This window comes from Sprattus sprattus, assembly GCF_963457725.1.
Source record: "Sprattus sprattus genome assembly, chromosome: 19".
NCBI classification, from domain to species: Eukaryota; Metazoa; Chordata; class Actinopteri; order Clupeiformes; family Clupeidae; genus Sprattus; species Sprattus sprattus.
The window spans coordinates 20,941,028-21,013,116 of NC_137917.1; the positions used below are offsets into that span (position 1 = coordinate 20,941,028).

General features: G+C 42.4%; 3 protein-coding genes across 3 annotated transcripts; 1 reads left to right on the forward strand and 2 right to left on the reverse strand.

Annotated features, from left to right (window-relative positions):
• The first annotated feature begins 22,661 nt into the window (after positions 1-22,661).
• Positions 22,662-25,696, forward strand: lysmd1 (LysM, putative peptidoglycan-binding, domain containing 1). The gene is made up of 3 exons (XM_080858192.1): positions 22,662-23,622; positions 23,897-24,210; positions 24,360-25,696. The coding sequence occupies exons 1-3, from the start codon at positions 23,449-23,451 to the stop codon at positions 24,541-24,543; spliced, it is 672 nt and encodes a 223-aa protein (XP_080714318.1). The 5' UTR covers positions 22,662-23,448; the 3' UTR covers positions 24,544-25,696.
• A 1,678-nt stretch (positions 25,697-27,374) lies between these two features.
• Positions 27,375-28,572, reverse strand: tnfaip8l2b (tumor necrosis factor, alpha-induced protein 8-like 2b; the record flags this gene model as incomplete). The annotated part of the gene is made up of 2 exons (XM_080858318.1): positions 27,375-27,617; positions 28,237-28,572. The coding sequence occupies 2 exons, from the start codon at positions 28,570-28,572 to the stop codon at positions 27,375-27,377; spliced, it is 579 nt and encodes a 192-aa protein (XP_080714444.1).
• An 8,053-nt stretch (positions 28,573-36,625) lies between these two features.
• On the reverse strand, positions 36,626-43,788 carry LOC308381105 (soluble guanylate cyclase 88E-like; the record flags this gene model as incomplete). Its single annotated transcript, XM_080858615.1, has 16 exons — positions 36,626-36,992; positions 37,116-37,234; positions 37,442-37,531; positions 37,697-37,806; positions 37,936-38,092; positions 38,257-38,403; positions 38,930-39,076; positions 39,349-39,478; positions 40,130-40,250; positions 40,788-40,913; positions 41,236-41,377; positions 41,533-41,790; positions 42,098-42,189; positions 42,423-42,597; positions 42,705-42,837; positions 43,661-43,788. The coding sequence occupies 16 exons, from the start codon at positions 43,786-43,788 to the stop codon at positions 36,626-36,628; spliced, it is 2,442 nt and encodes an 813-aa protein (XP_080714741.1).
• Positions 43,789-72,089: the final 28,301 nt, after the last annotated feature.

The following is a 72,089-nucleotide window of genomic DNA, read 5'->3' on the forward strand; positions in this document are numbered from 1 at the left end:
AAAACAGTTATAAATACAATTAGTTAAAAATCATTGCACCCTCATTGGCTGTCTGTAATGTCATTGAAATTAGTGTATGCCAAGCTCCTGACTGTATGCCGATCAGTGCTTATATGAAATTATATTTCTGTATATTACCTTCTTAATGCTTCAGCTTCAAGAACTGTAACTGCCTAACATGAGAAGTTCAGACACTTTGAAGCTATGGAAGGGATTTTGTGAGTGTTTGAACACTTACTTCACAATTTGCGCTTTGTGCAGATGTGGCAGTAAGTGGTCCAGGGATTCATCTGTGAGTTGGCAGTGACTGAGGTCCAGCTTAGACAGTTCTTCACACTGCTTCAGGACCAGCCCCAGTGCTGTGCAGAGCTGACTGTCCAGCTTAATGTGACTGAGGTCTAACTCCTTCCCAATAGCTTTTAGGATGGCTGAGGCCCAGTTCCTTGATTCTATTTCACAATCGCTCAATGTGACAGACAGGAACTGCCTGAGGAGATTTTTATCAAATCTAGCACAAAAAAGAAAATTATGTTTTTGTAACAATTTGTGGAACATACTGTAAATTGAATAATGTGTTTAAGCTGAACATTTTAGGAGAACTACCTGAACACTACTTTGTGCAGAACTGTTAATAGTTCCTCCACTCCAGACTCCTCCACTTGGCAGTCCCGTATGGTAAGTTCTATGTCACTGACGGAGCAACAGATAGCACGAGAGATAGCCTTGCAGTCTGCAATGCTAAGATAGATTTCGTCCTGGCTGGAGAAATCCAGTTTGTATTGCAATGCTCTCAAGAGAGATACTGTTTTCGCCTTCTGGTTCATGGAATCCACACTGGTATGGATGAGATTGATCAACAGCTTCTGGTCAACCCTGATAGAAAGACACATCCATTAAATCACCCAAAATGATGTTACAAAAGACAACAGACAAAATGTGTAACTTTTCCCTCATTTATGCACACAGCTTACGAAAAAGCATACCTTAGTTCCAACACTCTGTCTAGAAACTTCAGGAGATTCCCAAGCTCTTCCAGTGGAATGATAGCATTGGTGAGGTCAAGTCTGATGCCATCACTGTAGTGGAGTGCAAAGCGCAAGGCGTTAAAGTCGCTGGGGTCCAGTTGTCTCTCCCTTAGATTGATCTGGTTATAAGATGACTTCACCAGCTGAGTCACCAAGTGGCCTGCACGTTGTTTGTAGATCTCTCTCAGGGTATCGCTCACAAACTGGCTGTTTACTCTGCAGAAACCAAAATAGTTATGAAATGCTTAAATTAAATACTAACCGGCAGGTTCCTTTTCTCCATTGCTAGTGACAAGTGCTCAATTTTGTACCACTGACCCTCTGAAGTGTATTTCATTTTGAGACTGCAGAACTTCCATGATGTTGAGCACATCCCATTTGATTTTCCCAACGTCTACAGCAATGGGTATTTTGGACTGCAGAAGAAAGTACTGAAGCACATCCCAGGACAGACTGCATTGTGACAGATCCCCATCAATCTTCTCCATTAACAGCTGGGTGAGACCAACATCCTGGGCTGAGTAGACTACTTCAACTGCTTCCTCTAGAGTTTCTCGAGACATTCTGAAAAAATAATATGCACACAAAAGCAGACAAATAAATCAACAAGCATGTACACAAACAGTGAAAACAAAGAAAGATGTATAATAGACATAAGTCTTCAGTGACAACAAACACTTCAGTGCCAACAGCGGAAAACATTTGACTAACCGTATGGAAAATGAGCTGTTGAGACACAGTAGACAAATGAGCGAGGGGCCATCAATTTGCCATTTTGTCAGATCCAGTACCTTAATGGTCCATACTCTCAGAAGCAATGCTAAACGTGATGTCACTACTGGAGCAGGATTTTCTAGCATAAGCTGAAGTTCTTCAATGATAACTGATTTGCCACATCTCCTGGCCATTTTGCCCATTTTCAGTGTCATGACTTCATTCATCCTAGAATACAAAATGTATGAGGAACACATGTGAATTACATGCATTACTTAAATGGGGTAATGGAAGCCAAGATACTGGACAACAGGTGATCAGGTGGCTACCTTAAGTTAGATGTCTAAGGTGCTGTAGGCATATTGATAAAGTAATGACATGACAGTGACAACTTACTCAATCCTTTTAACAACATATACTGTTGCAGCAGGTAATTCATTTAAAACACTTGATCATCGTGCATTAAGCCAAGCTAGACATAAGAAAACGGGTGATCATTGTTCATAAACTGCACCTATCATCGCTGTTTAGCGGTGCACATACAAGCGTTTTAAACAAATGCTTCAGGATTAGGTGCAGGTTAAACACCTTTTGTGACTCAAGCCAACAGTTCTATATTATAACGAAGGAATATTCTTAATCTATGCAACACCTAGTGCAAATATATTTTAAAAAGTCACCTTAGTTTTTTAAGATGGGTCACATTGGAGAGAAGCAGCTCAGCTCCTTGCCAGGCAATGGCTTCTGGGATGAGAGTGAGTGAGAAGTTCTCATCTGGGTCTTGCCTCAAAACTTCTCCCACTGCCCTACAGATTCTGCTGGGCAACACGCCCGCTAATGTAAAGGCAAATCCCGTTGGTCTCAGGAGCAAAGAGACAAGCTTTGGATCCCATTGACTATCCACAGATAAGAACTCACAGAGGGACTGGAGAAACTGCTCATCACAACTGGGAAGCAAAAAAATATACACTGAAAATCTTACAACAAACCTACTTTAGCTTTTTAAGGTGCCAGTGTTACGCTTACCTGAGTTTTGGCACATTGGGAAGAAAGAGAAGGACATCCCTGAGCTTGTTTTCATCCACTGGCCAGCCTCTCAGCTCCACTGGTCTCTTCAGTGTTTGCAGTTTCACTACCTGGAGGAGTGCAGATGTGTTTTTGTCAGAGAGGTCCACCTTCCAGATTGAAGGGGTTGTCTGGAAAATCTTGTCAACAAACGAGAGTTTGTTGTTTTCCATCTGCGTCTGTTGGCTGTAAATCTGTGTGATGAGATCCAACAGGAAACTTGTCTGCTTATAGCCATAGTCTTTGGCAAAGGGGAAGGTTGAGTAGCTGCACACTGACATCAGTCTTCTATGCCCCTCGTCTCCCAATGATGATGCCAGAGTGAAAAGGCCAAGAAAGACTTCGATGGTTTTCTTGGGATTGTTGTCAAAAAATGTGGTACTGACCCTAAAATAACAGTGATTAAGACAGTTAAGACATGTAACAGCTTCACTTTAAGTTCAGATCATACAGAAACATGACTGATTTAGGTTTTTATAATCATTAATTCTCAAATATAGCGGAAAGATGCCAATTGGCACAAACAGGTGCCAGTTCTCTGTTCCACCTTTAATAAATTAGAAGTTAATTTGCCTGTTTTGTATGCCGTTTATGGTAAAATCCCTACAAAAATTTTAATCCACACATGAACACCAACAGTGTCACTGTGGCAACTTGAATCCAGTGGAACAGTGTAAAACCATAATGAAATGTCATGGATAACGGTTAGCTATTATTGACACATTAGTTGACCATGATGGTTATGCATTTACCTGAGCTTCGAGACATAAGGGATGCACTCCAAAAGACGTGACAGTTCCTCTTCCTTTCCTGACCAGTCTTTCAATTCCACTGGCTTCTTCACTGTTTGCAGTTTAAGTATGCGAAGGAGCAATGAGGTCTTTGCATCAGAAAGGTCCAATGTCCAAACAGTAGGGACCGACTCGTAAACCGATTTTAAAAATGGCAGGACGCTGCTTTCTGCAGATACTGCACGGGAGTATAGGTCCAGTAGGAACGTTCTTTGCCTGTCTTCATTTTCCTCAGCAAAGGGAAATGTTGGGTAGCTGCACACTGACGACAGCGTCTTCAGGGACTCATCACCCTCTGAGGATGCAAGGCTGATGAGCTCTAGGACTCGATCATGGGCAGCACTGTAGTCAGAGAGGCTCTCACTGAAACTGTAAGTTGGAATAAGAAACTTAAATGAAAATTCTGCTGTCAATCAAATAACACTGACTTTAGTCTGGCATGGTGATTTACTGAGCAAGAACCTTGCATTAGTCTAAAATCAGCTACTGATGGTGTGGTGTTGACATAGAGCCCAAAATGTTATCTTGGTAGACATAAACTGGATTATGATTATGTGGGATTTCAGAAGTGATGAAACACTGCTAAGGGGATGTACAGTGTGTGCGTAGACTGATGAGAAAAAATTAATGATGAGATGCATCATGTGTAGACTGATTAGAAAAAGTGAATTTTAAAATTAGTCTGAAAAATATAACAAAAGTTCGAAAACTTGAAAGGGTCTGAACTTGAGGAAATATAGACAACAGTTAACACCAACTTCAATTTTTTTTTAAACAGTCAGTTGAGTAAATCACAAATTAATAAGTTTATGTTAAACTAGGGCTGGGTGATGTGACCTAATTTCTCAGATTTTCTTTGGTAATAAATCCATTATCATTTCTCTTACATTGACAAGTTGCCAAATACTAATAATCATTAGTATTAATATAATATTAATAATCAAAACTAATTTGAAATAGAAATTGCTATTTTGTAAATGTTCTTCACAATTTGACAAAAATAACAACTACAACCAATAACAATGTTACATATCTTGCTGATTTAGTTTGACAAGTAGGAGTGTGGCAACATACCTCAGTTGTGATACGTATGGCAGACACTGCAAAAAACTCCTGAGTTCATCCACTGCTTCTTTATTCTTCTTCATGTCTTTAAGCTCTACTTGTCTCTTTTGTTCTTGGAGTTTGAGAATCTCAAGGAGGACAGACATCTTCCCATTTGAAAGGTCCACCACCCAAACAGGAGGGACTGACTGGTATAAGGGTAGCAATGCTGGCAGAAGGCCTTCATCTGTTTGGTTTGAAAAGAGGGTCAACAGAAACACCATCTGCATGTCCTTATCTTCCCCAGCAAAAGGGAAATTTGAGTAGCTACATGCTGTCAACAGTGCTTTTAGAGTATCTTTTCCCATGGAGAGTGCTTGTGTGAACAGCTTCACAAGGATTTGTATTGCTGCCAAAGTGTCATCATCTTGGATAGCTATGCAGTCATTGAACCTGTAATGACAAGAATTTCAACAAAAATGTCACAAAAAAAGGAAAGAAATTGCCACAACAAACTGAGCTTTATCTTAAGCACTTTCTTAACCTATTTGAACAAGCTTTTGAACTAACTACAAAACACATGTAAATCAGTGAAGATGAATGAAATGTAGCTATAATGAAATATCAGAACTCAAGCTAGGAGCTATAGGCAGGCATCATAGATAAGTATTTAAAAATCAAATAGTTTATGCAACTATCATCTTGTACTTAAATGTATATTTTCCCTCGTTTTTTTTTCCAGCACCTGGTAGTAAGTAACACATTACTTCTGCCACAAGGTGGAAGTATTTGCCCATCGCCATTAAACACAAAAAGAAGGAGAACGTGTTACTACCAGGCACAGTTACAATGTTGTGTGTGGTGCTGCGAGATTAGATGTTACTGTTCAAACAGGAAAAACATGGAAAGCCAAACACTTCTAAAGCTTTCAAAAGTTCTGTGTGGAACTGTGTTTTGCTAGTTTGATCCCTAAGACTCCTCACTAAATGTCAAAGTGTCCTTGCGCAAGACACTGAACCCCCAACCGCTCCCGATGTGCAGGTTTGCACCTTATCTGTGTGTGAATGGGGAGATGTCAGCGACATTAATCTATAAAGTGCTTTGAGTGCAAAAATTAGGTGCTGTGTCAGGTAATGTGTGAATGGGTTTCTCTCTCTCTCTTTGTATGTGTGCATGTGGGTGAGGGTAGTAGTCAAACAATAGTCAAATAGTTCCCAAATAGTACTTGATACTATAAGTAATTACAATTATCAAGACAGACTGGACATAGAGGCTATATCAGTGCATGCTTTAAAGGTACAGTCTGTAAGATTTAGTGGAATCTAGCGTTGAGGCTGCAGATTGCAACCAACTGAATCCCTCTAACTTTCCAAGCGTGTAGGAGAAGCTATGGTGGCCTAGCCTGTATGCCAGACCAAACTTAGCCCCGCCCACAACATTTGAGGTCTGGAAGTTCGGTCAGGCACTGCTCCGTTGGGGAGAGATTATCAGAAGGCAGGATTCTGCCGGACGAAATTGTCAGGGCGGGCTTGATACGATGATGGACAGATGATCAACCGTAACGTAATCAACTACGTCACCAACGCTTGGTACCAACAAACATGGCTGCCACTGGAGAGCTAAAATGTGGGGATTCAAGTCTGTTTTAGAAGACATTGACAGCACATTCATTTTGAAAGAATAACAGGGAAACGCGATCAAGTCATTTGTCTATCGATAAGATGTTTTTGCCGTCCTTTCTACGGGATCCGGTAAAGTTTAATGTATCAGCTGGCCCCATCGGGATACTACGTTGCTCTGATTGGTTCTAGGTTTATCCAATTGAGCGAAGAGGAATTTTTTCCACTGGTTCAGTTGAAATACGCCCCATAATCACAGCCCCATGGAGCAGTATCAGACTCATATTCTGACAAGAATTATGAGTATGACATCGTCAGGCTAATGGTGGCCATCAGGTGCCATAAAAATGCCAAAAGCTCTTTCTAGTGCCAGTTTTGGTTTGTCTGTTCTGGGCTACCTAAAGGCCGATATATGCTCTGTTTTAGACGTAACGCGTAAACACGTAAGATACACAACCCCCCCTTGCGCGGTAAAATACCCCCCCTTATGTGCTTAAGTGCGTCGGCCAAAATTCCTGACTATGCGACTAAAACACTACGGCCCTACGCAGCTCGCAAAGACTGTGATTGGCCCGCTACCACAGCCTTTCACAGAGTCTCACGTTTCCGGGTTAATTGCATACTACAGTCTTTTTTAGACCCAGACAGTTTTTTAAATCATGAATACCCTGCAGACCGTCTCACAAGCCTTTTCTTATGGATTAGGAACAAACATAACAGAAGAGGTCCGAAGACATGAACTCCTTTACAAATCCTCTTTAAACACTTATAAGGATGCTCAAATTACCGCAAATTAATGGAGAGAATATCCCATTCTCACCCGCGATTGTTTGGAGAGAATGTGCTAATTCACGAACAATTACTTTCATATTCATTTTCCACCACTTGTGAGTCATGGTGATATCATTCATTGAGTTCATATTGACGTGAATCAATCAATTGCACCCGCGAGTTTGATAGAATGAGCCCGGTCTGCTCATATACAAAAGTTAACATTAACGTGGGCTTAACTGATGGCCAGCACCATTGTATTTACAAGCATTGACAACATATGAGATTCTCTCGCCGTTTACCTCTCATCTTTGAATAATGTAACTCATAAACACATAGTTTTAAAGCCTGTCGCAGTCATTAAAAGATGTGTCAACTAACTTTTGCGTCATGTGATCTGTCTTTTTCGCCACTGGTACTGAATTGCCAACCTTGTATTTTGTGTAACAAATGTATTCATAACATCAATCATTTCGCCCACTACACTTTCATGCTCCGGTAAGTTTTTTTCCTTTGTCCTGCTGCAATAAATACGCTTACTTCACTCAAAATACATCTACAGTTCTGGCGTCAATTTGCGTTGCAACACGCACAATCCTTGGGAACCTTAAAACGAACCGTAAATCAAAACTTGTCTAAAACAAGTCCCTTGTGTAAATTACGTGCTTACGGCTCTGCGTCTAAAACAACCCTAAATTGGCCTTTAGACAGATGGCAGCACACCATGGTGGACATTGTGGAAGAGGACCCGCTCTCTGTATACATTCTAAGGGCTCATTCTAAGCTAAGGAAAAAACAACGGTTCATAGTTACAGGTGAATTTATAATCTATATAAACTATAATTATGCTATACTGCACTTCCACAAATGTACACCCACTATCAACACTTACCGCAGCTGTGTGATGAAAGGTAGACATTGGAGGACATTTTTCAGTTCATTCTCGTCTTTGGTTTGTCCCCTCAGCTCAACCGGTTTCTTACAAGTCTGCAGCCTCATTATTTCAAGGATGAGAGATGTCTTTCCTTCAGACAGGTCTATCACCCAAGTGGTGGGGAGGGACTGGAAAACTGGCTGTAATGCTGGTAGAATGGACCTGCCTTTGGACGATTTGGCATGAAAGTACAACATCTGGATGAACTCACTCTGGTCCACAGGAGAAATCGAATGTGTGTTTCCAAGCACTGATAGCAGGTGTTGTACACAGGCACAACATTTTTCCGTCTCCAGCAGAGCCCCTTTCAGGTAAAGATCCATCTGTGTGGAGTTCACCGTCTTCTTCCGTGATTCTGTTGACACGGTTTGATCCTCAGAAAAACTGAAACTATGAATAGGAATAAGCATGAACATGATCCAAATAGGCCGATGGCCCAATATTCATGGTATTGTCTCTGTTATTTAAAGTAACACTATGCAACAATTTGACAGTTGTTGAGGTATGGTTTTATAGGCAACTAGTTTTGGTACCATCCTAAAATTCATTTTGATAGTATATGGTCATGTAAAGGGCCTGTGTCTTTCCCACTAGCCATCCAGGATGTGTCCTATGTAGTCCTATTTATCCTGGCTGGAACACCTAGCAAAAACACCTAGCAAAAATGTAAGAAAAGCTTTAACAGCATGACACTGCCAGCTATACTGCCAAGCTTCTATCAGTGTTAACAGAGCTGTTGGTGGTGTTTGCAAGGTTTTTGCATGCTTTTTAGGTAGTTAGCTTGCTAGTTTTGGAGTCCTTATTGCTGCTTTAAGATTTAATGAAAATGTACAATGTATGAACTATTCTGAATCCCTACAGTCCTAAAATTCCAGAGGAGGCTGATTCAGTTTGTCTAAGTTGGCTAAAATATGAGGTTTGAAGCAGGTGTGTGACCTTGAAATGATAGGGATGGAAATTATTGCAGGCACAATCTGACAACTACAAACTCTAACTCTAACCAGTGGCCAAAATTACATTGAAGAAATCAATCTATGGCAATGAAATTATTCCACTAATTCTTCACGACTCACCTTATACGAGGTATCTTAGGCAAGTTCCCCATAATTAAGTCCAGCAATGAAGACCGGAGAGCAAGTTTTGGATCCAAGTGCAGAACGAGATGTATTTTTGCCAATCCTGCCTGTGCCAGGACTGTTTGAGCATTGGCAAGCAATTCCTGGTCACCTTGATCACAGACTGCTAGGTGCATACTGGATCCAAGCAATCTCAACAAGTTGTCAAAGTCAGTTCCTGGTCCAGCATGTAGGGCAATGGTCCATATCCAGTGCTGGATCCTGGGGGACATGCTGTAAAACACCAGACAGTTTTAAGTGACAGCATATTTATTGGTAAACCTTGATAAACAGGCCATGGCAAGAGCAAAAATACGACATACCTGAGGCGATGCAGATTTTTCAGACACCCCAGGATCATTTTTAGGCCCGGTTCAGACAGGCTGCAGTTCACAAGATTCAGTTCCACATTTTGTTTGGTGGCCTGACTGATGACATAGGACACGGCACAGCACTGATTCGGGTCGAGAGTTTCATCACTCAGATCGATATCATTATTAACTCTGTTCAGGAAATCTGAACAGGCTTCAGGAGACCGACACTCATACAGGCACTGACAAATAAAAAGGATATTGTCAGCCTCAATTGAAAGGTCAGCATCATCTTCTTCCTCCTGATCACTGGTGTAAAGGAATGTGTTCAATATTTCTTTGAAATACGTAGAGGTTATGTGTTGTATGTGCTCCTCCGAAACTAGGCAGCTGATACTTTCAAACACGGTTTTGGACAGAAGTCCACACAAGAAGGGGAAAATGTATTTGAGGTATTTCCCATCCTCAGTGTGGCACTGACTAAGAGCATTGCCGATGTTATCTGGCTCCATCAACAAGAAAAGAGCTGCCCAAAATTCCTGCATCGTGTTGTGGAGAAATGCAGACAAAGTTGTGTATGATGCTGATGAAACCTTGGATGTCAGTGATGTCAAAAAAACATGTTGCACACCCTTATCTTTGCAGACTACATTTTCAATGTTGACTGTCTTAGCCTTCATTGACTGATAAGAAGTTTCTGCTAGAAACCTTATGTCTTCCTTGTTATCCAGTATGTACTTGTTTACGTTTTCTGCATGTTGTTTGCCAGTTCTTTTCAAGCAATAATGGAAGATTTGAACATACATTTCAGTTATAGTGCATGGATGTTTACAAACATCTGATGGACTGAGGGGCATGCATGCGGTCACTATAAAGGCATACATTGGGACATGACACAGGCTGAAGAGCTCTGGGTTGTTCAAGGCATTACATTTTGCATTATTTTCTGTACCCAGCATCCACTCAAAATATGCATGAATAGAGGCAGCATTGAACCCGTGAACCTCCACCCTGTAGGATGGCCAGTCAGTGAGAATACTAGAAGCTTCAGCCTCTGGTCTACATGTGATCACAATTTTGGCATCACACAAAAGCTTCTTCTCCAGGATCCTTGTCAACACTGAGTTGGCAATCACATCCATTATGCCATCGAAAATAATGGTGACATTTTCAGAATTTTCCTCAATGTCTCTCAAGATTTCATCTCTCCCCCCTTTAGGTTGGAGATACATGTCAAAAAGAAGGGATGCAAGAGTTGTTGGAGCTGAAGAGTGAGACATGATTCGCATCAAAGGTTCGTCAAAGTAGAACACATAGCTTCCCTGATTGTCCTCCTGCTCAGTCCAAAGCCTCAGAACTTGTTGGGCAACTGTTGTTTTTCCAATTCCGGGTTTACCAACGAGTAGAATCTTCTTCTCATTGTTCATCAGCAAATGCTCTGGGGACAAATTCCTCCGGTCTGTTGGAATATAGGTCTTCAACTTTTTGGAGCGAGATTTCTTGTGAGCCTTGCACTTGATTTTGATAACCTCACTGGCATCTGTGTCTAAAACCAGTGGTGTGTATTTGAATGTTTTTTCTCTTGTTTCATTTTTAAGAAAATTCATACTGTGTCGCCATTTTTCTTGAAGAATTTCTACTCCTTTCCTTTTCAGATCTTGCTGGTAAGTTAAACATGGGCCACCACCTAAGCAAAAGACAAAACAACTATGGTGAAGTGTCCTGAGGTGCAACCCTGAAATGTGTACTCTTTCATAAATTCACATTTAGAGATCGACGGAAAAGGGAAGGCAGCATGCTGACAAATAATTCAGTCTAATTTGTACCACAGGGGAACTTAACCCTGAACTTTTTCCTTTTAGTTCCAGCAAGGCAGGCGTGGGGGGGATGGGCCATTTGGCGTGAGGGCTTAATATTACCCCTCCAAACCCCACAGGACCTGGAGATGCTGGAGGGCAAAATGGAGGACGAAATTTGGCGCCGAAATTTGGTATGTCAATGTGAATAGTCAGAGAGAGTGAGCCATTGAAACAATCTTTTGTTGTGAACCCAATCTTTTTAACAGTGCATGTCATTATTATTCGTATTATTGTTATTATTATTTATTTTTGATTCCTGTTTTTTCCCTTCCTGTTAGACCAATTACCTGGCGACCATTGGTGGGCACAACGCCCAAGTCGCAACAAGGCGAATTCTGGTGACACTGCTTGGGCAGGGTTTGGCCCTCTTAATGAATTGGAGTGGCACTCATGGGAAGTGGCCATTTCAAACGTCAAAATTAAGGCACATCGTAACAGGTAAGCTACCTTTATAGTATTACAAACATTACATTAAATATAAAAAGACACCGTTCTACCCAACACCATTCTAGTTGTTTCATACCTATTTGCTCTTTGCTTTGCAGAAGCTGTTAGAAAAAGTTGCCCGCAGAACCCAAAAAATAAAGAGGTAGAGGAGGAAATCAAGGTATGGCTAAGGAATGCACGAGACAGAGGAGGAGGACGGAAGGAGCGCTTCCAGAGGCAACTCACAAGGAGGGGAGAAGATTAAAAGAGACACACACACACACACTTGCATCTAATAAAGTCATTAATTTGAATTCCTTTTGTCTATTGTACATTTTCTGACAAGTGTTAGTAATGCTGTAAATGCATCCATTTTGCATTTGCAGAATAAATATATTTTTCCTTAAAAGAATATATATATATAAAATATAAAAATATTCACTATAAATAAGTGAAAAATTAGTGCGGGCTCTGTGTGGGCTATGTGAGGGCTCTGTGTGGGCTATGTGAGGGCTCTGTGTGGGCTTTGTGAGGGCTCTGTGTGGGCTATGTGAGGGCTCTGTGTGGGCTATGTGAGGGCTCTGTGGGCTATGTGAGGGCTCTGTGTGGGCTATGTGAGGGCTCTGTGTGGGCTATGTGAGGGCTCTGTGGGCTATGTGAGGGCTCTGTGTGGGCTATGTGAGGGCTATGTGAGGGCTCTGTGGGCTATGTGAGGGCTGCCCACGCAGGGCCAACACAGCGGGGCCAACGTTTTGCCAATGAGCAAAGTCTTACGGGCCCTGCGCGGGCAGCCCTCACAGGGCCCTTGTGCCAGCCCAGAGGGGGCCCGCGGAGGCTTGCTTGCTGGGTAACGTACCACTGATCCCTCCCGGAAGCTATTCCGTCCTTAAAATGGCCTCCTGTGCGGACGTTCAAGAGACCGCCGTTGCACCCCCTTGGCTGGGGCCCGTCCTAACTACCTTACGGCACTGTGCTATAGGCTACCCATCCATCCAAATCTAAAGTTTTCTCTTTTTCACAAACTCAAATCAAACCCCACATTATTCATGTAATCAAGTGAAAGATATTAACACCAGGGAGTAGGCTTTCTTGAAATACATTATAGGCTCCTGTATACGAAGTATTATTTTCATTTCAATGCGAACTGATGATGAAACTACAATTATATCTAAATAGCCTACTTACCTTTCCCAGCGTCACTTTGAGTCAGCACGTCATCGCCAAAGGAAAAACAGCTAATCCAGTGATGTAAATCTGGGTTATGTAGTCCAGGTCTTGGGAAGGTCTTAGATCTGGTTGAGTCCAAAATCTTCAAAAGTTCATAGCAGGCGGCCTCACCTTTACAGATCACCAGGTCTATCAAATGTTTGGATCTATCAGATGGCTCATTGAAGGATTGAATATGAGAAACTTGTCGTATATCCAGCACATTGTTTTCACACAGTTTGTTGAGAACTAAAGAGAGATTCTGTAAGCGTTTCTCAAGAAGAGCACGTCCTTTTTTAATAAAATCGACCGCAGACTGCTGAGTGCTTGCCATGGCACTACGGATGACTCACCAACAAGACAAAGTGAATAAAAGTAGGCCTATAGCCTATGTCTCCGAAGTGAAATCGGGATGGCCCACCAAACTGCAATGCCTTGGAGAACTTAACTTTTTCCTACCTTAACTCAAAACTGAAATTAAGTTTCAAGTCAAAGTCAGCCACACCGGATGACTCACCAAACAAAAATGAGTTCTTTGAAGTTAGCTAGCACGAAAGTGTTCGCGTGGTCATCTCCAGGAAAGTTACCACTTCGAAGCTAGAAACTTTCGCTTTGATCGTACAGGTCAACTCCGATATTCCGTAAATAACATGAATTTCAAATGTATAGGCCTACGAAATACGAATTTACATCGCATACGGGTGTATATAACATCTAAGTAAATAATGGTTCAAACTTTGTGTGCTACTCGTTTTGCTCGAACACAGATATGGTGGTTGTTTCCTGTGTGGTTTCCCGTGACAATGTGAGGTCTTGATCTGTGCATTGCAAATGTTGGTTATTGAGATGTTGTCTCATAAATTCGGCTAGTTTCAATGATTTGAGAGTGTTGCACTGAGGTGAAATTGGTTTTATTTTTAACCTTCAACAGACATTTCAACAGCGTTAAATGACACTTGTTATGTCCGTGTAACGCTTTGCAGTGCATTGCTGCTCCGCTTGCTCCACCTTCTGACACAAATCGATAATTGAGTTGACATTTCAATTTTTCATTTTTTCCTGGTGTACTCTGCAAGTGATTCGTTTATTTTTTTTATGTTTGTACATTTATAGTCGTATTTCTTCCGAAGGAAAATGCCTTCATAAGAAATTGGTAAAATGTATTTTTTGAATTTTAAATGTGTGCCTGGACTGGTCCATTGCCAACGAGGGAAGGCTTGGATGAGGTGGGGTGGGGCGGGGTTGGGTGGGTGGTCATGAGCAGACCGATTGTATTGACCGATTGGAAACCGTGACCCGCCAGGGGAGGCACCCTGTCACTGCGACAGGTCCCACCTCCCCCCCACCGCGGGTCAGCCTCTAGGCCGGGGACGCCGAGGGCTCCACGGAGCTCTCTGTCACCGCGCCGAACTCCTCTCTAGCGAGACTCAGACGCCCCGTCTGCCCGAGCCGTCCGAAGCAGGTGGCCGCGGCGGGAAAGGCGGTGTTGGCTCCGGCTACTCACTGCCCCAACCCCCCGGTCTGCCTTGTAACGCACTTTCCTAGTCCTCCCGGTACCCTCTCTGCCCAGAGTTGGTCCACACCTCTCTGCTCGCACAACACTCCCACGTGGGTGGCGACTTCCCTTCGGGGAGGTCACCGCTCTGCTCCAGTTGTCGCACCTGGTTGATCCTGCCAGTAATATGCTTGTCTCAAAGATTAAGCCATGCCCTGGCGGAGCGCCGAGAAGACGATCAAACTTGACTAGAGGAAGTAAAAGTCGTAACAAGGTTTCCGTAGGTGAACCTGCGGAAGGATCATTAACGGTATGCGCACGATGTGAGGCGTCTCGCACTCGGGCTGCCACCCACTACCAAGCCGAGGGCGGCCGGGCGAGGTAAGGCGCGGAGGGACTTCGGTCCCTGCCAGACCTGCCGGACCCGTCCCTCTCTGTGCTTTGTTTTTTTCTCCTCTCCGGGGGAGAAATCAACACCTCCGGGAAACACTCAGAGCTTCACAGACTCCGTTCTGTGTGAGCAGACCGAGTAGCCTACCAACTCCGTCGCGGCGGGTCTCGGCCTGTCTGCGGCGGGCGGCTTAATACAAGCCTACCCTTCATTGGCAATGGACCAGTCCAGGCACACATTTAAAATTCAAAAAATACAATTTACCAATGTCTTATGAAGGTATTTTCCTTCAGAAGAAGTACGACTATAAATTTACAAACATTAAAAAAAATTCAACTAATCACTTGCAGAGTACACCAGGAAAAATGAAAAATTGAAATGTCAACTCAATTATCGATTTGTGTCAGAGGGTGGAGCAAGCGGAGCAATGCACTGCAAAGCGTTACACGGACCCTTGTTAGCGCATCTCAAAGGTAGCCTAGATTGATTTCAGAAGCTTCAGAATCCTCTTTACATTCTGACAAGAACTCTGCAATGCTGTTCTCAAAGACGTCAGATACTTAAAAAATATGAGTTATCAATGTTTACTCAAACAAATACATTCCAATACAATTAAAACATCTTCACTTGCTCAGAAAACGTATAGATTTTAAGTTGGGTCAACTAAATACCAGGTTTTAAGTACTGAATTCATAATGTTAACTAGAAAATGCATTTCCTGAAGGAAATACCAGTGCATGAAATGCAAAGGTTAAGAAAGGAAGAAGAAAAGAAAGAAGAGTGAAAGAAGGAAAGAAGAAAGGAAAGAAGAGTGGAAGAAGGAAAGAAGAAAAGAAAGAAGAGTGAAGAAAGGAAAGAAGAGTGGAAGAAGGAAAGAAGAAAAGAAAGAAGAGTGAAATAATGAAAGAAGAAAGGAAAGAAGAGTGAAGGAAGGAAAGAAGAGTGGAAGAAGGAAATAAGAAAAGAAAGAAGAGTGAAAGAAGGAAAGAAGCAAGGAAAGAAGAGTGAAAGAAGGAAAGAAGAGTGTAAGAAGGAAAGAAGAGTGAAGAAATGAAAGAAAAGTGTAAGAAGGAAAGAAGAGTGGATGAAGGAAAAAAGAAAGGCAAGAAGAGTGGAAGAAGGAAAGAAAAATGGAAGAAGAAAATAAGAAAGGAAAGAAGAGTGGAAGAAGGAAAGAAGAGTGAACAAGAGTGGCTCTGGATGAAGAGATAAAGAGAGAGTGAAAATATTGAAAAAAGGAGATAAAAATGGAGTGAAGAAGAGAGATTGAGTGTGAGAGAAAGTTGACTGAGAGAGAAAGATGGAGAGATGGAGAGAAAAAAAATTGAGAATGGATGGTGTCTTAATGTTCCTAGTTACAGTTAAATTGAGAGGGACAGAGAGAGAAGAGGTTCCTTGGATTTGGTGCAGGTGTCAGTAAAGCACAGGTGCAAGCCAGTTTAAAGACCCTATTATGATGTCATAATGGCCCAATGTAAGTCAATGGGAGAAATGTATATTCATTTTTCTTTAATATCTTAAAAAGTATAAAGTTTAGAAAAGTGAAAAATACATAGCATAAGTGTCGTTTACAAGACCTACGCGACAAAGTTCGAATGAAGTTTCTACGTTAAGCGGTTCGGGCTGAATTAATCACAGAAAAAGGTAACAAGAATTAGAAAATGCATTTCCTGAAGGAAATACCAGTGCATGAAATGCAAAAGTTAGGAAAGGAAGAAGAAAAGAAAGAAGAGTGAAAGAAGGAAAGAAGAGTGGAAGAAGGAAAGAAGAAAGGATAGAAGAGTGAAGAAAGGAGAGAAGAGAGGATGAAGCTAAGAAGAGTGAAAGAAGGAAAGAAGAAAAGAAAGAAGAGTGAAGAAAGGAAAGAAGAGTGAAAGAAGGAAATAATAGTTGAAGAAGGAAAGAAGAAAAGGAAAGAAGAGTGAAAGAAGAAAGGAGATGAAGAAAGGAAAGAAAAGTGAAAGAAGGAAAGAAGAGTGGAAGAAGGAAAGATGAGTGGAAGAAGGAAAGAAGAGTGAAAGAGAAAAAGAGAGTGAAAATATTGAAAAAAGGAGATAAAAATGGAGTGAAGAAGAGAGATTGAGTGTGAGAGAAAGTAGACTGAGAGAGAAAGATGGAGAGAAAAAAAAATTGAGAATGGATGGTGTCTTAATGTTTCTAGTTACAGTTAAATTGAGAGGGACAGAGAGAGAAGAGGTTCCTTTGATTTGGCGCAGCTGTCAGTAAAGCACAGGTGCAAGCCAGTTTAAAGACCCTATTATGATGTCATAATGGCCCAATGTAAGTCAATGGGAGAAATGTATATTCGTTTTTGTTTAATATCTTAAAAAGTATAAAGTTTAGAAAAGTGAAAAATACATAGCATAAGTGTCGTTTACAAGACCTACGCGACAAAGTTTGAATGAAGTTTCTACGTTAAGCGGTTCGGGCTGAATTAATCGCAGAAAAAGGTAACAAGAATAAGAAGAAGAAGAAGAAGAAGCCTAGGAATAACAATACAGGGCATTTCATGCACTGTAATAATAATAATAAGAAGAAGAAGCCTAGGAATAACAATACAGGGCATTTCATGCACTGTAATAAGTTAGAAGAACTGTTTGGGTTTACAGTGCACATAGCTATGACAATATTAGCCAGTTCCTGCAGCAGCCGCTCAATAAGGGTCTCCAGATCCTCTGCAAGCTGCAGACCAGGTTTGAGGAGTGGGCCAGACCTCCACATACGGCTAGACATCAGACACTTCATGAGGAGGCTGGCTGTCGCCGGCACCACCGATGCTCTACCCCACCTTCATGGGCTGCCTGTCTGAATGCAACTTTGAGTGGGATGCAGGGGACCTTGCTCTGCTGCGGCAGATGACGAGGGAGCAGCTCAGGCAGGAGGGTGTGCTAGCCCTGACTGATCTTCTGGTGGACAGAAGAATAAGTAAGAAGGAGCTGAGCCAGTACTGCCGTTTGTAGGATGTGCGGCGTGGAGGCCACTATCAGCCTTATTGAGCGACTGCTGCAGGAAATTGGGGAGACAAACCCTGACGGCTGCTGCCTCCTCCCTGACTGCTTCCACCATGCTGCAGCCAGGTGTCCCAGCCTCTCCAGATGTAAATTCAAAATTGTGTGTAAAGAAATAAAATCACTGTATCGGCATTTTGTCCCACATCTCTGTTTTCAAAATGTTTGGCTCATCTTTGTGGCGTGCCAGGCATGGACGGAGTTGACAGCTTGGTGGAGTATCTGGTAGTGCTGAGGAACCAGCCCTCTCTGGCCCTCACCAACCAGAAGGTCAGGAATATTTATTGTCTTGCTACATTCCCTGTGCCCTGTCATACATATTCACACTTGCATATGTGTTGTGTCTTTTCTCACAGGCTGCTGTGTTCTCTCTCTCTGTCCAGATAGATACTCATCCTGGATGACTACAGGAGAATCAGGTGGCGCATCCTGGCTAATGGGGCTGTTTTGCAGCAGACCACCCTGCAGCTGGTGTACGAGAGCCACACCACCCTGATTCAGTGGCACAACAAGAGGGTGAAGAGGCAGGATAACGTGGTGGTGATGCAGGGACTGGACCTGCTCAGCCGCTTGCCTGTGGCGACTGACCCTCTCCTCCCTGCTAATGTGCGCCCACCGTCTGCACCCCCCTAACCAGAACCAGTTCACCAGTTCCAACCGTCTGACAGCACCATGGGCCAGGCACAGGTGAAAAGGAAGGCATCGTCCGCAGTCGCGCCACCGGCGGCTGTGAGGGTCGCGCCACCAGTGGGAGCTCTTCCCTGCTCCACCCTGTGCTGGGTGCCGATCCACAGGCTCTGGGTGCCAGCCTCTCCTCTGCCGATCTTGTTCCAGTCCGAAATCAGACCGGGAATGTACTGCACAACACAAGCAAGAATTGTGGGCAGTTCAGGACAGCGAAGACTGAACACAACCAATACAAGGGCATTATATCATGCCCCTCTGTAGAGGCAGTATATAATTGTATAATGCATATTGTTGTTTCCCCCCTCCCAGAGGCATGGACACTGGACACTTTAATTTCTGTTTATAGTTCTGTATATGTTTTCTGTTATAGTTGTTGTTTAATTGTGGATTGAAAATAAAAGTTTGTTTACAACAAAAATGAATATTTTGCCTTTGTTTTTTTTGTGTTTTGTGGACAGAAGGATGTACTAACAAGAACACAAATGTTTTGTGAAACCATTTAAGTACCTCACACATTACTATACATGAACTTGCAGTAGAATTATCAATATCTCACTAAGATAAGGTTAATCAAAAGTAATATGCAAACAAATTGTGATTTCCAATACAAAAATTAACTTTGACGTAGGATAATGCACACCTCGATTTCTGCTAACGGTGGGACTCGAATCTGAAGAACCCTTGGGGTATTCCGTCATATGCATATAAAAACAGAAGTACCAACATTAAAAAACTTCAGTCATGGAGGATTACGCCATATAAAATCCCTTCCTTCTTTTTTCCCTCCTTTTCCCTTTTTCTGTCTTTTTTCCTTTCTTCCCCTCCTGAGCCGTCTACTGTTTCCCAGCTTGTCGGTCTTGACGTTCAGAATTTGTTCTAATATAGTATGTATGTGGTCTCGTCACATGATCAAATAGAGACTTGACATTGGACAACAAGATACATTTCACCCAGCAATCATCATTGCATTTCTGTTTATGAAAAAAACACCAAAGAAAATAATAAATGTTTCTTTTAATAGTGTTTTTAATAGATTCTATAGTTTATGTAGGATAAGGATGAAATTGTGTTGTGGATTGTTACTACTATTGTTGACTATTTCATCCAACCAAAATAATAATAACCATGACGGAGATAGGTTTGCCATTTTGAGGGTATATTACCCATGATCATATACACAGTATGAGCTACACTATGAGTTTCACAGCCATCAATCGATAACACAATACAAGAGCGTCAGCGTCTGCTGGGTTTATATTGACTTCCTCCCCTCAAGCCCCAGTGCAATCGCAATCTTAACGGTCACCACTCTATTTCAATATTTACCATGATACTTAAATCTTGTCAACCACTTGATAAATAGTATAAATAAACCGGATATTTGCTGAATTACAATTCGAATCAGCTGAAATTGTCTGTGAAATTGTCTGTGCTATTTTGTGTTCTAACCTGACAAAATTATTCCAACTACCTCACGTGCTGCCATTCCACTAGAGACATTATCCATATTCTCGTGCCTGTCATTAAAGTATTTATTGAGTGTGGCTAAAACTTTGCCTACACATCGCACTCTAGCAGTTCGTCCAGATCATCTGACATCATCATTTCGTGAGGACAAGCGAGGCAACTTCTGTTTCCACACGACCAGCTTCAAAATGATCAAACAGGTAAATTCTGACACCTAGTGGACGTACTGCAGAAGACGCCACACTGTAAGAAGGACCATTCAAAGTGTAATCAATCAATTAACTATCATTCCAGTGAGTTGGGAATACTACATTCATAATTGTACCTAGAATGTGAAATTTGAGTGAGAAAATGAAAACATTCGTTGTCGGCAGGATTCGAACCTGCGCGGGAAGATCCCAATGGATTTCTAGTCCATCGCCTTAACCACTCGGCCACGACAACACTTCATATCACCGTATGTGTGTTACGAGAAGAATGGAGTACTTTGGTAATGCCCTTTTATCCTGATTGTTCACGGTAGTGGGATTACAGGTATGAATAAAGAACTAGGCGGCAATTAAGGCTACTTACCAGCAACCTAAACATACATTTACTCATTTCTTATTTCCAAAACAACGTGCCATTGAAGAACAACAATCAAACGTGAAGAACCGAGTACTTTTGTAATGCCCTTTATTCTGATTCTTCATGGTAGTGGGATTACAGTTATGAATAAAGTAGCCTGCTAGGCGCCATAAAAGGCTACTGACCAGCAATCTAAACATACAGTACATTAACATTTACTCATTAGGCTACTTTTATCCAAAACTGCGTGCCATTTGAAGAAAAACAATCAAAGAGGAAGAACGGAGTACTTTTGTAATGCTCTTTATTCTGATTCTTCACAGTAGTGAGATTACAGGTATGAATAAAGTACCAGGCGGCATTTTCTGAGCCTTGTAAACATAGGTGTTGGCTAAACACATGTTAGTTTAGCATTCAGAAAGTGTGTCTTGTTTCACTACCACATATTTATAATTTCAGAGTGTCCTGTGCCATTCCTAAATCTGTGTCTCTACAAATGCATATTGAAGAGTTGGTGTGAACAAACCTGGGACACCTCAGTCGAAGACCAAATTACCAAATGGCCCTAGAATGTCTTGGTGGCCCACTACCCCAGGAGGTAATCTTGCCACACCATGACCCAATGGAGATCACTGAATCACCATATCCTTATCATATGAATAGCTGTCATTTGCTAATGGGTGGGTCCTTAGCAGCTTCCTGATTCTTCACGGTAGTGGGATGAATAAAGTTGTTCTGCATTCTCTAAGAAATTCATACCTAAATTTAGTAGCTTTAGTAGCTATAGATGAGGAAATACTGCCACCTAGTGGACAGTCCACACGAGGAAGACGCGCAGGCTTGGTTCATTTCATTTGAGTTGATGTACCTGTAGCATAGACATGTATATATGTCTACATGTATACATGTCTATGACCTGTACCACCAGAGAACACTCTGGGTTGCTTTAAACTGAATTCCTCCTCGAAGAACCTTCTTCCACGCGGGAGCTAAGGATATGATTGGTCTGTAAGTGCATATTTTGTGTTGTTGTATAAATGCCTTTTAGACAATTTCAAAAGTGTGTTAAATTTATGTTTATAAATGACGAGAATTCGCAGCTAGAAAATAGCAGCTAAACTATGCTAGCTCTCTGTGTCATGCTATCCTTGTGCCACATTGTTTTACGTGGTATTTATGTATCTCTTTGTTTTGTCTGTTCCAGTTTTACAACGTCAAATTTGTATGAGTAATTGCTGAGGGTGAACCAAGTAAGCTCAAGAAAATCAGGTCGTATTTTTTATCTTTATTCATAAGGAAAAGTGTAAGCTAGCTTTCTAATTCTGCTAAGAGGAAACCCAGGTCGAGGACAGAATAACAGTACTAGGCGGCATTTGAGGCTACTGACCAGCAACCTAAACATACTTTTATATTTTCTCATTACTTTTATCCTAAAGGACGTGCCATTGAAGAACAACAATCAAACTTAAGTGAATTAGGAGACCCAGGGAGAAGTACTAAGTAGTAATCTATTTGGGCATAGTGCAGAAATGTGCACAGTAAGAGTGAGTTAGGCATGGTACACAGGGACCGACATCCAGTAGGAAAAATAAGTAAATAATAGGTTATTTGATGGCTTGTGTGATGTAGTGTCAGGTTGAATTTCCCACTGAAAGGTACCCCAATTTTTTGAGAGCTGTTTTTTTCTTTAACCTTTCTACTTCCGGATGGAAGCACACTTCCTGTCTGATTTGCAATCTGGTGTTACAAAGATGGTTGCATGGATTTTAATAGACAGTCCATATATAGATGTGACGGGTACAAAACAGTCTTTCCCTGACCGGGAATCGAACCCGGGCCGCGGCGGTGAGAGCGCCGAATCCTAACCACTAGACTACCAGGGATGGCTGAAGGTGTGACCGGAGACTTTTATTTTGTAAATAGAAGTTATATCTACAGTCATAAAGTACAAGCGATCTCTTTATGTGCTGCCAAATAACCATTCCATCGCCTCAGCGGAACTGTACACATTTTGCTAAACCAGAGAGTTCTCATTATACATTTGAAGGAAACTTGTTGTGAAGCTTAAGCCCCTCCTCCGAAATGGTTGGATCATCACATGGCTGACTGTCAGGGAATTAATGTAGCGAGCGAGACCACTGTGTGCTTGGATCCACGAGACGGTAACTAAAAACTTAAGCCGCTGTAGATATCCTAGTTTATACAGTTGTACAGTTAGCTCAACAAGTTATTGGAATCATACATGTTTCTTGTTGACTAAAGCAAGCTGTACCAAGCTATCGAAGAATAATGAAAAGTATCCTTAATTTAGCTGGCCCTGGACTGTCCGAGACCTGAGGCCAGGGTTTGCTTAAAGATTTAACGTTGTCATCCGTTGATCATATGGTTGTAATGGGTTAACGTTACGTGTTTTCTTGCTAGTGAGATAGGAAGATTAACTTGAAAAGCACTAGTGTTAAGAACGTCGCGCAAGACCGGGTCGGTAGCTCGTAGGGCACATTTCTTCGAACCAGACAGTATTTTTAGATAAGTTACGTTAACGCTAGCTTGTTTGCTATCCTAACTCAAGATGCATTTATTTGTTGTGTTTACGTTAACGTGAAACATTCTTGCTTGGCCAACAACGTTTAGGGTTCAACCAGTGAGGCGGAAAATCACTATCTGTTTTAATACTCTCTCTCTGTCCAAAGTAAACAGTGACGTTGACTTCACCTTCCTTCGCGTACAGTCAGAACTTGCTAACAAGTTAATCAGCATTGTCAGCTAAACATGAAGGACTTATTGTATATCTTGGTAGACAAATTGACTAGCGAATGAAAAGCTACAGAGGACAGCTAACGTTTCCTATAAAGTAATTTTGCAACCATAGCTAGTTACATCCCACACGGTTTAAACCTTCTTAACTCCGGTCAGGCGGCTAGGACAGCTAGCAAACGTTACACCGGCTTGGCTAATGTCGTCGGACCGTCCTCCAAATGGGGCTCGTGGCCTCCTCGGCGGACACCGGGCAAGATCCTACGGGAGTATAGTGAATTCTTCGCTGTCACCTGTACGTCAAAGGCGAATTGACCATCAAGTTCAACCCGGAGAGACACTTCAAGGGCTGGCTTTGAAGTATGGCGTTTCTGTAAGTAGCGGTGAAGGTTTTTCTCAGTTAAATGTACCAGTTGTAAGACAGGTACAGTTACTTGAACAACTACTGAAGCACTTTTTCGCTTGTTTACTAAAAGTGGGGCAATTGTACCTGCCCATTGTGTTAAAATGTAATGACGTTTTTATTTTAATTAACGCATGTAATGATGAACAGAGCTGTTGCAATGTACGTACACATTAGGATACCAAACAAACATAGAGGCCAGCTGCTGAGGCAACACATAATGGAATATATTTCTGTGTTTTAGATGGAACAAATTAAAAGAGTCAACAGGCTGTACACAAATGACTCCATATTCCTCAAGAAGTCTCTCTCCATCCCTGTACTGTCAGAGCTGGATTCGGGCCTGTTCAGTAATGGGGATGGGACCTCCGATGAGGAAACAAGTCAAGGAGACAGTACGCCCACAGAGGATCCAGTTGAGAATGGAACCGCACAGAAAGATTCAGATACAGACTTTAACGGCACAGATCTCTCACCAATGGATTATTTGAAACGCATTGACAGTTTGATCACCCAGTCAAAACAGGCAGCCGCAAAGACGTGCAGAGAAGAGAAAATGTAAGTAGCCCACTATATTGGTCTGAGTTTGATTTTGTGTTTGCGTGGCGTGTATAACCAAATATGGAAACACATACAGAACTAATGACACTGCTTTTTCACAATAACCAAAGGCAAACCAGCAAAGTCAATGTATTTGTGCCTTCTAGGTTTGCTACGGAAGACGCACTTCATACAGGCAGAGTGCTGAGGAGCAAGGTCTCGTCTTCTCTTGGCAGGGCAGCCTCTTCACATGAGTGTCTGTCTCAGGCCATGACAGGGGCGGTTCCACTCACAATCACTAGACGCACCAAGAAACTTCGGGAGAGAGAAGATGAGATCTTTCAGCTTTGATCTTTCACTGTATTGTTTTTTTTTTTTTGTCTTTGTGTTTGTCATCACGCATTAAGGGTGCATTTTGCAGTGAAATGATGTTGGTCACAAGCGTACATTAGCTGTTATAACACTGACTTTGTTGGGGAAGGGGGGTTATTAAGTAGCATTTCATTTAGATTCTATCTTGCACTAAGAGTTCATTCAGGGCTTAATGTAGGGAAGAATTTTGATGGTTTATGGTACCCTTGGTAGTTAGAAGTTTTCTTGGTGTCAAATGAATCATAGTTTTGATATATACTGTAGATCCTAAGCACAAACAATTATCTTTGAGAATGCAAACTGGTAGTGTCACTACCTCTTTGTTAAGATACTGTGAAATAAAAACTTAATTTATTATTCAAGTACTTTGTTCCATGTTGATAACCGCATAAGACAAGTAGCCTTCTACCTTTGTGTGTGTTCACAAACATGTTGATGTTGTGGCAACAGATACTGGGTTGACATAAGTAACATTTAGTGTCTGAAAATACATGAAGCTATTATTAATGTAATTTTAGGTAGCCCATCAATTGCTCTCCAAAGATCACTGTTAGATGGAGTCAATTACACTGTGTTCACTTCATTGAGTGGAAGTCTGCCAACACTACTGGCATTCATTCTCTAATTTTTCCCATTACTTCATCTATGGATTGTGAAAAGCCCAATTATGATTCTTGGCAAGAAGGAACTGCTATTATTGTTGGTTGGAATAAGCTTGTCATTTAATATGAATTTGTTAGAACGATCATAATGCGTATGTCTTATCTGTAACTTCATGGAAATGATAGATGCAGAGGGTATACTAGTAGCCAAACATTTTGTGTTTGTTTCCTATACACTGGAAAAAAATCGTTACGTGCAAAAATGTTTTCCTCAACATAGGTTTCTCCCTGTGTCAACACAAACTCTAAAAGGGATTATGCACTTCTGAGAGATGAGTGTTTTTGCCCCGTAACATGGAGTATTGAAATATTTTCAAAAGTGCAATGACATGGTTCATTACTTAAGTAAGCTAAGAGAGATTGCCAAAGGGGTGTTATAATGTGGACCCATCTCTTGATATCCCTGTGCTGGCACTTTACCGTGTAAAGGCAGAGCCAAGTATTTAGTAGCTGGGAATATGTTTACATACCTGTGCAAAACAAATGTTTCAAAATACACTAAATAAACATGGTGTTGTATACTTGAAAAGTTGTATTCTTTTGGTCAAATGAATGCATTTGTACATATTCCTGCGTATATACTGTATATATTTACAAAAGCTAAAACTTAATTCTGAGATAGACACTACATTTAGCTCTTTCAGAAAGTAGATGTTATCTATGTAAATCTCAGCTCTTTCCTGTTTGCACCTTTAAATTACTGTTGATAAAGACAAAATGCAAATGGTATGTTCTAATAATATAAATAATAATAATTAATTTTATTTTCAACGCACTTTTCATTCAAAAGAACCTCAGAGTGCCTACATATTAGAATCTAACTATAATAATACAATAATATAAAAAATAAGTTAACATAAGCATAACAGAAAACTTAGTGGTGCTAGATTGTTCTGTAGCCTGTAGGCTTCATCATGCATCATAGATAATACAGTAGTGCTCTATTTCTGAATGTGATCAAGGCTGTCCCTTCCTAACTTGCACTTCTACTAGTACTTAACTTGCTCTTACAGCAGGTACATTCCTGCCATTTTTTCTTCTTCTAATGTAAAATAGTATTTATTGTTACACTAGGTCTCTATTGCCCGTAGCTTGACTGCTCTCTCCCTTGTACGTTGCTTTGGACAAAAGTGACTGCTAAATGATTCAATCCAATGCAATGTAAATGTACCGGGGGGGTAGATTTATACTTTATAAGCCTTTTTCACGATCTAACATCCCATTTATCCTTGTGCGTAATGACAAAAATGAATCAGAATGGAGAAACATTGATAATTTATTTAAAAGTTTTATGTGTACTACTAGGTAAAATGTTTATCCACAATTCATTTCCATTTGTTTATTGGTTTGCTGACAGTTCCTATTCAACTGTGTTTTAGACCCATTTTGTTTCAGGATAACCAAGCTACAAAGAGTTCAGTTTAAAATGTTGTATTGGAAGTAGTGACCTTGACATTGCAAGTGAACTGTTATCCAGTTCCATGTCAGGAGCTATCGTTCTGAAGGAAAGAAGCAACATTTGTGGATTCTTAGAGAACATGACAGTTTGGAGGTTTGGATTAACATGGAAGGCTGAACTCAGTTCTGAGGGGCTATGCAGTGTTAACGCCAACCACTAGATGGCAGTGTAGGTTCATACATTACTCCATGTCTGTGTGAACGTAACTGGTAATTTTGTATTTAATATATTTTGTCTTTGACTTCATAATGTCAGTTTTCACTTATGTAACTTACAGTAAGGAGCTCATATATATTTAGAATGGGCTGCAAGAATTATTTGTATTTTGAAAAGCTAATTGTAAATAACCTCCATGTGATAAGTGGAGGACGGAGATTCCACTGTGTACGAAGACCAAGCAAACAAACAACAGAGATTTATATAGTTTGAAACCTCAGCTTAAAAGGTTTATCTTCCAATGAGGACCTTTGCTGACAGTTATTTTCAGTAGTTAGATTTGATATTGAATATGTATATACATACATTACTTTACACCAAAGCCAATGCACATGTACAGACTAGGCTCTGTTGTCATAGGTGGTCATCTGACCAAGGATGTTTTGTCTTCCTGCAAACGTGGCCTGTTTCGGTGCACAGCTGTTGCCTGTAAAAACACTGCGTAAGAAGAGTCTTCCTGGGATCTGGCATTCTCATAATGTGCCGTCTTCCAACATTTTGTTTAGGCCTTTGCAGATGTTTGTGAGGCGTGCTTTGAAAGGGCCGTCAGGATTGTAAAGTTGTGTCAGCAGCTCAGTGTCAGAGTAATGGTTGAAGACGTGGTTGATGCGCCCGTGCGACTTTGGCGTGAGGTGTTTCTCCACGAGCTTCAGAAGAATGTCCCGGCACTTAATGAGGATCTCTGAAATCACAGATTTCTCAAAAGTGAACTCCACCTAAGGAAAATGGCGACAGAAAAAAGGCAACTCATGTGAGAATCATCAAGGTATCATGAAGGCAGGCATGATTTCTAGAACCATAATGAGATGTAGTTTTGCAATATATTATGATTGCTTTTATGTCTTCTGGCTTCATATGATATCCCAAACAGGAAAACCACTTCAAAATATATTACGTCTAAGTTACTTCTCCTGCACTGGTCTCACCAGAGGGAGACCAGAAGACTTGCCAGCGCCACCTAGTGGTGTGTGAAATTAACTCTGGCACCCCGGCACTGTGACTGTGAATAATAAGTATGAATAATATATAAGATCCAGGTTAGCCATCCCTTGAGGACCCCTTTCCAGTATCTTTGTTAAGACATCTCTCAACAGTGTACAATATGTGAATTGTTGGTTAATGCATTGGAAAGCTGGTCTTTTTTACATTTCAAAGAATTTATCTCAAAAGACTCCTGCAACCAGTAAGATACATTTAGTTATTACAGTGATGTGTTGAAGATGTTGGGTATAACAACAGGATAGTCTCTTGTTTGAATCCCCACAGGACCCCCCATCTCCAGAGCCACCCCTTTAAAGAGAAACACACACAAGCCCTCAGAAAATGTGGAGTTACCTCATGGAAGCTTATAGCAGTCATGGCGCCTTGTTGCAGCTTCTTCTTGAAGTTCTGGGCCAGGGATAGCTCCTCTGGAGTAAACCGGTTATGGTGGAAGAGTACGCCGATCTTCACGGCAATCTTGACGAGGTCCTTGATGACCTTCTGAGCCTCTGTCTTGTTCCCGCTGTACTCCTTTGAGACGCGGTAGAGCTCATCTAGGATCTCGCTGCTGGTGTCGTCGATGAACATCTGCGCCATTGACTTACTGGCCATTTGACTTAGGATCTTTTTCTGGGCCTTCATGGCCATGTTCTTGGAGCTGAAAGTCTCCATTTCTTCACATATGTCCATAGCACAACGAATAAAAGGAGGGAGGGAGAGAAAAAGACCTTAGTTACTTATTTTGTTACAACATTTACAACCATTTTTCACATTATCAATAGCAAACTTTTTTTGCTCTATGAGTTTGATCCAAAAATTACCCCATGTCCCTACACAAAAAGGTTTATTATGACATGTCTTGTGTTTGTATATCCCTGAGAGGGTTGGCCTTAGGGACAGCAAAGCATCATGCGTCTTTAAAAGCCTGTCTCTTAAGAGACCAGAAATGCCCTCTAGGAATTGGGCAGTGTATCCACATCTCATAAACACAACAGCATATTGGCATGCCCATTATATCAGTGTGTAGGCCAATACGAGCATGTTATTTTGTTGTGGAAAGAGCTCATTTGCAACAAAATGAAGATCATCAAAACTGTGTCGTCTGGCTTGCTAACAGCAAGAGTCCAAGCTGTATGCCCCAGGATGTAAAATATCACAGTGGGTCATTTTTAGGTGTGGAGTCCATAACTACCATTGCCATTAAATGTGTAGTCCATAACCCTTACATTCTTGAACATGTTTGACCGTAGTTGTGTGTGATACAATTGTAAATGTACTGTAGTTTGAATTGTCAGAGCTTCAAAAATGAAACAGTACATTTCCTCAGTAAATCTTTTGTAAGGAATCAAATATATAAAAAAACTCAATTGTGTGGATAGTTTTGGAGCAGGCACAGAACTGTTTGCAAGTAAAGACAAGAGAGGGAGAGTGGGTTGTTGATTGCATAGTTTGAGCAGGTTTGCACACGCACCGCCAGATTTCAAACACACAGTTATGTGAGTGGGGGAGTATGATGGAACATCTCAATGATACCTTTGGGTCGAATAACCCCAGGGTATATCGTGGCTTCGGCCATTAGTTCCATTGGGTCATGGAAAACCTAAAGTGTATGAAGTTTTTGGGATGCAAAAAAATGACAGCAATCAATCAGAGTGCAAACACTGTACTGAGGCTATGTTCAGGATGTAGGCAAATCGGATTTGTTTCTCAAATCAGATCTTTGAGACGATTGTCTGCACTGTTGCTGGATACCGGATCGGATCTGTGTGTCCAGACACCACCAACCTATCTGCATGGGTTGCTGTGGAAAAGACAGGTGATAGTATCTATCAAAGACAGTAATTTGGTACTCTAGTAGCAACATGAATTCCAGCACTTCTGTCACTGATTTTTGTTTGGGGTGTTTAGTGAGGCAAAGGACTCTTCGAAATCCAAACGTGGGTGCATTTTTATTTGCAAAAAATATTTTATGTTATTTATTATTATTATTATTATTATATTAATATATTAGTATCTTATGTGTGTTTTTGCTGTCGGGACTTTCCAAAAAAAAAGGTATAGTCTGTTATTTCAGAATAACATCTACCAACTTAATTTCCAAGTGACTGCAGTAACACATGATTGAGAATCCAGTCCTGTTCCTCATAATAAGAAGTTCATTTGGATTCAAAGATAATTAATTAAATGAGCTTCCTGAACAGACATTATGATGACAGGGAAAGAGTGCAATGGCTATTTAAAAGTCTGTGTAGCTGCAATTCTGTGCCAGTTATCCAATTAGGATTTGAGAACTGTGCCGTCCGATCAGTCAATTTCCCCGCTCCATTAGAATGAATATGCGCTGGAAACTGTAATCCGCTAATTTAATACAGAATCCAAAACAAGCTGCACATCCAATATATGCTGGGTTCAATTATCTGAGCTGTGCTGCTCTGTGCTAAGCAGGCATCTGCTACAGACATCTCTGAAATATAGATCTTCTTATGATCCATTCTAAATATATCATGCCACGAGGAAAACCAATAAGATATTCTGCAGTATGAATGACAAATGTTTAAAGAATCAAACATGTATATCATTTAACATGTTAAGGATTTCATGTTACAACAAATGAAGACTGGAAAATAGAGTAGAACTCCTCCTATCCTATGCCCCTCCAACTAAGAGTAAGTCTGTGGAGCTACTTTAGCGTGAACATTTTGATCTCTTTATCTCACATTACCATGAGTGTTGTTAAAAAATAACAAGTGAGCCTGAAAGATCAGGCAAGCGTGGACGATGACTCTGCGATGTCGGAGCCATCTGATTGGACGACGACGCACAGGCGAGGTAAATATTTAGCATTCCACAGATGACTGCCGCATGCAGCCCTCAGGAGGCAGAGTGAAGAGGTAAAGCCTTCAACTTTCACGGGGGCTTTACGGGATAAGAGCAGGCCCATTGTCCCGGCGAGCTGCAGGTTATTGATAACCACATCAGCCCAAAGCCGGGCGGGGGAAGCAGGTGTACGAGCCTTGCTGTCATCTGTGAAGAGCTTGGGTCAAAAACTAGGTGTCACTGGGGGCAGTCCCTCCAGCTGGTTAATTCACCCCTCTCGTCTTTGCTTGGGCTTTGACTGTTATTTATTTTGCATTTCTTTGACAATGAAAGTGCTTTACGAGGGGAAGAACAAGAGAAGAGGGGAGGGGAGGGGAGGGGAGGGGAGGAACCCACATGTGTGTGGGGCCCCACGTAGGTGGTGCTTTCGTTGCTGGCTCGTGTGTATTCTTGTCTGTGTCGCAGGCTGTGTCCTGGTGAATTACGCCACTTTCTTTCACAGCCTTCTGTTCTGATATCTCTTGTGAGGTGTGTGTGTGTGTGTGTGTGTGTGTGTGTGTGTGTGTGTGTGTGTGTATGTGTAACTGAGATAGTACAGCTTAGGCTGATGGAATGTTTGCACAGTAGAGTGTGCAGAATCCCTCTCTGGGCTCGCCAGAAGTGAATCGCTCCAATTTTTAGCAGTTATGGATTCAGACACACAACTCTGGTTTCTCAAAAAGGAAGTGAAAATGTGATCTGTTGAGCAGCGTCTCTAAACCGCATGTGCCCCACTGTGTCTGTAGCAGAGCCAAATACAGCTTTCAGTATTTCTTCAGTTTCATTACCCAAAAAAAAAACTGCTGACATATCTAGTCAGTCTACTTGTAGGGCACAACTGGATGGTGGGAAACTCCATGGTTGAGTCTTGGTTGTGCAATTTCAAATGGCGCCATTAGACACTCACACTGTACTCGTGAGGGTGTCACCACAGCAGGCAGGCAGCAGTACCTGTTCCGGCTTGACTTCAAATAGCAGGATTCCTCCCCAAACAGACAGTGGAATGGAGAAGTTGGACAGTGGAAAAAAAATCACACTTGAACCTGCTGCCACTTGTTCTCTGGTGTGTCCAAAAAACACCAAGCTTTTTTCATTCTCGTCTTCTTTTCTTTTTAAAAAAACATCCACTATTAGAGCCAAACAGAACACGGATTGGGTTTTGACTGTATGCATGATTGAAAGCCATGAGTGGTAGAGTCTCTCCCAGGCGTTCACCAAACACTCACACAGTCACCCCACTACTGGGCAGGCATGCCCAATCACCGTGCTAGTCAATACAGACTGATAAGAGACTGCTGGTCAAATTCAAAACAAACTTACCTGATTCTCTCTGGTTCCCCTCCCTCCTCTCTATCAGCTTTCTGTGGCCGTTTCTGCACACGTGGATCAGGTGATCAACATTAAGTACTGGTTCAATAGAATCCCACCTTCCGATTGGGTGAAGAACGAACTAAAAATCCTCTGTGTTGCTCCAGTCAGAGCTTGCCACTCTGTTTCAAGATTATTTCAGTTGCACTTCCTTGAGGAACTAATTGTTGAAGACACACCCCTGGGTGTACATCTCTCTCTCTCTCTCTCTCTCTCTCTCTCTCTCTCTCTCTCACCACTCATTTACACTTGTACACGCTCTCTCTCTCTCTCTTTCTCTCTCTCTCTGGCTCACTCTCTCTCTCTCTCGCACTCTCTGGCTCGCTCTCTCTCTCTCTCGCAATCTCTCTCCCTCTCTCTCGTACACGCTTTGCTGCTGACATAGTGTCTCTGCCTGTCCTGACAAGTGAAACTACCAGAAAGAATTCAGCTGTGATCCAGTGATGCTGTGCTTTGAAAAAGGGGAGGCTTTACTCTTTTTGTCGCTGCTGCTACTGGAATGCACAACTACTGTCAACAGAGAGATTGAAGTCTTACTCATTGACTGCAGCCTAAGCTGTTCAGTAGCAGATAGCATCTCTGTTGAAATGTAAATGTTTGTTTCGGACGATGGAGCACTGATGTCATCCCTTCGCTGGGAAGCTTCTCAGTTTTTGGAAGGTTGTGCTTCCATGAAAGAAAAGTTTATGGCATGGCTACTCTAAGCTCTCTTGTTAAACTGTGTTGAGCAGGATTCCAAGAGACAACACATCCTAAACACATTTAAACTGAGAGTACTGTAAGGGGGATTCAGATTTCTGTTTGTGACACCAGTTTTTGCCTCACTGAAAAAACATCAGACTAATTTTTTTTTTTTTTTTTTCAAAACATTAGTTTACTTGGTATGGTACCTTATGTAAGATGTTATCTATGCACTTTATAATACTCATTATCATGTTGGAAAAGCATGTGCTTAATGAAACAACATATCAGGCAGGCAGCCAAATGATCCATACTTTACTGTCTTCCTTACTGGCCCTGTATGAAGGAAGTCAGCCGCTATCTCAGATGTACAGTCATTATCTGTCACATATCTGAACGACAAGCAGATGGACCGGGAAATGCGTTAAATTCGACCCATAAAAGTCATCATCTGCCTCACTGGACATGGTTTTGCACCAGCAATTGTTTCTAGGTCAGAGGACAGAGGACAGAGGACAGAGGAGAGGTCATCCTGTGGCTCTCTTCAACAAATGGGTGAATTTGTTTTCACCCTCAGCAGACTAAAAGAACGATTCTGGAACGGCCAGACCTCCGTTGTGTTTTATTTCTCATTCATTCACTTTTTTTTTTTTTTTTTTTAACTTCTGTTGGTGTAGGGAATGAGCTCTGGGAAGATGGCAAATTAAACCAAAATGACAGAACGGAATTGAACATCATCACCATGGCAACGGGCAGGAAGTGTTGCTCAGGTAGTTTCCCGGTAGCTACCCTGTTATCATGCAACTCCATCGCAGACAGATACACGTGAGTGGTGGTTCTAGCTGTGAATAGAACATGAGCAAGGTCGGCCCCTCACATTCTCATGTGTTGTCACTGTCTTTACGAATGGCTTTAAATTACTTTAAATAGTATTAGTATAATAATAACAAATAATACAGTACCAGTCCAAAGTTGGGACACACCTGATTTTTTGAGAAGTTTTTTCTTTACTTTTATTATTTTCTACATGGTAGATAACACTTTTTGTTTAGTACATAATTTCATATGTGTTCTTTCGTAGTTAAAATGTCATCAGTATTAATCTACAATGTAGAAAATAATAAAAGTAAAGAAAATGTGTCCAAACTATTGACTGGTACTGTATATTAATAGGGATCACCAACAGTCCAACAGTTGTAGATATTTCAGTCAGTTTACCAACCACATTCCCACATTGTTTTGACTTTGCATCATGACTGCTATCGTTTTTTTCACTATCGTCAATAAAATCTATAGTTTGTACCTCTTCCAGACAGACTATGATCAGTCACGCACACACTCAGACAATATAAAGCTATGCACATGCTATAAAGAACTTTAATGTATATAGTACTGGTAAATGTCAACACAGTTGGATATTGCAATGCAGAATGGAGCTCCTTCATTTCCCTACAAATCTGTAGGTGCGCCTGAAAACCAGCTGTTTCACAAGACTGTGACTACGTGCTCCAAGCAGATGTTTTCAGTATTTGATTATTAACATGTCATATAAAGTGTTCTCGTTAACACTTTACTTCACCCCAATATCCATAAAGCATTGTAAACGCATTAATGAAAGGGTTATAATATAATTCATACATAATATGATACAATTTACACATAGGAAGGACCACACTCATAAAGTTTTATAGTATAAGCCCTCTTGACAGCTTGACTATTGTCAAAAGCTGTTTATTCACCACATGCTCTTTAGCTTTATGAGTGCAGTCAGGTCTATTTATGAATAGAAATATGTAGATTCATGTCAGTCAATATAGTGAATAATGAATACTTTATAAACATTTGCCAGTGTTATGCTTTATGCTAAACAATGATTTATGGAACCAGGGTTTTAAGTCAAGTGTTACTGTGTTCTCCCATAATTATATAAATATATTATATCCCATAATCATATCAACTGAATGTGTACCATTGAAATTATCACTTTCATATAACATTAGTCACATTTTCTAACTTTGAAACACCAGTCACAGCTTTTGAATATCTCCTGAATGGTTTCACAGTGCTTATTATAATGTAGAATGCATGTTTGTAGGTTGTGTAAGTGAACTTGTGCAAAATGAACTTATGCTACCACTAATGGTATCACATGCTGACTATGATAAGCCTTTAAATTGCCATATGATCATAATTTCAGCAATAAATGCTTAACACGCTATGTTCTATATAAGCTTTACTAGAATAACAACCAAATCAAGCATAAAGTAGTCTTTTGACTGTACAATAACTTGTTAGAAATGATTTAAAACTTTATTACAAACATAAGTTGACATGTTTACGTTACTTTTTTAATCCTTGCCAGACATACACCAAGGAGAGGAATGAATAGAATAAATATGGATTTTCTATCTTAAATGAAAAACAAAACAACACAAATAAAGCACCACCCCTTCCCTAAACAGCAGCAGCCTGTCGGTGATAGCTTCTCGCCCAGGTTTACGATTTATAATAATAATAAGTAATAATGATAATAATAATGTAAATTATCTCTTTTCGTCAGACTGTTGATATATTTCAGTAACAATGTTGACATTCTGTATTAAGGGCAATGTATAGTCCAGTTGACAAGTTTCACTCAACAGAAAATAACTTATTAGAGAGAACTAGGGACAGAAGCTAGGTAGTTGCAGACTTTGTTGTGTACGTCTAAAAGGGCACAGAAGTTGAAAGCTTTTGTTGCTCACTCTGATTGGATGAGAAGAGATTTGATTGACATTTTGCCTCGCTTACATCGATGCAACCATCTGGCTAGTTCATGTTTTTAGCATCCTCGTTAGCAGGTAGTGTTATGTGTTGAATTAATATCTGATGAAACGTTGACTTAATTGACGATTGGGGAGGTATCATTTCAATGTTGATTGTTTAACAAGAACAAATGTGCCTGTCATCCATGGTCTTCACGACTTGAACTAGTTAACTTATGTTATACAGCTAGGTAGCTGAGTTGCCAGAGAATACTCTCAGCCAGTTTGCTTTTTGTTAAGTGATACTTATAGCATGGACTAAAACATTCACCTTAAGAACAATCACCTTCTCTTAAAGGCACCCAGTGCAACTTTATAGGCTTGAGACTCGAAAAATAAACATTACATTTCTAGTCTTTTTTACACGTAGTAAGTTTCAATAACTCCATACCATTACATATCGACATTCAAGGAGCAAAGATGAGACGTCGTTGTGTGGTGAGAACTGACAAAAAATCGTAAACAACAACAATCGCCGGTGGGGAGAGGCCATTTTTCCATTGACTGGAATCCTGCTTTATTTATTGGTGGCATCAATAAATAAAGAAAATGGTGGCGATTGTTGTTGTTATCGATTTTCTATCAGTTCTCACCACACAACGACGTCTCATCTCTGCTCCTTGAATGTCGATATGTAATGGTGTGGAGTTATTGAAACTTACTACGTGTAAAAAAGACTAGAAATGTAATGTTTATTTTTAAGCCTCGAAAGTTGCACTGGGTGCCTTTAACTGTCACAGTTTTTTGTCACAGTTTTGTCTGTTTATGCTAAACATATTTAACTGCACTTCTATGAAATGTTTCTATACTTTCCACTTGATTCTTTTCCATTGTTGATGGTGAGACTAGCAAAGGCTATCATCCCTGAGACTATATCTCATGCAGATTCTATCAGACTGAATCAGATTGAGCCAATCTGCATGAGAACACTGAAACCTATGCATGTGAAATGAAAGATAAGGGCCATTTTATGGACTCAGATGTCTATCTCCTCTCTCTCTCTCCATTTCTCTCTCTTTATCTCTCTAATCTTCTTAGAGGAGCCTGCAGGACGTGCTACGCATGGGGAGGTTGGCTGGTAACCGCCTATACTGTTGCCTGAGGCTATGCTTCTTGTTATTGAGCACCAGGCCCCCCGCATTCTCCTGGCCGCCAGTAGGTGGCGCAGCCTCTTGTGCATTGCCAGAGTTGTTTTCCGCCTTCACACCTTTGTCGTTTTTAGTCATCTTGGCCTTCTCTTTGTCCTGGGCCTCCGTGGCAACCATGCTGGCCTCCGTGCTGCCCTCCGGTGGTGGGAGTGGGTCGGGCGGCAGCTCAGTCGGGCTCGCCTTGCCCTCGGCCTGCTCCTGATTCGGGATGTTCAAATTGGAGTGGGAGCGTTTGGTGTTGGTGCAGGTGGAGCTGCGGACAAGAGAGTGAAAAGAAGAAACAGCTTACATAATGACCCCCTCCACCAGGCAAATGCACGCATTGTGTTGTTTTTTCCAGGGTTATGTAAAGACAGCCTTGCCCTTGTCCACCCACCCGTTGGAGCTGAGTTCCTCCGCCTCTTTCGGCTCGACGCTGTACCTCAGTTCAGCCGGGGTCTTAAAGGAGAGGTCCTTCTTCCCCTTCAGCCAGTACGTCTTCATGTAGCCCTTCCCCTGTGGCAGGACGTGAGAGAAGGGGAACACTGTGGTTTTATCATTACTGCATCTACACAGTGCTATCAGCACACAGTATTAAAATACACTTCACAACCCACACACGTCATGCAGTCAAATGCATATACCAGAAGACAGTTGGCTTGTGTAGTTATTAACAGCTCACACATCACAGGTTACTTATAGGAATTGGAACCGGTGGTGTACCTTCACAAAAATCTTGCCTCTCTCTTCAATAATGTATGGCTCATGTTCCAAGTGGTCCTTTGTCGTCTGACTAATGTGGATTTGCATGCCCTGCCAAAACAAAAGGAAACCCTTCAGGTGTCATATAGGGCTGTGGAGAGTCTTTTGTTGTCTGGAATGGTATGCGATTGTCATGGCGTGGCATTAGAACCTTGGCATGAGAGTGTGGCATGGCTAATCATGAACCAAATATGCCTCCTATCCTGCTCTACCCACCACTCCATTGCTTTCCATGCGAGAGGCTGTGTTCACTGTGTCACCGAACAAACAGTAGCGTGGCATCTTTAAACCCACCACGCCTGCCACCACCATGCCAGAATGGATACCTGCAAAGATATCGACAGAAAAAAACGAAATACCAGATTCATGATATGCAGAAGAAAGCATCAAGATTTATTTTAGGCCAGCTCTTTGGATTTCCAGAAGTGGGGTAGTGCTTTGAACAGTCCGCTGACCAACTCTGATCTGGATATTGTCCCCGGTGGACGGATCCTTGAGGTGGTCTATGGAGCTCAACATGTCCAGAGCCATGTCACAGATGTGGTGGGCATGGAATGTGGTTTTATTGGGAACGCCTGCGACCACCATGTAGGCATCCCTGATGGTTTCCACCTGCATGTGACACATGTATAGGGTGTGGTTAAAACAGAGGTCAAGAATGACCTCCCTTCCATGCAAACAGTCTTTTTTTTTTTTTACATTTGAATTTCTTACGGTCCATTTCTATGCAAGACAGGGGAAGGGAAAACTTTGAGGGACGGCCGAGACCCGGTCACCTTGTAGACGTTGTGCTTCTCGCTGAGGGTGTCGAAGACGATGTAGATCTCGTTCAGCATGTCCACCACTTGCATGGGTGTGATGTGAATGCAAATCTCGTTGAACTTTACCACATCACTGAACAGGATGGTGACATCAGGAAATACCTGACACCGCAACGGTAGAGACAAAGGAAATAAGCTGCTCGAAGTGTGCTTGTGTGTAGAGACCTTATCAGATTTAAAATAGCAGGCTGAGGTGTATTGAGCTAAAACAGAGACTTTAAGTTTGGCATTGTTAAAAGATTGAAACGCTTCTATTGAAATGAAACACTGGGCTTTAAAAAGTGATTTAAATGTTTTCAGTAGCAAACTTAAAGTCTCTGTTTGAGCTCCATAGATGTGGGGCTCACTCTATCCTTTCAACAATATACTTCCTCAACTCTGTCTTTGTTGCATCATGCTAGGGAACCATCAATCTCCGCATTCCATTATAGATCTACAGAAGTATTCTGACACGTATTGATAATCCTATTTATATGCATATGAACTACACTGGTTCGATGCATATAACACTGTCTCATGTAGTGGAACATAGTGAAGGCCTTCAGTCTGTGCGTTCTGTTGTATCTCAGAGGTAATTTGTCAGTGTCGGGCGTGTTCAGTGTCGGGCGTGTTCAGTCAGGGTGCCTACCTGACAGGTCTCTAGAGCGGTGATGCCTTTGCGGAGGCGGTCCGCCACTGCTTTAGGGATCATGGCGTACAGGAGGGAGTCACCTCTCTTCTTCTCCTCATCCAGCTTCTTAATGATCTCTTGGAGCTGGGCATACTTCTGTTGTTCCTGTGATAGGAGGGGGGGGGGGGGGGGGGGGAGAACAGAGTCATCTCTCTTTTTTCCTTTCTTTCTCTCTCTCTTTGGCTGTCTCCTCTGAGGCGTGTTCTATCTATCAGAACATTATGTAATGACAGTAGTTTCTCAGAGTATTATTATGTTACTCCATTAGAGTACAGGGGGTAAGCGTAGAAGCCTTGGCAAGTGTTTGAGATTTCTTGTAGGATGTGTGTGTGTATGTGTGTGTGTGTGTGTGTGTGTGTGTTTGTGTGTGTGTGTACCTGGTCCAAAGCCAGCTGAAGCTCGGCCGATTGCTGTGTTCCAGCTAGAATGAGCTCTCTGCTTGAGTCGTGCAGGTTCAAGTCGTTCACATAAACCCCCATTTTAATCATGTCCTCCACAGTCTCAATGCTATCAGAGATGAGATTAGGAAGACATTAAAAAAAGACAGAGAGAGAGTGAGAGAGAAGGAAAGAATTACTGGATTATTGATGTTTTGCTGTTGTTAATTGGACCTTTTTTCAAACATTTATCTAATGCCTCATTAGATGTCCATGATGGGCATTTGCACATAATGACATAAAGATCTATTTCTGTTCTTATTATGATAATGGAACTAATAATGGATTTGTTGGCAACACAAACCAAAACAAAGCAAATCTCTGTGTTTACGTTAATGGATCTTTGCCTCTCCTTTTTAAATCTTATGAGTTTTTTTTTGTCAGTTTGAGATTTACAATTACTTAATTAACCATCATAAGGACAAAAAGATCTGATGTTTCCTAGGCTGAAACTGAAGATGTAACATAGAGGATTCTCTAGAAGGAAACACTAGGACCAGGAGGGAAACAGAAGAACCAGAAGTGGCAACAGGGAGGGAGAAGTTGGAGACTAAGATTAATGGGCTGTAGATAAGGCCCGAAAACATCCGTCAGAGACCTGTGTGTGAGTGTGTTTGTGTGTGTGTGTGTGTGAGTGTGAGTGTGAGTGTGAGTGTGTGTGTGTGGCTGTGTGGCTGTGTGTGTGAGAGTGTGCGTGCGTGTGTGTGTTAGCGAGACTCACATGGGCGTCCCGAGGAAGATGAGGGAGTCCCACTGAGGAACATACTTCATCTGGCCCTTCAGGTGGAGCGGCTTCTTCGGCGGCTCCCGCATGTCCTCGAATATAGTCTCGCTGCATTTCCCTGGGCAGGATGGAAATAAGACTACAATTACCATCTGTACTACATACTTAGACTCATTGATCTTTATACAGTTGTAGTTTTTTGTGCAGGCAAGGTTATATGTTTGTGTAAATAATACAAGCATACAAATAAGCTTGTTGAGAGATTGGTCAAGCATTACGGCTCCGCCGATACCCTCTTTTAGTTCATTGTTTCCCTGGTGCATTGTTTCCAAAGCAGCCGTAATAGATTCAATTATTTCATTACCCCGCACAGATAAATGTGCCACTTCACATTTCCCCCTTGCTCTGTGTTTTGCCATATCATTTCCCCCGTGATGAATCTCTATTAGTGTGCTGCGGTCGAGGCCAGCTGAGGAGACCAACTGTTTGGAGATGAGCTACAGCTCATACTCATCTGCCCTGGCGTGGATGTGTGTGTGTGTGTGTGTGTCTGTGTGTGTGTGTGTGTCTGTGTCTGTGTCTGTGTCTGTGTCTGTGTGTGTGTGTGTGTGTGTGTGTGTGTGTTGAGGCGCTAGGGTGGCAGGATGTGTCTCACCAGTCACCGTCTGGAAGGCAAGCAGCTCGATGTCCTCTCCTCCAGAGTTGGCAGAGCTGTTGTACTGAGTCAGAGCACTGCTGTACTCCTGGTCCGGTCCCTTCATCTCCTCCAGGACTTTCATCTCTAAGAGTGGATACTACATTTGGTCAGCGTATGGAGTTAACACAGAGGACTTTCATCTGTAAGAGTGGATACTGCATTTGGTCACCGTATGGCTTTAGCACAGAGGTCAGAGGCTAAGCTAGGAGGATATGCTATCTCAGATGTGGTGATGACATGCACTTTTAGCTTCGAAACCTCCATGAACCATCTGCTCCCCCTAGTGGCCAAAGTTGAGCATTAAGTTTAAGTCTCTGTTTCTGTGAGCGTCTCTAGGACATCTCGATGCACTGGTTGATCTAACCACTTGGGGCTCTGTTTGATGGACAAAAAGAAAAAATCATACCCCTCTTCTCTTTCTTCGGTTTCTCGCATTCCTCCTTCTCCTCAGGCTCCTCTTTGCTGAGTTTGGGGATGTTCACCTTCTGCTTGCTCTCCACCACTGCTCTGGACAACAGCTCAAAGACATTGTTCAGGTGGGTGTAGATCTATGAAGAAGATAGAAAATCATGGAAAAAAAAGGTCAGCTGCCCTGTATAAATATAGCTTGTAGGAAAATATATCAGTGTGGACAATTTATATTACTCATCATTTTACGGTTCATGTTTTATTTACGGGGGGGAATTCCATTCCTTCACCGTACATTTTCCCAGCTGAATTCGAGCATAGGCCGAATCAGGGTGAACTCCTCGTCGACCTTCTTGCCCTGCAGGTCGGAGAAGACCTCCTTGAGGCCGTCGCCGATGCGGTACATGGTCATGTCGCGGCGGAAGATGACGCTGAAGGGGAACATGTCGAAGAAGATGCCCCTCTTCATGGGCAGCTTCTCGTAGCCCGGGGCCGTCTTCTGCTGGGGCATGCGATGCTTGAAGGCGGCGTTGTCAAAGTTCATCTTGTACACCTGTGGCAAAATGGAACAACAGAGAGAGAGAGAGAGATGAGGAAGGGAATTTTTCTTGACATGAAGAAGGGTGACCGTGCGTTGATTTCAGATTTCATCAACCTTCTGCCACCATGTGTGTTTATGTGTGTGTGTGTGTGTGTGTGTGTGTGAATGTCTGTTGTGTGTGTGGCTGCATACGTGTGAGTGTGTGTGTATGTGTGTTTTTGTGTGTGTGTGTGTGTGTGTGAATGTCTGTGTAAATGTGTGTGGCTACATACGTGTGTGTTTGTGTGTGTTTGCTTGCATTCCTCTCTCGTAAACGTACCACATATGTCATCTTCTCCGTCTCCTCCTTAGACAGAATCTCCACTTCGATGTCTGTGTTGTAGAACTGGCGGCCCACTTGGGAGAGTTGCCCTTTATAAAAGGAGCACAGGAAATGATCACACAGTGCGGGTGATGAAAAGGACAAGTCGCACACACCGGCAATGTTGACAAAACCCTTGTCCCGACGACAGGGGTGTGACCTGAGAAGTCACCCAAGACAGTCGATTGACATTTCATTAGAATAACATTTCTGGATTGTTTGGCCTTGTCTATGACTAGTGCCTTTTTTTTTCTGCCCACTTCTCCACCGTCTACGCTGGTACCTTTGACGAACTGGGTGAAGCCCTTCCTGGTGCTCCGGTAGTGGAGCGTCAGGCTGGTCTCGCACTCCTCCTCCACACAGAAGCTGGGCGGCTGGACTTTGGGGAAGGAGAAGCGGAAGTACTCGTGCAGGTTGTCCAGCTCGTTGATGAAGTCTCGCACATTCCGGCCAAGCACCTGATTCAGCGGACATGGTCAGTGTTTTTCAGTGGTACAGACTAAATACAATCTGATTTAGTCAATGTGTTGATTAATTGGTTGATCAGTGTTATAAACGAAAGTACCTTCAATATCCGTTCATAGCCGTAATTCCCTATCCTCTTGACCATGTAGACCCCGAATGCATACATCAACTCGTCGTGTGTCTTGCCCAGGACCTCCCCAGCTGCTTTTGCCAAGCGAAGGATAAGATTGTCACTGAAAAAGAGGTAAAAAGGTATCGCCTTGATCGCAGATCATTTAGCAACAAGGACTCAAATGAACTACAAAATGAAAATGAACTAAAAATGTACATATTTTTGAGAGGCAAGAATTAGGTTCTAGTCAGGGGCCCCTGTCACAGCAAATGTTGTTTGGAAGCACTTTGCCTAATTTGCCTTTACCCTGGGCATTTAAATGTCTAATGAACGTTTAGACCAGGCATTCCAGTTCATCCTGGACATCTGCTACACTCCATTATCCAATTGCAGAGGTAATCCAGCACAATATTACAGACCTCCTGGAGGACTTGATGGGTTGAGCGAGTTTTTATTGAGGTTGCAGCAGAGGTCTTAAGGACGGAAGTCTCCAGAAGAGTATAGCATGCCTGCTTTCTCTGAAGCGACATTTTCTGTATAACCTGTTTTGTTGCATGGTGATCATTTGTTTGTTTTAGGGCTTTATCGTGAAAGTGCCTCGCCTGCTGTTTCCATATGCTTAAGCTTTTCTGCCCTCCCCTCCCCCAAGACACACACACACACACACACACACACACACACACACACACACACACACACACACACACACACACACACAGACACACACACACACACACACACACACACACACACACACACACACACACAGACACACAGACACACACACACACACACACACACACACTTTTAAAACCTGCCCCTACACAGATGACTTTGCTCACCCTATCGTTACTCTAAACTAAAAAAAAAGATGATTCAATCTTTATCACAATCAGTTCTTTCTGAGCCGACACCAGTATAGAGTAGAAGCATGGTTGGTTTACTTGTACATCTGGTGACGGACAAACTTGAGGTGGGGTATCTCTGCGCGGGCCTCAATCAGTCTCCAGACATCCTCCCCATACGACTCATTGATGTAATCATTCACCGCTTCCAGATACAGGCCATACATCTTCAGGGGGTAGGGAAACCACCAGAGTTCAGCCTAGGTTAACTGCTCTGTCAACGGAAAGTAGGGCACACTTGGGTTGGATGATGGAAAGGATGCAATGGAATAATTCCAATGATAGGACTCATCAGAAAAATTGTTAACTTTTTAAACATCTTGCAAAACAACTTTTCTAAACATAAATGTTGTGACTGAAATAGTGTATCATGTTGCATAGTCATGGGTATGGTCGTGAGCATCAGTGATACAACAGTGACACATCAGTTGTACAAAGCTTAAAAAACAGTCCTCCGGTAACTCCTGCTTAACCAACACATGCAAAACCTGCATTTGCATAGCCTTAACTTCCCTCAAACTAAACCACTTATCGCGTGGCTTTAACTTCCCTCAAACTAAACCACTTATTGCATAGCTTTAACTTCCCTCAAACTAAACCACTCATTGCATAGCTTTAACTTTCCTCAATCTAAACCATTTATTGTGTAGCTTTAACTGCCCTCAAACTAAACCACTTATTGCCTAGCTTTTATTTCCCTCAAACTACACCACTCATTGCATAGCTTTTAACTTTCCTCAAACTAAACCACTTATTGCATAGCTTTTAACTTTCCTCAAACTAAACCACTTATTGCATAGCTTTAACTTTCCCTCAAACTACACTTAAAAAAGGTCAAATCCAGTGAAGAAAGGGAGGAATAAAGGTCTTGCTTACCTGCAGTCGCTCAGTCCAGTGCAGTCCGGGCAGCCAACTGAGCAGGGCTGAGTCTGAATGGAGCCCCTCTGTCCCGCCGACACCTGTTCCTGGCACCCAGGCCTCTTGAAGCACTTCTCTGTCAGGACAATGGCAGCCCCAGGTCTAAAATAAGAGCGCTTAGGGCCTGTTTGTGGCAGGTGTGGATACATCCCATAACCCTTCCTCACCTATGAGATGTACATTGAGGTGTGACTCCACGGGTGGCAACGGTTCTGAGCGTGCATTAAAATGGTCGTCACGGTGATACATAAATGTGAGCCCGCAGAGCGATGGATGTGAATGTGAAGTGTATCAGCCAGCCTTTAGGCAGAGGTGGTGTTTGTTGTAAATGCACGTTCGTCAGATTCAAAGATCAGCCTCCTGTTTCTCATTTTGGGCTCGTCTGTGATGGCACCTGTGGTCTAAGCAGATGAGAAAGAACGTGCCGCAGGCTGTATGTGTGAAAGAAAATCTCATATCTTCCACGTCGTCTCAGCAACCCACTGGCTGTGCTATAGCACGTGTAGCTGCCTGCAGGCCTAGCAGCAGACGTGCAGTGTCTAATGGCAGAACACACATTTCAATTCCCAAGATTAACATGAAAGAAAAAGAGAAAACAAATGAATAAACAATATTTTCATATGCATGACATTTATTTTGATTCCTCTGGTGATTCATTTGTAGAGGATGGACATTAACAGAAACACACATTGCATAAACAACAGCTCAATCCAATCAAATGGCAGCGTGCTGTTCTCAAACTGTCTGAATCCCAGAGCTGATCCAGTAGCCTGGTTCCATGCTGTGCTATAATAATGTCAGGAAATGTAATTTTCAATTTCAGACTATGCTTCCCCTACTGCCTGGGAGTAATGTTCTGTGTACTGTCTGATTAAAATACTTTATTTCCCAAATGACCTTTTTTCCATCTCGTAATGGATAAAATGACACTAATGTGATCATGATGTTGCAGTACTCAGCAACGATTGCTAGGGGGCAGTGTTGAAACATAGTGGAAACTGGCACGATAGAATGTGGTTAGGACAGAATGTGGTTTTAGCATCTTAACACTGCTGAATAACAAATGTAATTTCATCCACCTTCTGTGACCATGTGTGTTTGTGTGTGTGTGTGTGTGTGTGTGTGGCTGTGTGTGTGTGTGTGTGTGTGTGTGGCTGTGTGTGTGTGTGTGTGTGTGTGTGTGTGTGTGTGTGTGTGTGTGTGTGTGTGTGTGTGTGTGTGTGTATGTGTTTGCTTGCATTTCAAAGAAACTTGATTACTTGACAAGGCAATTAGTAACACCCCTTCCCCAACTGCCATCACACTCACACACTCGCACACACACACACACACACGCAAACACACACACAAAATTACACTGCTGTGAGCCACGGTGATTTCATTGTGTGGGCTCAGCTGATAATTAGCACCCTCAGCCTCTTTTGTTTCCTGTCGGAGTTTGCTGCACCTCCGCGCTCTGTCTCACTGAGCGACTCCGGCCTGGTTACGAGCTGCTGGTGGTTAAGCTCTGTCTCACTGAGCGACTCCGGCCTGGTTACGAGCCGCTGGTGGTTAAGTGCCTCGACCAGGGTGGATAACCTAGAACTTGGAAACAATGGTGATGGTGGATGTATGTGACAGACTTTATTGGTTTTGGAAAATAAACCACAAAAATGAATAGCGGCAGGCAGCCTCTTAAGTAATGAGAGGTGAGTTTGTCATTCAGGATGATGACAGCTGTACGGAGCAGCTTCAAAACTCACTCCTCTGTTAACTGTTAGATACTGTGTTCATTGAAGACCGAACATAGGGCAAAGTCTTAAGGCCCTTGCTTGGTTCTGCGTTGAGCATGAATTGCTAGGTGCTTGCGCGTTGCGTTGGGGGTGCTGCCAAGCAATTCACACCCAGAACAATAGGCTTGCGTAAAATGGCGCAAGTCTAGAAAAAGGGGCCGACACACGCAAGATGTGAAAAGACGCGGCCTCTTGCGCTTGCGCTTACGCTTACGTAACTGAGCATAAATCAGCCTTTACACAATAACCAGTTCAAACATTGTCTCCATTTTCATCTCAGTGCAATTCAGACTCGACTAATATAACATGCGTTTGTGACCGGTAACAAACATTTTCTAGACCTGTCTGTTTTGTGATCAGTTTCCATGGATGTAAACCCAACACCGCTTGTCGACGTTTCGTGTCAACATTCCATTACACAGTTTTACAGTATGTTGCAAACACGTTTAGTCCCTTTAGCTGAGGTTGGAGTGCCTGTGATCCGTGAACCCGTTGGGTTGGTAGGGTTGCTTTGACCATGCTTCGGTAGAAAGTCACAGGGGTCAGGCTTTCTGCTTGGTGTGTGAAATGCATTTTTTCTTCTATTAATCCATCTCTTTCTCTCCTATCTTTCTCTCTGGTGACCAACCATAAGGGCCTCTGAGCCAGCACAGAGGAAGGGGTTAATGCTTTGCCTGTGTCGGCACTTTAAACGCCGCATGGTGCAACCTTTCAACCCAAGGCCAATCAAAGCGCACTGCTGGCACTACACGGATTGTCTTTTGCAAAGGTGAGGGAGTCGGTACACAGTGTGTGCAGGTAAAAGGGAAGGATTTAGTGGTTGTACGTGCTGGTGAGGCAGCTGCTCGAAAATATTGTGACAAAGAAAGATATTCGCTCGCTAATTAAATACACGACACCCAGCTGTGACGTTATTTAGATTCAAAATGGTGCCAGACGCATCATTAGTTTTTCTCCATACTTGCTGTTGTTATATCTGACTGCATGCAAAAAAATATATCAACCCACAGCCCCTCAGGGGAAAAAAGAAATACATAACCAAGACCCAGTACATTTAGCTTCTGTCAGAATATGTATTATTAGTTCACATGTATTCTGATTAATTCAGCACCAAGCACCAGTACCAAGGATCTTTGGGTTGGCAGCGAACTCATCTTTCAGTGATGGCAGAAGCATACCATTATTTTGAAAAATAAAACACCACCTGCCAAAGTCATTTCGAAAATGAATTCACATTCTGATACGAACCTTAAATGCAGCATTTGTACATTATTGAAACGGGATGTGCGCAAGGAACGCTTGCTACTATTTCTAATTTAAACTCAAGGATAGACTTAACCAGTGACTTGGTACATTGGTTCCCCAACTAGGCCAAGATAGGATTGGAGCAGCCCGTTTAATAGGAACGTGACCACACAATGGCACTGGGGATGATTCACGTGCTGTGGAAAATGAGAATCCCCTGAGCGGTCGCGGCTCCAGCTATTGTGCCCATGAAGCTGAATGCTTAATACCGGTCTGTATCCGGCTCCCATCTCGCCATTCTCCTCTCCGTTTCTCCCCGCCAGTTCAACATTGTGCCACATTTTTATTTCGCAGTCCCATGGTACCTCGCTCTTATTGGTTTTACTGTGCACACAGCGGCAGGACTCTGTCTGAATGTTAACGGAAGTCTGTGTGTTTTTTTTTTTTATTGTGGGTCTAGCCTTACTCCCGTTCTCTTTCCCTGTCTCTTTCTTTCTCTCTCTTTTTTCCCTCTTCCCTCTTCCTTGATCTATCTATCTATCTATCTATCTATCTATCTATCTATCTATCTATCTATCTATCTATCTATCTATATATTTCACCCACCCATCTATCTATCTATCTATCTATCTATCTGTCTCACCCACCAAACCATCCATTAATCATCCATCTATCTACATTTTACACGCACGCACGCACACACACACACACACACACACCCTCTCTCTCTACGTCTGTCTCCTCCTCCCCTCTCCTTAAGTAATAATGTAGCAGGATGTACAGTTGAAGGTCCCACTGTATGTTAATTCAGCTCTCTTATCTTCCTCCCTCCCACTGCATTAGCTTAATTGGATCTCCCTCCACATTATGAACTCATCGCCCGCTCCGCGTCCAGCCTGTCTAGCCTCAGCTCTGCTCGGGATGGAGGGGCTAATAACTCGGACAAATCACAGTGCCCTCTCCTCAAACCCCACCACCCCACCCCCGCGCCCCCCAGGATCTCATACGGAGCAGGTTCTGCGCTTCCAAACTCTCGCAAGGGGCAGAGATGAGGCCTTGTGAAACAATTGCAACCGTAGAAATCCATGAAAACGGAGTGATAACGGAGCCGGAGACTGAGAGAATAGAATCAGGAACTAATGCATGAATATTCCATTAACTTTTTTTTGCTGTGCTTTAACCGTACACACACTCGTCTTCACTCTGCTGCTTTGGAAATTAAATCACACCATGAACGAAAACAGAGGGGAAAGAAGGAAAGAAAGAAAAGAAAAAAGGAAAGGAAAGACATAGTCTCCTTATTCCATTTTTCCCACATCTTCCGCCCTTCGCTCTTATCAAGGGTGACACTAATCCAATTGGAGCTCTGCTAGTGACAGCTCTAATGTGGTTATGTATACTGATTCCCCGCAGCACATTCATACAATATCCTCTGCATACCATACCATCTTCATGCCACAGAATAACCGTACACAGATTAAGCTAACGCTAAACCGCCTGCATTGCGTATGCCTTTCCTCGACTCTTATTGGGTAACTTAACACAAATCCCCCCTAAGAAATGTATTAAGGCCCGTACCTATGCCTCAGATATGGAAGCCATGCGGGAAAAAGAAAACTACGGTTACAGCTTCAGCAAACGCGTCAAGGTGTCACTACGCAGAGGCAGACAGGAAACCAATCAGCCATGCCCCTGAAGAATGTGTTGTTTGTCCGACTGTAATGTAGTCATTGTGGCATTCGTCTTACACAGGGCTCTGGGTATGAGAAATCCAAACCACTCAGTGATTGAGAGAATTGGATAAATGAAGTGTGAATGTACACCAGGAGCCAGTATGGTACGTTTCAAAACCTTAAGTGGCAGGCCAGTTGCAGAAACCCTAAAACCTGACTGCCGTGAAAGCAGAGAGGTCCTGATAATGCTTTACCAGTGTGCCTTTCACTCACATTGTTAAGTGCTAGTGAATATTGATGAAACAATGCTGTAAATGTAACGATTTGTTCAGGTTGACAAAATGCAGTGAAAAGTGTTAGGATAACAGTGAAATCCTTTACCAGAAACAAACCATGCATTTTAGCCTTTTAGCATCCTTACTTTTCCTTTAAATAGTACTTTAAGAGCTTTTAAGAGTTCTCAAGTTTGTGGTTTGCGCAGGTTAACAACAACGCTTAGCCAATGTTTCTGAGTAGAACTTAATTATAAACGATTATAAACACACTCAAGCGTGTAGGACGGACCGCTTACCTTTCCTATGTTGAACACTGAGCTTGACAGATGATTGACAGTTTTGTACAATGGTGTGAAAAAACATACCCAGCTGAAGAAAAACAAAAAAAAATTATATTTGTGTGGTACAAACACTCTGTGTGTATGTGTGTGTGTGTGTGTGTGTGTGTGTGTGTGTGTGTGTGTGTTAAATCAGCGTCTGTCGACTAGTTGATGGGCAGTTGCGGGGGTGTCCACAGGATTCTCATTCATGGTATACAAAAGACATGCTATCTAGCACTGAACCCAATTTGAAACAAAGAATAAACATCAATCAGATTTACTGAAGCAAATGTGTTTTTTGGGCGCCAGCTCATTAGAGGCCCCAGAACAGTAACCCAATGCTGGCAAGCCTACCTTACAATGAAAGATTGACTCACCTGGTACTTGTTGCATCAAACTCTCGCAGAACTCTCTCTGTATCAATTTCAGATTCTTTATGAATACTCATTAGGGCCAGTCCAGTCAATTGTTGTGTAGTTGTTGTGTGTGTGTGTGTTTGTGTAGTTGTTGCGCTCCAGCTCGACACTGTGTGTGTGTGTGTGTGTGTGTGTATGTGTGTGTAGTTGTTGCGCCACGGCTGGACACCTGCCAAGTCCAAAATGGGCATCGCTATGCTAACCCCACCGTTGGATCCACCACCTGCTTGTTTTACTTGTGTGTTTGTGTGTTAAAATGTTAAATTGAACTACATTACTTTCTTTTTTTGTATTTTAAACATTTTGATGTTATTTCAATATGCTTTCCACCAATTTGCTTCCCTACTGCCATCAAATGGCTACCAATGAAAACAAAACTGCCGGCCCGCCCACTGTGCATTGCCCTTTGCCCCCTCCGCCCTCTGCCCTCTGCCCTCTTCCTTCTGCCCTCTGCCACTGCTTGCCCATATTTGGTGTACAGGTGGGGGGGGGGGGGGGGGGGCTTCATTGGGAGGCTGTATCATCCAGTGAAATGGCTTCATTGGAATGAGGACACTGTGAGGACAACGAGTAATGCCATGTAGATCTCATCAAAAAATAAAGTAATAAAAAGAAGAATATGGGTAATTATAAGTGAGGGAAACCTAACAAGCGTTTTTAATTAAAACCATGCTCAGCTGTGAGCATCTCCAGGCTTGGTCCTCAGGAATGAAATTACAATGCAAGTCTCTTTTAATCAAGGCATTTCAAAGCGGGCTGCTCATCAATCTTTTAAACGCACACTGTCAGGAGGTGAAAGAAATAGTCATAACTTAAGCAAACATTCTACTGTGAGCATCAAAATGTAGATTCTTAAGAAGACCACTTGGAGGTCTGTCATACTTCAGAGGCAGATCTACAGCTTAGCTAGGCTTCATAGGTTTGCATGTATAGGTTTACATATGAGATCATGTAGGAAGGTAATTGGAACTTTTGTCAGGTCACATGTCAGCACGCTGATTTCTCATCTAAGTCTTGGATGTACAGTCTGAATGTGGCCATGCATGTAAATGCATTTTATCTGGGACTTATCTGGCATAAATCTCTCTGAAATGATCAGAAGGTTTATATGTATGTTCAGACATATCAAATGTCCGACCTGGCTTATGTTGTCACTTCACTGAAGAGGCCACTTTAAAAATCTGATAATAATATAATATTTCCGAAGACGAGGCATCTTTGTGAGTGCAGTTCCTCCCTGAGTAAAACACTGAAGGTCGGGGAGTCCTTCAGAAATCCACACGCACTAAAAAAGAGTGCTGGAACTCAGAACACACACACAGACCACACAGACACACACACACACACACACACAGACACACAAACACACACATATATATTCAGAGAGAGATACCCACAATATCTAAGTAGGCATGAGCTCAGGGATAATGGTGAACAGCGCATGAAAGAGCAGTGGTCTAGAGCAGACTAGAGACCTGTGTCTGAGTGTGTGTGTGTGTGTGTGTGTGTGTGTGTGTGTGTGTATCTGTGTGCGTGTGTGTAAGTGTGTGTGTGTGTGTGTGTGTGTGTGTGTGTGTGTGTGTGTGGTAAGAGAGACTTGCATGCCTCAGCCTGTCTGTGCGGCGTCTCTCTTGTTCATTCTCACCGGAGCACTCAGTCAGCCCATTCACAGGAGCCGCGCTGCCGCCTGCATTTTAATGTGTGTGGGAAAGGAGTAAAAAAATCAAACCCATCCCCTCCATACAATGCCACCCAGTGTGCCACACGCGGGGCCGTGCCGCCACGGCGAGCCAGACTCTATCGGCAACGGCACGCGCGCCGAGTAGATCTCACGCCTGACCCAAACCTAACCTGTCGATGGCTGTCTTACAGGCGTGACTGTCAGCATCGGCTTATTGCACAGGCAAAAACATTTTCACACAGAGGCCCCTCCATGTATTGAGGCGGCGTGCTGCTGCGGCTGCTGATACAGTGAGCCCCGTCACACTGTCATCCCCGGGCAGGGAGAGACAGGCCATCATTCCTTCAGGCACGACTGCTCATGCTTGCGGACGTCTGCGGGGAAAACAAAGAGTGTAACGTTCGGCGGTGGCAGGCGATATGAATCAGCTCACAAAATGGCTGAAGCACCAGCCGCCTCAGTGACTTGCCCCCAACCCCTCCGTTTCCCCGAGTTTGGTGCTGCGGCTGACGGCTGTAGTGCTCTTACTCCGGGCGTGTAAGCAGCGGGGAGTACAAGGAGTCGTTAAGCACTAGTTGTTGTTTTTTTCCTCCCCCCTTTTCTTTCGCTGGTCATGCTATTTTCTGCCCACCCAGCCTAATGTTCTGTTGTTCGCTTGTGCCCACATAATAGAGCCCGTGTTGGCGGAAGCTGTTGTGGTTGTTTGCTCGCTGAGCTATTTTTTTCCCGGAGACGGCCATTAGTGTCCTGTGTTCTGTATCTCGGATTTGGCACCTTTGTCATTCCCTCCTACTCTTCTCTCTCTCCCTCTTCCTCTCCCTCTCTCCTCTCTCCCTCTCTCTCCCTCCCTCTCTCCTCTCTCTCCCTGTCTCCTCTCTTCCTCTCCCTCTCCCTCTCTCTCCCTCCCTCTCTCCTCTCTCTCCCTGTCTCCTCTCTTTCGCTCCCTCTCTCCTCTCCCTCTAATGGCCTCTCCCCCTCGGCTCAAGGTAAGTCGCTGTGAAAGAGAGTGATTATGTGCTTGTGCCACTGCCTCTTCTCCAGGGCCTCTGGTCTCCTCTTTCTCCCTCTCTCTCTCTCTCTCCCTCTCTCTCTCTCTCCCTCTCTCTCTATCTCTCTGTCGCTCTTGCAGGATGAGGGGAGTGGGGATGGTCATCTGCCAGGTTCAGCTCTAGGGTGGAGGGAGAGGCGAGAGGAGGAGAGAGAGAGAGGAGGAGAGAGATTTGTTAGGGAGGAGAGAGAGTGAGAGAGGAGGAGAGAGAGATGGTAAGGGAGGAGAGAGATAGAGAGGAGGAGAGAGAGATGGTTAGGGAGGAGAGAGAGAGAGAGGAGGAGAGAGAGAAATGGTTAGGGAGGAGAGTGTTCTTTGGATCACACTGCACAATGAGGTAGGAGTGAAGAGATGGGGTGGGGTGTGTGGTGCTGGTGGTTGGAAGGGTTGGGCGGGGGGGGGGGGGGATTGGAGTATTCTTTGGATCCCAGTGCACATTAAGGTGGTGCTGAAGGGCTTTGGGCAACTCTAATCTGCCAAAGAGGCCCTCTCAGCCCAGCTCCCTAATGCTGCCAGTCGGTTGGAGTGTTTGAGGGAAATTCTTATTATCTGTTAAGTTTTTGTTACTCCCTGAATCTCACATGAAACAATGGTGTGGGCAAGCCAACCTTGGGGCTGATCAAAGCTTCATATGCTGGGTCATTAAGCATTACAACCACAGAGGCAGGGCATACTGTATCTTTGAGTTAATGATAGCTTTCGTGCCTCTTGTTAATTATAAATCCTAGACTCTGGGAGTTATTGAGAGGTGTAGGCAGTTGCCTGAGAATTACATAAATGACCAAGCTGTCAAAGCTAGACACATTCAATAACATAAATGCTACACTTTTTTTTGTTTTGTTTTCATTGATTACTTTGCTTTCTCATCTAGCGCTTTGATACAGCAGTTGTTATTTTGCTGTTATAAACAGTGCAATCAATGAGGGGGTCATAGAAGAAGGAAGCTATGCATGTCTGGGGTGATGGAGATTTCAACAAGGAAGCTGTTGTGTGCTGTGGTCTAGGAGTTCAACTCATTCTCCTGGTGATGATGTATTTACTCTTTGTTGTAATCATTTTCAATTCCCTCACGCTGAGATTGAGATTACTGAGATTGTGACCTTGTGAGAACATTACACATAATGACAACCAGTCGGGTAGAGCAGCATTTCCTCCCTGTCTCAATTGTTTTCTTGTATACTGGGTGATAACCCATTTGGGTACCCAATTGTTTTCTCTCTCTCTCTCTCACTCTCTCTCTCTCTCTCTCTCTCTTTCCATCATTCATCTTTTCTTTTCTCTCTCCTCTGCCTCCCTGGTTGTCAGCTGGGAGACGGGTGCCAAGGCGACCACGTGCCATGTCCCTCTGCCGGTGCCAGCTCATGCCAACCGTGTGTGTGTGTGTGTGTGTGTGTGTGTGTGTTAGTGCGTGTGTGTGGTGTGTGTGTGTGTGTGTGTGTGTGGTGTGTGTGTGTGTGTGTATGTGTGTGTGTGTGTGTGTGTGTGTGTGGATGCCATATTCTTCGTTTTTCCAGCCGATTTGCATTTGAATCTGCAGTGTGCTCTGAGGGGAAGCAGTCGAGGTGTTTCAGGCTAAGAGCCTGGAGGCATCCTCCGCTGTTCCTTTTGTAAAAAAAAAAAAAAAGAAAAAAACCTTTTCTCTAAGCGTTGTTAATGATCTCCAGTTGACTTGAAAAGAGCCCAATATGACACACTTCAGGCTGTATTTTGTGGTTGAAAACGGCTGGTGGAAACGTCATTTTCTGCCAGGTGGGTTGTCTTAAACCCCGGCGATAAATTAAACGTGCCGCCGAGGTGTAGATTTTAAATATAAGTGTGGTGACATATTCGTCTGTGGTACAAAGAAATATCACATTCCCTTCATTGTTAACACATATCCTGGCAGGCTTTAAAAAAAGAATAAAATGTTTGTTAAACCCCTTGAAAGACTAGAGTGTCTAGGAAGAGGTAGTCTAATTTGTTCGACTTGAATTAGAAATGTGGTCTGGAGATGACACACAATGATCACTCTCCTTGGTGTGGTCTGGAGACGAGACACAATGGCCTCTCTCTCCTTGGTGTGGTCTGCTGAGACACAATGGCCTCTCTCCTTGGTGTGGTCTGGAGACACAATGACCTCTCTCTCCTTGGTGTGGTCTGGAGACGAGACACAATGATCTCTCTCTCCTTGGTGTGGTCTGGAGACGAGACACAATGATCTCTCTCCTTGGTGTGGTCTGGAGACGAGACAAAATGGCCTCTCTCTCCTTGGTGTGGTCTGGAGACGAGACAAAATGGCCTCTCTCCTTGGTGTGGTCTGGAGACGAGACACAATGGCCTCTCTCTCCTTGGTGTGGTCTGATGAGACACAATGACCTCGCTCTCCTTGGTGTGGTCTGGAGACGAGACACAATGATCTCTCTCCTTGGTGTGGTCTGGAGACGAGACACAATGGCCTCTCTCTCCTTGGTGTGGTCTGATGAGACACAATGACCTCTCCAATTACTTTTTTTTTGTTTTTAAGAATCAGTCAACTAACACATTGGCGGCTATTTCGGTGCAGTAGATGCATCCAGAACCCTAGCAGAGGTAGAGCCTGCTTAGCTTAGTATTTGATCAGCGGGGCACAGTGGACATATGATGGTGTTGCTGAAGCTCATTGGTTCTCAGTCACACCGAAGCATATACCAGAATGTCTGCTGAAACATGTAACATTTCAGCAAAGATGTAAGATATAGATTTGTTTGTTTCACTACTTCGCTCTGAAGTTCCAAATGTGTTCCATCAGACACATTCTTCTTATTAAATTTAATATGTATCACATGTTCATATTCCATGTAGGACATTAGCCCATACATTCTCAGACTTAATATACTCTCCAGAATGGACGTGAGATGGGATATATTGATCTTGATAAAAGAAGACGTTAGCTTGTCATGTAATCTAAGTGAGCTAAACGCTTTCTTTATTTACAGGCTCAAAATCACACCCCCTGATAGACAACAATAACAGGCAGTTTGAAGGGATGTGGCTAGGGTATCTTACAACAGGTCTGACAAGCTACAATTATGTGTCAACGAAGGTAATTATTTTGAAGAACAGAAGCAGAACTACAGTTTGGTCCTTGTAAAAGGTGCTCTTGACAAACACTGTCCAGAACTCGTGGCGATATTGCCATCTTTCTACATTGGAGTCTCATCCGATGCATTTATTCTAAAGTGATTGCTCGACAATGCTGTTGGCCAGCTGTAACCAAACCTTTCTCTGATTAACTTCAGCCTTGCTCTGCCCTCTTAATGTCCTTGTTCTGATGCGTGTCCAGTTCTGTGAATAAACCCCTGTGAATGATGAGTCTCAATCAGCGAATGTAGATGAGACTCACACACACAGGCGGGGGCTAGGGGAGGTAGGCCACCCAGTTAATGATGTAGAGAAGACTCAAATGGTGGACTCTATGTCAGCATTGGCCTTGCTAGGTTCTGGATGATTTTAAACAGTAGATGGCGTGTGGAGCCATTTTCAACCCACAAAATGCAAAATTTTATTAAAAAAAATGTAATTGTGTCAATGTTAACACCAGCATTGGTGTGTTTCATCACAATACAGGCATATCATGTAGTGTACAGCTGAAAACAAAACACATTTAAGTCTATACCACCTACCACCTTTAACACAGGTGTATTTAACCATTTCACATTTACAGGACAGCTGAAGACAAAACATCCTTGCACTCTGCTTGACGTGTAAATAAGCACCCTGCCTCTGAGGGGCCTAATACCTCACTTCCTGGTTACGAGCGTGGACCATTGCACCATGTCTGTAAAAATAACCATGCTCTAACAGCCAGTGACTCACTGCTGCTTTATTTCCTGCTGGGTAAGTACAGGTGTATAAGATGGGTCCGCCCCCCTTTCATTTGCTATTTGAAGGTCTTTTCTCCCCTTTTTCAAACTCCCACAACAACAGTAAGTAATCGAGGCTGTGAGACTGAGAGTCGGTGCACTGTTGGTTGTGGACAAAGTAGACTACTGTTATTCTGTAGTGTATTATGTAGTGACTCAATGGGTAAGTCAAGAGCAAAGCAATATACGGTGAGGCCAAGCTGCTGGGCTATCACTGGCTATCATCAGATGCCAATGTACTCCTGATGTACGTAGCTCCGATGTATTATAATCAGTGCATAGAAAGAAAAACACTAACAAAGTGCTAAGAAACGGCATAATGCACATACAGTATATGGGCTTCAAGCAAAAAGCTACCCTTAGATTAGTCAACGAACAAATCAGAGAGCCTATCATGAACCATGCATTCCACAAATTGAATAATGTTCTTATTTGTTAAGCTTTTTGTCCATCGAAGGATTATTATTAGTCTCATGAATAGCATACAGAGTGAAAACATGAAATGATCATGAAAACTGTGTGATCCGAAACCCCCCCACCCCACTATTATTTACTACTGCCAATTTCTGTAATCGCCACAGATAACCAGTGACACCTAAAGTGGAGACTGCCGCGCCTCATGAGAAACAGCTCCATCATCCCCGCAGTATAATAAGAACAGAGGGGCCTTGACTGCTTTTATGATGAAAGAGTGCACCACTTTGCGTGGCATCCTCGGTCGGAGTGCATGTTTGAGACATCCTCTATTCAGCGTCTTCTATTCAAGCCGCTCTTAGCCTTCCTACCTCCCTCATTCACAGCATTCGCAGTGATAATACTCATTTTCCAATGCTATCATTGGAAAGTGTTCTTCTGTAAATGTCAGGAGTATTAAGTGTTGTATTTGTTGAAATGTGTTATTCGGCAAGTGGACTAGCCCGTATCTATGGAGACCCACAGGTGTTACAGAAATAGTGATAAAGCATTTCATTAATTGATTTTTAAATAGGCAATACAAAGATGAATTATAAACCTAATTTGTGAATGAAGTATGAATCCATCAATACAAAATTCAAATTCAAATTGATTTACAAAAACAACATAAAACACTCAATAAGTCGCTACATGATGAATGAAAATGCATTCATGGATTTATAAATAAATAATACAATTTCAAAATCCATTTGGAAATGCAGTTTAAAAAGAGGTATAAATAACTTGGAGAATACAGATTTTAATCTGGCATCTAAAAGGGCAATTTCCTTTCCATTAGCATCTTCATCATACAGGTGCTTTTTCTTTTCCTATTAACAATTCAATTTGCTTATAAATTGTGCACCTACAGTTTGTGAGATTTCAGCAATCTGTGAGACATGGATCTAATAAACTTGGCTACGACAACAAGTTTGACGTATAGACTGTACAATGATGACGCTGAATTATTGGTACGACATCAAGTTTGATGTATGTAGACCGTAAGATGATAACACCTGCTGAATCATATAGGGTACGACCTACGCCCCTAGTGGTTGTATTCTTATCGGAGAGCAGTTCACGTGTAAAATCCCCGGCAGCTGCAACTTCTCTGTTATTTCTTTCCATTCTGCATCCTTCTTGGCACGGTCAAGGTAACAGCTGGATGACACATCATACAAACAAGGCTTCTGTCGGCACAACTGAGCAAGATTTTCTCCTTTGTTGGAATCCCAAACACAATCCCAAAATCTGGTCTCTGGATTGAAACGCTGCCATCTGAAGGCCTGAAGGGTATTCCTCAGTATGCTGGGGACATTGCCTGTGTGGTCTCTGCATATGGTGATCTGATTGCTGGTGGGGCAGGAAGTGTGACCAATCTTCTCCCCAAGTCTGTTCAAAATGGATCTTAGGTCAGTCGTATATACATATATACAGCCGCGGAAAAAATTAAGAGACCACTTCAAAATTATCAGTTACTCTGGTTTTACTATTAATTGGTATGTGTTAAAGTAAAATGTACATTTTATTGAACCAAAGCGGACTGGAGGTCATCTTCTAAGTTCGTCTTCTCTGAGTCCAATTTTCAGCTTTGCCCAACACATGGTCGTCTGATGGTTAGACGGAGACCTGGAGAGGCCTACAAGCCACAGAGTCTTGCACCTACTGAGAAATTGGACTCATCAGAGAAGACGAACTTAGAAGACCCTCCAGTCCGCTTTGGTTCAATCTTATGGTCTTTTACAAACCTCAGCCAGGCAAAGTACAACGTTGTCCCGGAAGAAAAACTTGCTTCCTTTTGCTCTGACAATGTTCCCCAACTCTGAGAAGTGTTTTTTCCAGCAGGGCAATGCTCCATGCCACACAGCCAGGCCAGTAAAGGTGTGGATGGAGTACCACCAGATCAGGACCCTGTCATGGCCAGCCCAATTTCGAGACCTGAATCCCATAAAAAACCTCTGAAATGTGATCAAGAGGAAGATGGATGGTCACAAGCCATGAAAAGAAGCCGAGCTGCTTGAATTCTTGCGCCAGGAGTAGCATAAAGTCACCCAACGGCAATGTGAAAGACTGGTGGAGAGCATGCAAAGACACATGAAAGTTGTGATTTGAAATCAAGGTTATTCCACCAAATATTGATTTCTGAACTCTTCCTAAGTTAAAGCATTAGTATTGTGTGGTTTAAAAATTAATATGAGCTTGTTTTCTTTGCATTATTCGAGATCTGAAGACACTGCATCTTTTTTGCTATTTTGACCAATTGTCATTTTTCTGCAAATAAATTATCTAAATGACAATATTTTTATTTGAAATTTGGTAGGAATGTTGCCAGTAGGTTATAGAATAAAACAAAAATGTACATTTTACTTTAACACACACCAATAAATAGTAAAACCAGAGAAACTGATAATTTTGAAGTGGTCTCTTAATTTTTTCCGCGGCTGTATATATATATATTTAAAAAAAAATATTACAAATAATGGATTAAATGATAAGGCACACAACACTCTATTCTTTTGATTGTCAGCAAATATCATGCAAAGACCACATCAAAAAATGCTGACCACTGTAGTTTTTTTTCTGCAAACTTTACTCATACATGAAAAGATGATGTGTTTGTTGGGAGACTGTTATCGGCAGCAGTTTATTGCACCCTAGGTGCTCCAGTGAGTAACGTTCAATAAATTACTCCATTGATGCCAGCTAGCAATGCCAGTTTCAAGTTAATGTTAACATTTGTTTTGAGTCTTGAACAACTTACATAGAGTAGCGAGTAAGGAATCATTCATGTTTAAACGTTAAAAAGTGTTGTATCCTAATAATTGGTCGGGCTACATTTGTTACATTTGTTGCATTGGTTGGTTGGATGGTTTTCCCCTTAAATGTGAACGCGAACAGTTTAGAGTGAGAGAGTGTTGCGTTCAGATAGCTGTAAGTATTCATAATGCTCGTTTTGTTATGTTTAGTTATGCTGTTATCAGTCAATGTTTGTTAGACACGGCATTGATGTGTTTGTGGGATTGAGTCAAAATAGTCTGGACAGCAATAGCACAGAGGAATAAGACTTTAATCCATACAATACTTTTTATGAATATGTGTATGAGTAGATTTGTTGATAAAAAGACTAAACTACAGACTAAAGACTAAAACCATGCATCTGTCATGCCCAGGTGAAGACAGGCAAAGGGGAGCAAGATTACTGCGAGTTTTAGTTTTTTTGTGAATGAGGAAATTCAGCTTCATTGTTGGAATCAAGTGCTGGAAGAAACTGCAATGAGTTAACAACAGAAGAGTGCTTACACACTTAAATTGCTTGCACACACTAAAAGTTACATTCTGTCATTCAACTGTTGATGTGAAGTTATCCATTTAACCTGGTAGGAACTTATAACTTACAACCTCATCATAACAACGATGACTCAGACATTAGGTCAAAAGAATGCAGCTGAACTGCTCTCCAACAATTTGGAAATGACATGCAGACAGTTATAGTAAGACAGTACTTTTATTATGAAGCAAATGAATATCAATGCAGAGTAGCAGAATGTTTATTAAGACGGTCTTTTTTATTATAAAGTGAGAACAACTATGAGTGAATTAATATCAATTCAGTATAGCAGAATAGCAGAATTTTGTATAAGCTTTACGTATATCAAAATAAGAAACTTGTAATGATCAGTATTACCGTTGTGTTGTTACTCCTGCTGTTAATTGATTAATCAAGAGTCTGGTAGGCAGGTCAACTGATTTTTTTACTGATTACAACTCTGTTTTTTGTTGTTGTTATTTTATTTTATATAAGCCATGCAGTTCAGAATGGCTAGTGTTCCTGAGTGACCTCATGACATACGCCTCATATCCAAATACCCCAGTGCCTATACCAGAACAAGAAGATCTGTTCTGTCTGAATCCATTCAGGTTGTTATTTTGTCCGCTATTTTATAAATACAGGCTGCAAATACTGTGCAGTGTTTCCTGTTTTGAAAATGAGGTTGGAATGCAAATATTTCCTTCCTGTCTCATGAAGTAGATTTTTATTTTACTCAGTAGGAGCCGAAGAAGATGCCACAAGCAGGATGCCCTGTCAGGAGCAACTCTCAAGGGCAACACATCTGGAGAATGACATCCATGGGCCAAAAACACTTTATATCAACTGGATTCAAACTGATGATCCTGAGGTGACAGCCATGATTTGTAGCTATATAATCTTTGTGTTGAATATTCGGCCAGGCCTTTTACATCTGGTCAAACAATACTGGACATGAGTTGGTCCCAAGTTTGGTGTGTAACCAAGATTGTGTTCCAATTGTGGACAAAACATTATAAAATTCTAAATCCATAGAAACTTTGTAAGACATAACTTTTTCTTGGTTTGGGAACAAAGGCTCTTAAGACTCTTGAACCGGCAGTCAACATATGGATCCGTCATTCATCCTAGGACTCCTGAGGAATATTAGCACATAGACTATTTATTAAACAGAATTTGAGAGATTTTGACTTGACCATTGACTTGACTGCTATGTGAGGGGCTGCAAGTTGAAGACCAGGTAGTACCACTTTGGGGAATTTAATATAAAACTGACAGCAGTGTTGTGAAATATGTAGATTATAAATGGATGTTTTTCCAGGGAAAGAATGCACTACAAGTTTTCTTTGTGGCAAATTTAATTATGGCACAAATACTGGCTTGCTTTTTCAGCTGCCTCAGACAACTCCCATCCCTTTTCGTGACTTTGTGTCCTCAAAAAACGAAATTCAATAGAAGTGCTGTGATTGACTTAGCTATAAACACGCATAGCTCTTTATTCACTTCTAACGCGTATCTCCACTGGTGTTGTGTGTGCTTGCCAACCTCTTTGCCTTGCTTCCGCTACCAGTTTCGCATACTTAAGCTTCTTCCTTTCAAATGCTTCCTCAATCGCATACTCAAAGGGAATTGGAAGTCATAAAGTAAACAATGCGCTCCCACTTAGAATACAACACCTTGTCTGGTTTCATAGCAGTCACAACATGCATACATTGTGGACTACTACTGCTGACTATGGACCTCTGACACCAGCTGCTGACTATGGACTACTGACACCATCTACTGACACCAGCTACTGACTATGGACTACTGACACCAGCTGCTGACTATGGACTACTGACACCAGCTGCTGACTATGGACTACTGACACCAGAGACTGACTATGGACTTCTGACACCATCTACTGGCACCAGCTGCTGACTGGACTACTGACACCAGCTACTGACACCAGCGACTGACTATGGACTACTGACACCAGCTACTGACTATGGACTACTGACACCATCTACTGGCACCAGCTGCTGACTGGACTACTGACATCAGCTACTGACTATGGACTACTGACACCAGAAAAATCCAATCCCACACTCTGTCCCATTTGCCAAATCCTCAGACAGTGATTGAAGATGATTTTAGAACCTGATTATGTCTCCAGGTGTAGTGGCCCTGGGTCAGGCTAGTTTAACATCCTGGCAAATTATGTTTTAATCGGGCCAACCCCCAAACACATCAGCATTTATTTATATTTATTTACGGATAGGCTGTTCACCCCACCCAATCACTTGCAGATATCTACGGCGAGCTGCCTAGTGTTTTACGTATCTTATATGTTTTTACTACTCTTATCTGTAACTCTCCTTGCTGCTCTTACACCTGAATTTCTCCTACACGGATAAATAAAGGTTTATCTTATCTTATCTTATCTTATCTTAACTTTTGTCTTCACCCACCCACTGACTGAAGTTCTGTGAAGTTGGAAGGACATCACCAGTGGCTCCATCAAATAATATATTTCGGTAAGCCTCCTCTCCAGCTGATTGTCCTGATCTCAACGCCATGCTAGTTCACCCATTCAACGAGAAGCTAAAACGCTAAGCAAATTGAATAGCTAATAGAAAAAGGAAAAGCACCTGGAAAATGGGGATGCAAATGGGAAAGGAAGTTGCCCTTTTAGATGCCCGATTAAAACCTGTATTCCAGTTATTTATTTCTCTTTTTAAACTGCATTTTCAAATGGATTTAGAAATTCCTAGCCTGACGATGTCATACTCATAATTCTAGTCAGAATATGAGTCTGATACTGAACTATTGGGCTGTGATTATGGGGCGTGTTTAAACGAACCAGGGGGGAAAAAAAGCCTCTTCGCTCAATTGGATACCCAGAACCAATCAGAGCAACGTAGTATGACCATCTGTCACATTAAAACTTTAACCTGATCCCGTAGGAAGGACGGCAAAAACATCTTTTCGATAGACAAATGCCTTGATCGCGTTTCTCTGTTCCTCTTTTAAAATGAATACGCTGTCAATATCTGTTGAGATATGCCTGCTCACGTTACTAATTAGCAACAAGGCTATAGCTAGCTACCATGTATTTTAATGGATTTTTAGTGTAGCGTTAGCAATGACCTAACAATAATGGTCTAGAGCGCTTCAGTTAAGACATACAATCTTCGGCAACATTCGTGTTGCACATATACAACTAACCGAGTCAATGTAGACATAAAAAAGTCGTGTAGATAGCATAATTTACATAAAATATGTCCCACTTACAAGCCGGATACGCTGCCATCTTTTGGAGGATTTCGAATGAACCACTTGATAATCTGTCCATCATCGTATAATGCCCGCCCTGACAATTTGATTGGTCCGGCTTTATCTGTCCGATTAAACTCTCTCCCAACTAACTCAGAGCCAGACCAAATCTCCCTGACCAAAACTTTTGTGGGCGGGGTTTGGCCTGGTATCCAGGCTAAGAAATTCCATTATTCCCTTATGAATTAATTTATGTATTTTCAAATTATGTATTTCTTGAGTGTTTTATGTTGTTTTTGTGTTTAATTTGAACTATTTATTGGTGGATTAGTATTTCATTTACAAATTCTTTTTTTGACAAGCTTTTTATTGCCCATAAAAAAATATTAATAAATTAAATTAAATACTATGTAACTATTTCAGTGACACCTGCTGTCTTCCACAAGTATCTACCCATTAAGTGTCACACAACACTCTGAATCAATCCGAACCTTGGGTAAATTATAATAACAATAACAAGAAAAGGATTCTCAGGACTCCAATATCATTAAAAATGACTAAACAGGATCAATAATAAAATCAACAGGATAATTAAACTGAAACCGCTCTGAAGGTTTTTGCCAAGATCTAAAAGCGATGTGCAGTGTCACAGTTAAAAAAAACAACTGTGTGTAAACTGGTTTTGAAAGCCAATATCCTCTAAACATCAGTTATCTCCCCGTTATGAATAATAAATGAAATTCAGTCTCATTGTAATTTTGAAGTACATGTGAATCTCCCTATTTATGTAAATCGGAAGGGAAAGTGCTCAGCAGATTGATTTTGGAGGAGATACCACAGGGTATCTTGTTTAATATTTAATGCACATTCATGGATGCCATTAAATCAGATTGACCCTCCATTATTTCAAGCTTCAGGCTGACCATGAAGCCAGTGCCTTGATGACACTTTGATGACAGGGGATATTGCTTTTGTCTCCTTATTTATTTATTTCTCAATCAAATTGCATTTGTTATTCTTGGTGACGTCACTTGGTGAATCAAATAATGCCCAACAAAACACACACTGAAAAACATTTACTGAAATATATTTCATATGATTGAGAACACTGGTTGTGTTATTTTGATACAAAGTTAATCAGATTCAGTTGTTTAATATATTTAAACTATTTTGAAACAATGAATCATATATATGTATCAAAACTACAATCGTGTGTACTAAGGTGTGAGTGTGTGTGCGTGTGTGTGTGTGTGTGTGTGTGCGTGTGTGTGTGTGTGTGTGTGTGTGTGTGCTCGCATCCAAATATTGCAGTGCCATTCACAATCACACAAAGAATACTCATGAATTGTATGAAAGGTGAATATTCGGCATTGTGTCAGACACCTACTTCCTACAGGCCTGCAATCACTGCAAATATCGCAAATCCATCAGGACCCGCTTGGATCCAGTCCCCACCGCACGGCGCCAACCCCGGTGGTGCCACAACCCTGTCATTGCCAGATCCCCTTAATGCGTGTTTCCACCTTTTCAACGCACGCTTCCTCCCCTCGCCGTGACCTGCACATTCGTCACCAATTTAAGTTGTAAGGCCATCGATTGCCGTGTAAACAGAGTGAGCCCCCTCATCCCGTGGTGCAATTTCAGCTTAACTCGTACATCGATACATTGATGCCCCCCCCCCCACCCCTCTCCTCTGTGGCAGGCTCCAGGACACCCTCTCCCTGATATCCAGTGGGGGGGGGGGGGGGGGGGGGGGGCAGAATGAATGGCCCTGTCCCAGCTTATCGTCCGCATGGGCGCTGCTTGAGATTCATCTCCTCAGTCATAAGGCTTCAATGACTTCAGAGAGATATGGACCTCAGCCTTTGTGTGTGCGTGTGTATGTGTGTAGGTGTGTGTGTGTGTGTGTGTGTGTGTGTGTGTGTGTGTGTGTGTGTAGGTGTGTGTGTGTGTGTGTGTGTGTGTGTGTGTGTGTGTGTGTGTGTGTGTGTGTGTGTAGGTGTGTGTGTGTGTGTGTAGGTGTGTGTGTGTGTAGGTCTGTGTGTGTGTAGGTCTGTGTGTTTGTATGTGTGTAGTTGTTTAGGTGTGTGTGTATGTGTGTTTCTGTGTCTGTGTGTGGGTTTTGTGTGTGGAGGGTCGGGCTGTCAATAAGATCTGAGGCCTCACAGAGGTTGTCATTGAAGGTCCTTGACATGGTGCCACAGCCTATTCAGGCCTTATCTTAAGTATCAGACATGTGTCAATCACACATAATGGTTTGAAAATGAAAGTGTTCCATCCTGCTTTTGATGCTCTGACTGGTCTAGCACAGGTAAGGGATTTTAATGCTATTACGAAATAGAGCCTATTTATAAGCCAGTGCTGTCATCACACTTCACAAGCCTACCTATGCTTTATGTTATACTACTCTACACTATACTACATCAGTAGCAGGGTGCCATGCTTCACATTCTCTTCTAATAAATGTATTGGTATTGATATTGATAATGATATTGATATAAAATACTGAGAGCTCACCACAGACCATAGTTCATTAGTGCCCATTACCTTGCCTGGAGGCGCACACATGGGTTTCACAGCCTTGCACCGCCTGCACACTGCTCTCAGATCAGCTTTTGCTGGGATTACACAAATGTAATGTCTGATTGTACCAGGCTGTGTTGTTTATACTACACAGACACACACACACACACACACACACACACACACACACACACACAAACATTATCAAGGAACACTCTAGTACTCTAATGTGCCTTCGAGTTGTTTACGAGGCTTGAAAGTTGATCGGGGCACCGTGCTCAGACACCCACATCGAGGCCACGGATCTGTGAAGGTAACCTTGGCACTGAGTTGATAAGGACCCTTGAGGAGCGCCGCAGACAGTACCTATTTCTTCCTCCGATCTATTATTAACCACGGGATCAAGACCGTAGGAGCGGGACACCGGCTTTTTCCATTTGCATCTGGCAGGAGACGGAGTAGAGAGTGAAAGAGAGAAAGAAGACAGAACCAGAGTGTTGTGACTCAAAGGTCAGAGCTGACTTCATCTCGGGTGACATTTGACGCTGTGAGACCATCTCCACTTTGAGGTCATCGCGACATAAAAGATGAGAGGGTGCCTACACGCCCTGCGGCCTGGGATTGGAGCATATTTTAAAAGCACATTAGCATACCTACGTGCTAATTTTCTCCAAAACCCAAAAGCAGAAGGAGTGGGTGGATATTAGGCAGAAATATTTGGAGTGTAAATTATTCATGGCCCCGGCTCTCTGCTAATTTCTGGTGGTGGAGGGACCCTGTGGATGTTTGTGGGGGAAGATCGGGCTGTTCAATATTAACTTAGAAATTCATTTTTTTAGATTGTAACAAAACAGGATACAGCGGGCTTTCGGTGGCACTCTAGCGGTCACATCCGTGCTCCTGGGACACACTTGGGCTCGTATCAAAACGCCAGAAGCTGCTACAAGGCTGCTGTTGTTGTTGTTGATTTTAATTTCACCGACAGCAGTTGTTTCCTGCGCCGCCATGGCAACAGCTTGAAGTATGGCGGCGCACATTGAATAAATAACAACCAAACTTTGTATTATTTACTTGCAAAACAGCCTTCGGTCAACTCTGGAATACACCCTCTCCAAAGGCTACAGTACAGTTTCCCAACCCCTCAATCAAACTCAATGGTTGTCTTTACAAATAATGGTACATTATCACAAACATCTTTTTCATGCATGACCATACATATGAAGTATTACAGTGATGTAGCAGTGGGGATGGGTGTTTCGATGCCCTCTACATCTGACACACTTCCTCTGTCATCCTGACAGTCTAGCCTGCTATTTCTCAGGCGCCAGTTTGTGTAGAATGATTAGGCCCAGCAGTGTGTGTAGTCCACAGATCTTTCTTTTTTTTTTGTTCATCTTGAGCTCTGGGGTCTCCATGTTGGCTTTAATGGCCCTCTTCCCCTGACCATAGATGATAGATGAGCACAGAACATAAGGCGCCAGTAGCCACTTGGCGGCCATCTTCAGTGGGAACACACAGGTCCTTAAATGTATAACATATAGCAGCCTTGTTACTCTTTCATGTCGATCTTTATCTTTGGAGCAAATTCGTTTCCACCCAGGCATAGATGTGGAAATACTATATTTATATTTATATATTTAAAATATGAATATTGCTGATAAACAACCATGTAGCTCTTTTGTTTGTCTGAATGTATGGCCTGTACTGGGGCGGTAATGAAATTCCTCTCTAACCTTTCCATTTGTCCTGGCTTTTGTCATTAAATCAATAAGTTAATAGGAGCTTGTCCAGTTTTAAGGGCAGAAAGTCATACTATCCCCTGCCTCCCTACCATTCCCTCACCACACACATGACAGTGACCTTTTGTAGAATCATATGGGCCAACTTTTTTCTTCTTCCTCCTGGAAATAAAAGACAATATTTCCTGCTGTGCTTGGAAGCCTTCCATGAATCTCAAATCTTGGTGTGTGACTTGGGCAGAGAGGGACTCCACAGAACCGCCAACACTCCCCCCCTCCCCCTCCCCTCTCCACCCCTCTCCAGATCAGAGCACCATGTCCCTCAGCACCCCTCTTTTCAAAATGGCCTTGTACAGTCCACAGGAGGACTTAGCAGGAGCCACTGATGAGATTAATATTTGATAGAGCAGAGTCATGGCGCTAACCTTTCAGACATCACTCGGCTAAAATAGTCTGCTGACCTTTTCTGTGGGTGTCTCCCTTCACTTACTCTGAAGCTTGTCCTCTGCTTGGCTTCTTCTCCAGCTGTTGATGTTGGTGCAAAAGACCTGAGGTATCACTGGTTGAAGGTGTGTTTGCGTGCATCATCTTCAGTCCATAGAAATGATTCGTCAGCATTTAAAATCTCACACAGATCAGCAATGCATGTCAGCCCAGTGGTATAACAGGTTATTTTATAATATGATAATTATAACGTCACCTATTCTTTATTTCCCTGGCCATTATCTCAGTTAAGGCCGTTAATTTGATTCTGTGGGTTCGTCCTGAGTGGCATTACTATGGGAACATCATGACAATGTAGTTTCATCACCTTGACAGAAAACCCATCATTTCAGTTTTTTTCACTGGCAAATTCCCACCTGCCTGTGGCCATTCTTCCAGACTACCCCTAGGACAACACGAGTGAATGCCTGAGTGGCTTGGACAGAAAGAGAGATCATTTAGACATTCCGGCACTAAATGACACCATCAAATGCTGTGCAAACGCGGTAGTAAATAGATAGCATCTGTTTAGCATAAGAAAATGGATTTTGATGTTTGCCGGCGGATTGACCGCGCTGCCTGGTGGGTGACGGAGACGTGATCGTATTGCAAGCCTCTGTAAAGAGTGACATTTGTGCTGTCTCAAGTTGAATCTCTTTTTTTTTTTGTGCCATGCAATAATGTGCAAATTTTGCAAGCTCTGTATCTCTCATCTGCAGACATTTGCTATAAAAGCCAGACCTTCTCAAATTCATCAAGAAATGTGAGCTCACCAAACCCTTACTTTTAAGAATATTGAATTGCTCAGAGAAATGTTGATGTCCAAAATATGTATATATATATCTTAGTTGGCAGGATTGAAATGGGAAATTTTGGTAATTTTTGTCCAACACATTGAATTATAGGTCCAGACTTCATATGTCCTACGGTACTTAATACTTAACAGTAATTCATTTTTATTTCAAGATCTGATGAAATCATTTGAAATGTAATAGCATATTGCACAGCTACCTTACATTCCATTTTAAAGATGTTTAAATTTAAAATCAATATATTTTGAATGGAAATTTGACTTTTCTAGGGCATTAAGTTACCACATGACCATATATTCTTTTTTTAAAGAAGAGAAAAGAAAAAGTGCATAAATATTGAGCTGCATATAGATGTCCTCCTGCCAAGAAGGATTTCCTGTGTGATAGTGGCCACTTCAGACAGAATGGTCACTTTCAAGGTCCAGGCCCTGTGAGAATACGGCAATAGTGAGAGGATATTGTACTCCAGTTTCAAAGTCACAGTATCTGAACCAGAAAGAATTATGCCCAGAAACTTGTCTGAGAGTGGTAAAGCAACTAGATCTGATTGCATTCAGTATTCATCAACCACTCAGTTCAAGTCAGATAGAAAAAAAACATGCATTATTCCAATCTTGTTTTTGCTTCAGCATCCTGCAACGATTAACAGCATCCTGGATAAAAGCTCTCTCTTGTGTTTATCCGTAATAAATTGCACTTAGCTTATCACATTTGGCAAGGGACCCAATGAGGTTACTTTGGTTTCCGTAGAGACAGAAACCTCTGTGCAGAGTCACACCTGCCCCCTCAGCCAATCACCACCTTCCTCCAGTGTGTTACCAGACATAAAAATGACTCACACCGTTGTGATATTTCACGTAATGATTTCATGTCAACACCAGCATGGTCCTGTGATCCTCAGGGTATAGGTAGGCCCGTGTGTGTGTGTGTGTGTGTGTGTGTGTGTGTGTGTGTTTGTTTGTGTGTGTGTGTGTGTGTGTGTGTGTGTGTTTGTGTGTGTGTGTGTGTGTGTGTGTGTGTGTGTGTGAGAGTGTGTGTGTGTGTGTGTGTGTGTGCGTGTGTGTGTATGTGCGTGTGTGTGTAGGGGGGGGGGGTCCTGTGTGTTTGTGAGGTGGCTGCTGATCCTTGGCATCGATCTCCAGGGTCTGATAAGGCAGGGCAACGACAGGCTGTTAACCTTAAACAATGTCAGGATTAATTGGTTCCATCCTAACCCAGCCACGCTCTCACCTTACCCCGGGCTGCAATGCCTGCCAGACAGACAGAGCGCTGGTCAGAGGTCTCGGAGATTCACTGCTTTGTGAAAGAGCTGTGCTATAGACGAGTGGTCTATAGGAGAAACTGTCTATAGGATGATCACCGATTGAGCTCAAGGTCCATTGATAAATGGATTCCTTGACTTTTATTTTTGATAAATTCAGAGTAATATAAATCAAATAGTTTACTCTAAATTTACACTAAAGTCTTCAGGAGAAGTATCGAAGTAATACTGACTTAATTCACTTTCATGTTGATAGACATTTGTAAAACTATATTGAAGTCGCCCAAACAGACAAACACACAGTATCACAGAGGCTGGGTTGATAGCAAAACAGCGCACAGATTATTGTATGGTTCTGCATATTGATGTCACCCAAACCGAAAAACACACTTCTCACTGAAGCTGGGTTGATAGCAACACAGCCACAGCGCACAGAGTATTGTATTGATCTGCCTCTGCTAAGGCACACAGATTATTGAATTGTTCTGTCTCTGCTGAGGTGCTAGGAAAGGCTTCCATCACATCTGGTCAATGCTGTTTGACTACAACATCTCAAGCCCTTTCACACCCAGAAAGCTTTGGCGACTCATACATTCAAGGGAACACAAAAACAAAACCAAACAAATACTTTTCACAGCACACACACACACACAGACACACACACACACACACACACGGTTTATCAACCTATCCACACAGACCACACAGAGCTTCCACACTAGTAATAGTAAAAGTAAAAGTCTGTGTTTGTGTGCGTGCATGCGTGCGCGTATGTGTGTGTGTGTGTGCGTAAGTGTGTGTTGTCGTGTGTCTGTTTGTTTGTCTGCATGCATGTAAGTGCACAGTGTTTCTGCTCCTTTGTGGGTGTGTCTGGTGTGTGTGTGTGTGTGTGTGTGTGTGTGTGTGTGTGTGTGTGTGTGTGTGTGTGTGTGTGTGTGTGTGTGTTTGTGTGTGAATGTGTGTGTCTGTGTGTGCACAGTGTTTCTGCTCCTTTGATGTAGCCTTCTGGAGTTGCTTCAGCATATATCACACATTAATGTTGACAGCTTCATATTTATTTACACTGCATCATATTTATTTGCTCAGCCAGTTAAAAAAAAATCATGATTTTCATTGATATTTATGTTCACTTTCATGCTACATTCATGTACCTCGTATTGTGCTACACCATATTCCAAAACAAAATGTAACTCTTACCTGTGCTTGTTTGACGTGTGTGTGTGTGTGTGTGTGTGTGTGTGTGTGTGTGTGTGTGTGTGTACTCCCAAGAAAAAAGAACTGAACTGAGGTGAGGGAGTGAGTGACTCACTTTGAGTAGATCATGCACTCACAGACTCAAACTAAATAAAAAGCTCTTGAGAAACGGAAATCAAAATCAACTGGAGCTGTGAAAGGAATGATTTCAT

Coding starts and splice junctions, on each gene's coding strand:
- lysmd1 (XM_080858192.1), top strand. CDS start 23,449: ATGTCGTCGGACCGTCCTCCAAATGGGGCTCGTGGCCTCCTCGGCGGA. Junction 23,623..23,896: donor CTTTGAAGTATGGCGTTTCT/GTAAGTAGCGGT, acceptor TCTGTGTTTTAG/ATGGAACAAATTAAAAGAGT. Junction 24,211..24,359: donor ACGTGCAGAGAAGAGAAAAT/GTAAGTAGCCCA, acceptor TGTGCCTTCTAG/GTTTGCTACGGAAGACGCAC.